The 71,417-nt window shown below is 41.8% G+C and overlaps 4 protein-coding genes and 1 long non-coding RNA gene across 6 annotated transcripts; 3 read left to right on the top strand and 2 right to left on the bottom strand.

Annotated features, from left to right (window-relative positions):
• Positions 1 to 2,368: 2,368 nt before the first annotated feature.
• Positions 2,369 to 4,583, bottom strand: LOC131228016 (protein NODULATION SIGNALING PATHWAY 1). The gene has a single exon (XM_058223833.1). It carries the CDS (start codon positions 4,268 to 4,270, stop codon positions 2,669 to 2,671), a length of 1,602 nt encoding a protein of 533 aa, XP_058079816.1. The 5' UTR covers positions 4,271 to 4,583; the 3' UTR covers positions 2,369 to 2,668.
• A 6,749-nt stretch (positions 4,584 to 11,332) lies between these two features.
• LOC131227474 (DNA replication licensing factor MCM4) lies at positions 11,333 to 22,114 on the top strand. Its single transcript, XM_058223260.1, has 19 exons — positions 11,333 to 11,453; positions 11,572 to 12,165; positions 12,929 to 13,057; positions 13,216 to 13,297; positions 13,731 to 13,863; positions 13,957 to 14,028; positions 14,123 to 14,266; positions 14,344 to 14,457; positions 14,958 to 15,170; positions 15,290 to 15,388; positions 15,763 to 15,923; positions 16,035 to 16,131; positions 16,615 to 16,776; positions 17,220 to 17,300; positions 17,381 to 17,459; positions 17,936 to 18,072; positions 18,167 to 18,217; positions 18,311 to 18,443; positions 21,667 to 22,114. The coding sequence occupies exons 1-18, from the start codon at positions 11,426 to 11,428 to the stop codon at positions 18,383 to 18,385; spliced, it is 2,451 nt and encodes an 816-aa protein (XP_058079243.1). The 5' UTR covers positions 11,333 to 11,425; the 3' UTR covers positions 18,386 to 18,443; positions 21,667 to 22,114.
• A 1,814-nt stretch (positions 22,115 to 23,928) lies between these two features.
• LOC131227296 (uncharacterized) lies at positions 23,929 to 30,834 on the top strand. The gene is made up of 4 exons (XM_058223066.1): positions 23,929 to 24,244; positions 28,173 to 28,325; positions 29,302 to 29,477; positions 30,530 to 30,834. The coding sequence occupies exons 1-4, from the start codon at positions 24,059 to 24,061 to the stop codon at positions 30,618 to 30,620; spliced, it is 606 nt and encodes a 201-aa protein (XP_058079049.1). The 5' UTR covers positions 23,929 to 24,058; the 3' UTR covers positions 30,621 to 30,834.
• A 2,738-nt stretch (positions 30,835 to 33,572) lies between these two features.
• On the bottom strand, positions 33,573 to 45,056 carry LOC131228237 (LRR receptor-like serine/threonine-protein kinase ERECTA). 2 transcript variants are annotated; one of them, XM_058224131.1, is made up of 29 exons: positions 44,822 to 45,056; positions 44,647 to 44,723; positions 43,729 to 44,356; positions 42,416 to 42,554; positions 42,191 to 42,262; positions 41,948 to 42,019; positions 41,652 to 41,723; positions 41,488 to 41,559; positions 41,336 to 41,407; positions 41,036 to 41,107; positions 40,850 to 40,921; positions 40,692 to 40,760; positions 40,452 to 40,523; positions 40,204 to 40,275; positions 39,949 to 40,020; positions 39,792 to 39,863; positions 39,593 to 39,664; positions 39,436 to 39,507; positions 39,138 to 39,209; positions 38,980 to 39,051; positions 38,838 to 38,909; positions 38,656 to 38,727; positions 38,399 to 38,467; positions 38,222 to 38,293; positions 37,927 to 37,997; positions 37,499 to 37,627; positions 36,452 to 36,796; positions 34,967 to 35,337; positions 33,573 to 34,142 (listed from the first exon to the last, which is right to left on the bottom strand). In XM_058224131.1, the coding sequence occupies exons 3-29, from the start codon at positions 43,832 to 43,834 to the stop codon at positions 33,789 to 33,791; spliced, it is 2,949 nt and encodes a 982-aa protein (XP_058080114.1). In that variant the 5' UTR covers positions 43,835 to 44,356; positions 44,647 to 44,723; positions 44,822 to 45,056; the 3' UTR covers positions 33,573 to 33,788. The 2 variants fall into 2 exon arrangements, with proteins under 2 accessions (XP_058080114.1, XP_058080115.1); XM_058224132.1 differs by lacking the exon at positions 44,647 to 44,723.
• LOC131228238 (uncharacterized) lies at positions 34,037 to 35,452 on the top strand. Its single transcript, XR_009162761.1, has 2 exons — positions 34,037 to 34,169; positions 34,590 to 35,452. It is a non-coding gene; the product is annotated as an uncharacterized LOC131228238 (long non-coding RNA).
• Positions 45,057 to 71,417: the final 26,361 nt, after the last annotated feature.

Here is a 71,417-nt window from a genome sequence, read left to right as displayed (position 1 = left end):
CATACATATATATATATGCGTGCGTGCGTGCGTGCTGCACGTGTTGGCAGTGTGACCATTGAGCTCGGCTGTCCGCTTTCTAGGCCCCACCTTGGGTACCCCATGAACCAAAATTAGGAAAACATGGGGCCTCAAAAGTTCATTATTTCAGCAAACTAGCACAAAGCTGGCTTAAGTAGAATTTTAACCCACAGCACGTGTACATTGAATCCCATAAAATGTTGGCAATATAGGCTTTTGAGACTTGGAAGGACAGCCCCTACAAATAGAACAACCCACAGAACCTCCACACATAGGCCACTTAGACCTTTCCTCAGTTCTCAGTTCTCACCCCAACACTGATAATGGATGGATGGAGCGATGGATGAGATGGACAGAAAAATGGATGGAGATCAATGGATGATCAGCGGGGAAGATCATTAACTTTGTTTAGCAGGCAGCTTTTTGCAGTGAGCAAAAGGTGGCTGGCTGCACTTTCGAACACAGCCAAAAATGCACCCATCTCCCTTCTCAATTCTTATCTTCCAATTGCTACCGTACTAACTCTCGAATGCCCTCAGTCCTTCCATCATCTCCTTGCTAGAACCCTCCCCCTAAAACCTAACCCTCTCATCATCTCTCTTCATTTCACCTTCCCTTCATTCATCTTTGGGCATACTTTTCTTCTTGTTCACTTTCCAAACTGCGCTTGTATTGCGAACTCTTCATTTTTATAATTTCTACTACAAAATTCTTCAAGCATACAGAATTTCACCACAAACTTTGTTGACTTTTTAAGTCCCATAGCAGGCTTCTTGAGGAGTAAAAAGTTCAAAATGCCTTCATCTATTTTTTCGTAGCAGAGACAAGCTATTTGGGGCCCATATGGTGCGTGTATGACATCCAACTGGTTCAACAGGTGCACCTCATTATAATGATCAAACGAACACCGTTCCTATCAACAGTGGGCCACAAGTGAATTTTGAGGTTTTTTTTTTTTTTGGGCTGGTGCATTGTTTTTTAAGGTGTGGACTACCATATGATCAAATCAACCTGATTTTTTATTCATGTGATCATCGTGATGGGCTGCACCTGTTGTAAGGGTTGGATGTCGTACACATACCATGTAGGTTCCACAATACTCAGCCCTACTTATTACAGAAAAGTAGACTAGGGCATTTTGGTCTTTTCACACCCAAAGAAGCACATTTTGGGACTTAAAAACGTCATGGTATTGGTGGGTAATATCAGAAATTTTGAACAATTTTGCAGTAAAAATCCCTGTAAATGTTCTCCCCTTGCAAGTTCCATAGTGCCAGTCATTTCTATCCTTCTTTGCCATCCTACATCCTGTCTTCTGGTTTGATTGCAACACAGAAATGATTCAGTGCCACAAATTCACACTATTCTACTGCTCAAGTCATCTTGTATATGATAGGTGGGCTGGAACATAGATTGTCCGTTGGCCCGAAAACAGTTCCATTCGTATATTCATTTGATCAATGAATTTTTAGCCATTGAATGTGGATTGCTGATCTCCTGGATTGCATCTATGCTACTTTTCCTACCCTTTCCTCTGCTGACAGCATAACATGGAGACCGGAAAAATCCTCCAGATTCTCTGTCCGAACTCTTTACAATCAGATACACTTCAATCTGCCCGATCCTGATCTTAGCCAGTCCTCTCTCTTCTGGAAATATGCAGCTCCCCCTAACATCGTGGCTTTTGGCTGGTTAGCTGGCAAAAAGAAAATCTTAACCGTAGGCAATCTGAGGAGAAAAGGGATGATCCTTCCTAACATTTGCTTATGCTGTATGTGGGAAGAAGAAACAGTTGACCACCTTTTAGTGCATTGCCCTTTCATTTCCTCTATTTGGTCAGATTTCCTTCTCCGGTTCAATATCAGCTGGTGCTTTCCTCTTGAGGCTAATCTTCTCCTCCAAGCGTGGCATGGGGTTCACATTGGGAAGGTTAGGACGGAGATTTGGAGGATGGTTATTCTTGCTGTTTGGTGGTCAGTTTGGGAAGAAAGGAACAACAGATGTTTTAGGGATATCTCCAATCCCACGGGGGTTGTCTCGTCGAAGGCAAAGCGGAGTTTAATTGAGTGGGCCACTCATGTAGATCCCCTGAAGGGATGTGATTTCCTTTTCTTAGGTGTTTAAGTTTTGTCTGCTATCTCACTGGGCTCTTTTCTTTTTGTTGTAATCCTTTTCCTTGTTAATATAATTGTCATCTTTGAAAAAAAAAAAGAAGGATTGCTGTCCATCCATATAAAGACCTTCCACAGGCACAGTTGATTGATGGATGCAGCACGTGGACAGTGTGACCAGCGAGTCGGATCATCCACTAGCTGGGCCCCACCTTGAGCATCCCACGAAACAAACATAGGAAAACATGGGGCCTGAAAGGCTCATTTCAGCAAAATTGTATACAAACTAGCTTAAAACCTCCTTAGAATTTGAATCCACACAACCTTTACATTGACTCCACATAAAACCCAGGCAATATAGGCTTGTTCCTGAGACTTAGAAGGAAGAACCCCTACTGGTAAAGCAGCCTGCAAAACCTCCATGTGTGGGACATGGGCTTCTGCTCGGTTCTCACTTGTCACCCCAAAGCAGATAGTGTATGGACAGATGGATGAGATGGACATACAAATGGATGAATGATTGGTGGGGGAGACCATTAGCTTTTCTTAGTGGGCAGCTTCCACAGCGAGCAAAATGAGACCGGCTGCCCTTTCCAACACAACCAAATGCAGCCTTCTCCCTTTTCCTCCGATCTCATCTCCCAATTGTTATCGTACTTCCTGAGCAATGCCCTTCCTCCTTCGATTGCCTCCTCCCCAAAACCCTCCCCTTCGAACCCTAACCCTCTCATCCTCTCAAACCATGTCACCTTCCCTTCACTCATCTCCGCCATACTCGAAAGTGCTGTCGCAGCCTCCCCTTCCATCACTCTTCTCTCCTCGCACTCCCTCCCTTTAAACGCCACGCTCGTCGAGTCCAAGAACTTCCATAGGAATTCCACTCGTCGCGGGAACCCTGTCGCAAAATCTCCACAACTGCAGCAGCTGCAGTCCCCCTCGTTCTCGGTTAGCACCACCAGATCCGGCTCTAGATCTCTAATCCGTTGCAGGAACTCTGTCCGGTCAGCAGGGTCCTCGTGCGGCAGCTGGTGGATGCGGAATTGGGCACAAACGATCAGGGTTTCTTCCTCACGAGAGGCGACTCCGAGGATTTGAGGAGTAAGAGCTTGTAAGGGGTGGTTCTCAATGCGGTCGATTCTGAGGTTGAGTTCAATGCGTTTGGCGAACCGGAGGAGGCGAGAGGGGTAGTCGTCGCCGGGTGGACCGGCAGAGAATGAGGGAGGGTTTTCAGCAGCAGCAACGACAGTGAGGCGGACGAGTGGTGGAGGGCCACTGGTGCGGCGAGTGAGGGATTCAAGTAGTGTCGGCCATTGGACGCCGTGGGAGACGCCGATGTCTAGGATATGGAGATTGCGGCGGGGATTGGGATCTGTGGCCAGTGTTTGGAGGATGGATGTGTTGGCAAGGGAGTTGGGGAAGGAGAACCAAGGGCTAAGTTCATGAAATTTGATAAGGGAGTTTTGGAAGAGACGCGGTTCGGTCGAGGCGAATGTTGGGGCGATGATGCTCAAGCTACCTGTGGTGGGGATTGACACTGAAGAGGAGAGATGGCGGGTAAGGGCACGGAGGCCGTGAGCCGCGAGCCGGTGGTTGGCGTCGCCAAAAAGGGAGGCCAGCTCATGGAGGACATATAAGAGGTGTTGGATGCGTGAGAGGTTGCCGGCAGCTATTGCTAGTGCACAAGGGTTGAGCAATTGTTCGGCCCACCTTGCATCCTTGTGGGCATTGTTGTTTTGAGATTGATTGCCGTTAGTCCTGGCTGTTGGTCTTTTCTGTGTGGCGACGGTTTTTCTTTGCGTTCCTTGTGCTGCGATGTTGTTATTGTTCTCCTCCCCACCAAGAGTTTCAGCTTGGTTTCTGTGGCGTTGTTGATGGGTTGGTTGGGGGGTCAAGTTGTTGGGCTGTTTCCGTTTCTTCGACAGTTCGGGTGGTGCCGGTGGATCGGGGATGAGGATGGGAGACCTGTTGAGGGAGGTGGCATCAATGAGATCTTGATCCCACCAGTGGTCGCTGTTAATTTCATGGGAGTTGTAAGGATCGCCGGGGAAAGATGGGAGGAAAGAGATGGAATCTTCAATCCAGTCGAGGATGTGATCAGCGGTGGGCGGGTTCGGGTCTGGCCCTCCTTCAAATGGCATGGTGATGGATCAATGGAAGAGAAGTGAAGAAGGGGAATTGAGGGGTTTTAGCATTGACTTTGGAGGGTCTAGACAGTGAAAGGAGATTATTTATATATATATATTCTTTTCAGGGCTGGTTTTTTTTAGAGGGGATTGATACGATACTTTGGAATGTTGTCCAACATGAGATGTTTGTTTTCATTGATCTTGACCGTCCAATCTGGTGGCCCCAGTACAGATGGGCCATGACATTTTTGTAGGTGGACATCAAGTAAAATCTTGAAAAGATGAGTGGTCCAAATGTAAATTGATTGGATACTAACATTGTGAATTTTTAGGCTAGCCCTGAGGGGAGAAGATATTTTTTACTAGGATAGGTTTTGTTTATAGAGGATTTATATGATACTTTGGCATGTTGTAGAACATGACGTGTTTGTTTTCTTCGTTCCAGACCGTCCAAATTGGTGGCTCTACGTTGGATGGGGCTGGCCTCTGAATTTGTACGGATCAGATGCTAAATGGGGGGTTGAACATCTAGCAGACTCTTGAGAGAAGTGGACCAAATGTCCATTGATCAAATAACATTATTCAGTCATCGTCAATTTTTCGGCAAACCCCATCCATAGAAGGGCCTACAATCTGGACGGTCTAGATCAAAAGCATACATCCCCAGTGTGCAGTGGATGTGCTTTTTTTAGGATGGGCCACCTATAGTTCTCCTTGTTTCAGGGATTAGAGTGTGATACTGTCGTCCGATTTCGAGCAAAACCTCATCTGTTTAGGTGGGCCACGATATGTACGGTCTGGATCAAATACATGTATGCCGTAACTTGTGAGGTGGTGTGAGTTTGACGGGTTGGGGTAGGAAGTAAGAAGAACGGACGGTGGATAGCATATTCGTTGGTTGGTGGTGTTGCACTCGTTTGGAAGTTGTGCTGTTGTTTTCCAACGACGAGAAGATGGCTCTTGTTTTGTTCGTTTATGTTTTATTATGTGTTTGGCATGCAGATGACGATTTGGTAGACAAAGCTGAAAACGAGTGGGGGGACTGATTCAGAGATGACGAGGAATGATCTGTTAGGGCACATGGTTTTTGCTCGAATCTGAACCGTCCAAATAGTGGGACTCGCTGTGGATGGGTTGTAGCCTGGAAATCACACTGAAATTATGAACCTGGCTGGCCAATTGGTGGGCCATCCATTGGATGGTCAAAAGAAGTTAAAAATCAATTGTAAGGAGTCCAATCCATAAAGAAATTCTCAAATCCAAAGCGTTCATTTGTGGATGCCGTATATCTACAGTGGCTCCCACTGTTTGGATGGTTTGGATTGATGTAGGTGGCACGTAGAGGAGTGCACCGCCACAGGACAGTAGTCCTATTGTACTTATCAAACGTGCATCATCAGTAGGAAGTATTATGCAATGCTCCGCCAATAGTCTCTACCTTGGATTTTCTTTTTGTTCGAGAGGGGCTAATGTTTCAGTGATCCAAGGCGTTGATATGGTAAGCCCCAACACATATGATCTATGCCTCAAAAGTCCAGCAGATTGGAAGATCCTAGCCGTTGAATCTTTAGATCCATTTGGTCCTCTTGCATTGGTTGATGAATGGCTCCTGTCTTTCCTTGACTGTAATGTGCTGGACGAAAATTGAACGGTCGTGGTTTTCTTATCTGGGTGTTTTTTTGCTGCGTGGGCCATCTATGTGGGCCCACCGTAGAAACTGAAAACCCGATCTTGGGTGTGGAAAGATTGGGCCGAGCATTGTATAATTCATCGGTCAGAGTCAGAGAACATGACAAATTCGTGAATAAATGATAAATAAATAAATAATAAAATAAAAGAGCTCGGACAATAAATAAACCTTTCCATTATTTGATCTTGTACAGTACGAGTGATTCGCATCCAATGAATTTGGACTGTCCAACTGATGGGCACCATCATGGTGTGGACCTTAGCCGGAATCCAATCATCAGTATGTGCTAGAAGTGCTATCTGAGGACTTTAGAGTGCAGATGAATGGTTACAAGAATTTAAAATTAAAATAAAATCGATGAATGGTCTGGATTCAATGGGTAAAGGCCCAAGATTGGATGGTTGAGATTGTTAGATTGATGTGGCTTTATTGCTCAGGCCATGCTCTGATCAGCCCGCCCCACCTCGTCCGGAAGGTCATTGATACAAAAAATAGAAAAAATAATTAAAAAATCCATAATTAAAAGGGAAATGAAATAGTCTGCCTTGCATGGAAACCTTCCAGCGCACGTAGTTGCATTTGGACAGATATCCATATTATCAATCTGGACGGTTGATAGGTTGAGATCGGTCGATTGCTTTTATCTTGCCGCAGCAGCAGAAGAATTGTTAAGTGGACCCAATGGACGGTCCAGATAGGTGATGCGGATGCCAAGGAGTCCAAATGCATGGGGAGGTTTCCTAGCCCACCAGACCATATAAACGGAGAAAATGATGCGCGTGTGGGGTGTGTGCGCGTGTGGGGTGTGTGTGCGTGTGTGTAAAAACAAAAAAAAAAAAAAAACGGAGAAAATGATGCTAGATGGCAGGCTAGGAACACAGGCACTTTTCATGAGACACTGGCATTTGGCAGAGTAAATGAACATTCCTGATCACTAGATATTGCGAGGTGGGCCAATCACGAACATGTAGTAGATCCCTTTCAGTCGGATCAGAAACCCGCACGTAGGCACGTGCGATATTGTGTTGTTTGATAGGTGGGCCACAGCATACATTTGCGATGGCTCAAAAATCTTGAGGGTCCCGCTCATTAAGTGGCCATGCTCAAGGGTAACTGACGGTGCAGATTCACTGCACAAGTGGGGCAGATCCGATGAGCTGATTAGTCTGATTTTCTGGCTCCCTCCTGATGAATGGCCGAATTCAGATTTACGTCAGCAAATTAATTTTTGAGAATCAACTGGGGCCCACGATCGAAGCCACGGGCCTCAAGTCGCAGCAAAAACCCAGCCCAAATACCCACGTAATAGGCTGGGCCGGTCCAACCCTTGTATTGTCCGTGATGTACCAGATCACCTAGCAAAAAGGCAGTGTACCCGCAAGAGAAAAACTGTGAGTACACGCGCGAGTGGAGCCTTCCATACTCGGCATCATAGGTGCCAACGGTAGACAAATGGAAAATGGATGGACGGTGTGGATAGCACCATTACATAACGGCGTCTCCTCGTAGCCCCGGCCTGTGATGAGATGTACAGGTGGTGCGGATTGGGTCCTACCACCAATGTCCCTAGCTGAGCACAGGCTGCGGCTCTGAAGCACCCACTGTGATGTATGGTTCACCGTCCATCCATTTTTCAAGGCTAAGTGAAGCAGATCTAAGGCCAAGTGACCCACAATGGGAATTGAATGTCCTTCGTTAAAAACTTATTAGCTTAGAAATTTTGGGTTAAGCAATATTTGTGTCTTCCGTTTGTTATGAACACGTTGAATGGCAAATAAAAATCACCATGGACCTCACTGAGGATTCTTCCGTGACTGTTACTATTACAGTTGGGTCATGTGGTGTGGTCCACTTGAGTTGGATTTACCTCATTTTTGAACCCATTTGTCACCAAGTTCATTGGGCTTAGAATGATTTATTTAATATATCCACACTCTCGGTTAGGATTGAGCCGAAAAGATATTAAAATAATTACCTAAAAATAAACTTAATGCGTATTGCGGTGTCACTATCTTTAAAACAATATTAATACTTTACTGGTGATTAAATCAATTTATAAGATGGTTATAACAAATTCATTTATAGAATATAATAAGCCTCTTCTCTAAGATTGGATAAATATAAGTTTCAGCTTGTAAAACTGAAAACAAACCCCAAACAGATTTTTACAACATGCACTCTTAACTTTCGTGTTGTTACAATTTATCCCTTGAAATCTATTTATAATTTAATGTTTGAAAAACTATTTGCAATCTAATGCTTAAAAATTGTAACTTTTTAAAAATCATCAAAATTTAAAAATAGAGAGAGGATTGTTGAAATTGTGATTTTCGGATTAACCCATATATGGGTTTATATAGAATCATGAAAAATGTTTTAGGACCATTTTTATGAAAAAACATCTTCCTCCACTATTTTAAATTCAAATGATAATCCCTTTACCAAAAGATATTACCATTTACAAAATAAATGGTCACCAACAATCACCGAAAGTCACAATCAATTTCTTTTTTTTTAAAATTAAAAATTATTTTCTTATTATTTTGAACTCAACACTATCAACCCATTGGCAAAATCATTTTAGAGAATGAACTAAAAAATTAAATCATATCCAAAGCTCAAGTGAACCATACCAAAAAAAAGCACAAGGTAAAATGATTCACACCAATGTTTATTTACCATTTAAGCTGTTCATAAGTCCCATAGGGCCTAGATGAAAGAAAAACATGAATATTAGACTGATCTAAAACGTCTGTTCCAAGAATATTTCAAGGTTGGTGCTGTATGGTACACTGCAATTCGTTTTCTTCATTTATAGGCTTGTAAGCCTGTTGTGATGTTTATGAGAAATTTATTCTATCCATATATTTAGTAAAATCACTTTAATACATGAGACCAATATCAAGTGCATGCAAAACTCAAAGAGGACATAGGAGAGGTTAAAATTAGAGAGAAATGCTTACGGTAAACCTTTAATAGTTCACACCCTGATCCATAGCTCAAGTGGTAGACTGAGTAAAAGATACCTCATTTCAACACTTGAGGTTTGGCATGGATCCCTAGTGGGGGTGGCTAATAGTGAAGTGTCAACTGACAGTGGGAAATACTAACAAGCTAACAAAAAAAAAAAGAAAAAAACTTTAATAGTTCAACTTATGTTTATATGCCATTCAAGTCATTTCTAACTGTATTAACTTGAAACACAAAAAACCTTAGCTTGCTATAAAAAATTTGTGTCCTACAAATATTTCAATAGTGGTATCCACGTTATCTTTGTCACATGACTTAAAATGAGCTCAGTAAACACAATAGATTTCTCAAAACCGTCACCGTGGGCCTCACCTATTGCAGGAACTCCTTTGGTGGAAATTGAGAAGCGGATTGGCTGGTGTACCACACACCAGCTAGCTGATGTAGATTCGTGTCCCCGAAGAAGCATAGATGCTCCTCGAGCTCCCTGTTGTACGAACGGTTCAAAGGAGATGAAAGTTACATGAGCCCCAGGATGATGTATTTATATCCCACGGTTCATACATTTTTAGAAGTCATTTTAGACTGTTAGACGAAAAAATGAATCACATCCAAATCTCAAATGGATCATACCAAAAATAACAGCGAGAATAATGATTTTCACCATTAAAAATTTCACAGGGCTCACTACAACATTTATTTCCCATCCAATATGTTTATAAGGTTACTAATACATGGATGAAGAGGATAAACAAATTTCATATTGATCCGAAACTTCTTGGACCCCAAAAGGGTTTCAATGGTAGATGTTCAATTTCCTTCTTCTTTTTGCAATGTGGTCCACGTAATATTTAGATTTGTCTTATTTTTCGGCTCAAGCCTTGAGATGATATCGCCTAGTGGATGGATGGTTTGGATATGACACATACCTTATTATGGGACCCACAGAACTTACTAACATCAATGAAGCAGCTATGTAGCCGGTGTGTGGTACACCAGCTAATCCACTTCCCCTTCGGAGTCCAGCCCATGCCAAGGTCGGGACAAGTGGAGGAAGGCCCTACGGTGATCATCCGTTCATTTTCACGTATCATTTTAAGATACAAAAATAAAGTTGTTAGAGATCCAATTCTTAAGTGGACCACACCACAAGGAGTAGTTATAATAATTATGCCTGTGGATAGAACCTTCTTAACTTACACCAGGACGTTTGTTTGCCATTAAACATGTTTACATGGCTAAATAAATCATGGAAGAAGGAAAACCACAAACATCAACTTATCCATAGCTTCTTTTAAAGAGTATAAATTCAATACCCACCGTGTGGCTTACTTGGGTTTTGGATCTGCCTATTTATGAAATCTGACACTAAAATGATATGATAAAATGAATGAACAAACCCATACAAAACGGTGGCCCCTCAGAGGCACTGCCCGGAAACGGATCGGCTACTCCCCTTGCCACCGGCCCCTTGGCTGATGGTCGGTGCTCTATGGGTCCTACCATGATGTATTTGTTTCATCCATTCCGTTCATCCATTTTAAAAGATTATTTTAGGCCTTGATCCCAAAAATTAGAGGTATATAAGTTTCAGGTTGTCCACACCACATGAAAACAATAGTGATTGGACATCCACCATTAAAATACTCCTAAGGCCCACTGTACTGTTTATTTGATATCCAATCTGTTGATTAGGTCATGCAGGCCCAGATGGAGGGAAAAATCAAAAATATCCAAAACTTTTATGGCCCCAAAATGTTTTTAATGGTCGAAGCTCATTCAACGCTGTTTCCTGTAATGGGGTCCACTTGAGACTGGGATATACCTTATTTTTGGTCTCAATCTGTAAAATGATCTGTAAAAATAGATGGATAGCATAGACCATGGTGGGGCCCGCAGAGCACCGACCACCTGTCAGGGGGAGTAGCCAATCCGTTTCCGCACCGCCCGTGCTGAGTTGGAAGAGGCTGAGTAGTAGCCAATCCGCGTCCTTTCTTTCCCGCGAAGAGGAATCCCGCTCTGCATACTTCACGTCGTGCGTCGCATCAGACTTATATGCAATTCTCCTTTTTTCTGTGCAAATTAAAATGAATTTGACAATCGGGACCGTTGATACTGTGGGACCCATCTATAATATAACATATAATGACAATCAAGGGTATCGGACTGTCGTTCATCCGATAATTTTCCTCAGTAAGATAAGGGTATTCTTCAAACAAAAAATATTCACTGTAAATGGACAGTAATATACTTATAATCAAGGCTATTTTCATAAATCAGCCCATCGAAAGAATGACCCATAATTCGAACGGCCCAGATCATACAATTTTATTGCTACGTTTACCTCGAGAAGGGAAGTGCATAATATTTTCGTGCACCGACTTGTACGTTATCATCCCTCTTTCCCGCGAAAGGCCAGTAGAGTTTCCCGCCAAAAAACAATCCATCTCTTCCCCATTCAAGACCTAACCTCCCATTTCACTCTCTCCCTCTCTCTTTGTGCAGCCATGGATTCTTCTCCCTTCAACACAAACGGTAGTTCTCTCTCTCTCTCTCTCTCTCTCTCTCTCTCTCTCTACCTCAACCGAGTTTCGTTGTGGCTGATTTGGTTTTCGTTATTGCTGTTTGTATGATTATTGTGGTTGTTTTTCAGGGCCTTCTTCTCCAGATGACTCCTACTCCAGCCCAATCCACAACACCAACTCCTCTCCTCCAGATTCCGGCCCCACTCGCAGAAGGCGTCAGCGCCAGCGGCCTGCTTCTATCTACCGGACCCCACCTCCCCACCCTCCCCGCCCCGCCGCCACCCCTACATCCACCACCGACGAGGCCCCGCCATCTTCCGAAGCCGGCGACGACGATGACGCCGCCCACGATGACGCCCCACCCATGTTCGTTTGGGGCACCAACATCAGCGTCCAGGACGTCAATGCTGCGATCCTACGGTTCCTGCGCAACTTCCGCGATCGCCCGTCCTCCGACACTGTTGAGGGCAAGTACATGAGAATGATACACCAGACCCTGGAAGTCGAAGGCGAGTCGCTTGATGTCGACGCCCAGGACGTGTTCGATTACGATCCTGATTTGTATAATAAGATGGTGCGGTACCCGCTCGAGGTTCTCGCCATCTTCGACATCGTGCTCATGGACATGGCAAGCCGGATCAACCCATTGTTTGAGAAGCACATACAAGCTCGGATTTTCAATCTGCGGTCATCGGTCTCGATGAGGAATCTGAACCCATCTGGTATGTTGCTGGATTTTGTGAGAATTGTTTTTGATTTTCTGATTTGCTGCATTGATAATGTTTTGTCTTGATTGTATGGGCCCACTTTCTGTGATGGTTGGATGATTGGAACCGTCTCTGAAGTCCAAAAATATGTACTCTGAAATGACCCTGATTGGCTGAGAATACTTGGCCAATGGCCCATTTTCAATGGGGTAGATTACACTGATTGGTGGTTATGATGATCCAGTTGGCTCTGTGGTACTGCCCACCAGATGGAAGAACGGTTCCAATCTATCACAGTAGTATTCTTTGCTCCACTTCTTGATTTTGTAATCCTCTATCACTGTAGTATTCTTTTCTTCTACACTTATTGTGATAGAAATAATTTCCAATCATGGCATGCCGTCTTATCATGCATTGGGTTTTGGGGTCTGTTTCCTAATCAATTCGTGGCTGAGTCAATGTAGAATTCAGCCATTTATCATGACAGAAAGCATGTAGTAGACATGATTCTTTGACAGCAAATGGTGCATTTGTAATTCTTCTGTTGTCGTGATAGGAAGGTATTTCTAGTCCAAGCGGTAACATTTTCAGTCATGGTACATTGCGGATTCCTGTTGATACTCTCCCTCAAATCGAGGAAGTTATAACATGGGCCCCGCAACCTAATTGCAATGCATCAGAATAACAGTGGCAATTCTAGTTGCAGTGCACCCTGATGCAGTGTAAGCTAGGAAGGATATTTAACTTCCATCTATCGTTTTCTTTTTCTTCCAAGCAGATATTGAAAAGATGGTGTCGGTGAAAGGGATGATCATCCGTTCCAGCTCCATAATTCCTGAAATCAGGGAGGCTATATTCCGCTGCCTTGTGTGCGGTTACTTCTCTGATCCAATTGTGGTTGATAGAGGTAAAACTCAATATATTGTTGTCGTGATTGTTCTGATATTCTGTACCGCTGTGTTGCTCTCTATGGGATTCTCTTATTTTGGTATTCATGGGACCGCTGTGTTGCTCTCTATAGGATTCTCTTATTTTGGTATTCATGGGATGGGTTGTTTTTATTAGGCCGAGTTAATGAGCCAACCAGGTGCGGGAGGCAAGAATGTCTGGCCCAGAACTCAATGACGCTGGTTCACAACAGATGCAGGTAATTGCCTTGAGAAATGTGAATTCTATTCATGGAAGTAAGATCTTGAATCTTGCTCTTGCCACGCGTGGCTTGTGCCTGCAATATCTGGTCCATTTATCAGGCTCACATGTGCTGTGGGCCAAAATAAACTGGTATGGTCATCAGGTGAACCACATGTGTATACCAAATGTTGATGCATAGTCAATCATTATCAATCTTTCATTTTTTTTCGTGCCATGCTGCCTAGTTAACAAATGGACCAGTCAGACTTTTGGACCATGGCATATACATCAGTGACAATAAGGTTTTAATCCTACTCATGAGTATCCTTAGCATGCTCAACTGCTGCTGATTCAGTTGGTATTGGTTGTGATGGGCCCTGAATACAGTTCAGTGAAACTAACAATGGTTTTGGATCTGATGTCATCACTGTGTTAAAATATAAAAACAGATTCGCGGATAAGCAGATAGTGAGACTTCAGGAAACCCCAGACGAGATACCCGATGGAGGGACCCCACACACTGTCAGCTTGTTGATGCATGACAAGCTTGTGGATACTGGGAAGCCTGGTGATAGAGTCGAGGTGATAGCACATGAAAATCTTTCTCAATTACTCTTTCCAACTTTGAATAGCTTCATTTTTCCTGAGATTTATTTTTTCTGCTTTCTCTGGCAGGTAACTGGGATATACAGAGCGATGAGTGTCAGAGTGGGAGCCACACAAAGGACTGTAAAATCTTTGTTCAAGGTATGCAATGGTTGTGTCAATGATTACTTTTTGGGCTTTACGATAATACAATTGGCTGAACTGAACCATAGATCTCTTCTGGAATGGATGGCAGACGTACATTGACTGTCTTCATCTGAAGAAGACAGACAAGTCGAGAATGCAGGCAGAGGATCCCATGGAACAAGATGATGGCACGCAGATGTCCTCGTCTAAAGGGGCCAAACATGAAGATATGCCCCCTGAGTATCAGGAAAAGGTGGTGTATTTTTCATCTCCTGTGGATGTAATCGCATTTACATCTCTGATGGATATATGCATGCTTGGAATTGCCAGGTGGAGCAACTAAAAGAGCTTTCGAGGCAGCCGGATATTTATGAGAGGCTAACCAAGTCCTTGGCACCGAACATATGGGAGCTTGACGATGTAAAGAAAGGCCTTCTATGCCAGGTTTCTGCAGCAAAAAGAACCCTCCCACCCACCCACACACACACAGATTAGGGTGCATTTGGCTGCGTCGAGTATCATGTTATTTCATGATATCGTGATATGTGGTGCAATCAATTGCGCCTTACGGTTGTGCTTGGATTTAGAACTGAATTGAATTCTAAGCATTCAGTTCAGTCAAGGGGAATGCTGGGATTATACTGATGCACCCTTGTATTCATGCTGACAATGTAGCTGTATCAAACCATAGTTACATTCATTTCGCATCCAATTGGAAATTAATGCAATTGCAATATGTAGCTTAGTCCGACAATGAACACTGTGGAAGGAAACTACCTTGGTCATATCCAATTATTGAACTGATTATTTCAATTCAATTCGATTGTATATCCAAACACAGCCCTCTTTTGAATAGAAGCACTATTTATCATGTTCTCTACAAATGATCCTGACATGCATATCTTTTGCAATGGTTCTTGCTAACAATATCCTCTTTGGCGCAGTTGTTTGGGGGGAATGCTCTTAAGCTGCCATCCGGGGCCAGCTTCCGTGGCGACATTAATATCCTGCTTGTTGGTGATCCTGGAACCAGCAAATCTCAGCTGCTCCAGTACATTCACAAGCTGGCGCCTCGGGGCATTTACACCAGTGGTAGGGGGAGCTCTGCTGTTGGCTTGACTGCTTACGTTACAAAGGATCCGGAAACGGGTGAAACGGTATGTGCATTTTTGCAGATCTTTTTTTTCCATGTAGAAATCTCGTGTTGTACACATTCCTGGTTTGAAATGGGACTGACCCTTGGCTAATTTCCTTATCTTTGGTTTTAAAATTTCAGGTTCTTGAGAGTGGGGCTCTAGTTCTGAGTGATAGGGGTATCTGTTGCATTGATGAGTTTGACAAAATGTCTGACAATGCTCGCAGCATGTTACATGAGGTAGTTATATATTCATTATGATCAATCGTAACAAGATTCCTCATTATTAGGCACACTTGGAAGATCTGCCAAATTTTGGATGGGGCCCACAACTTGAGGAAGGTCCATCCACTTAGTATATAGGATGGATCTACAGGTTGTAAGCCCCATCCACTTAGTATATGGTGTGGACCCAACCATTTGGTGTATGGGGTGGCTAATGGCAATCTGTTTCCCGCTTTTCTCCCCTAAATAAATGGGGTATAAGAATACAAAGGTTCAGTTCTTATCCAACTAGTTGCACATCCGTGGGAGCACTTTGAGACTTGAATGCTTATCATCTAACGTTCATCAAATCATGTGTTTTGAGGCTGACCCTTCTCAACACACTGCAGGTGATGGAACAGCAAACTGTTTCGATTGCAAAGGCTGGGATCATTGCTTCCCTGAATGCCAGGACTTCAGTCCTGGCTTGTGCCAATCCAAGCGGGTCGCGCTACAATCCTCGTTTGTCTGTGATTGACAATATACACCTTCCCCCCACATTACTCTCTAGGTGAGAAGAAAATGCACACACATGCACAAGCACAAACAACCAGGTGGTGGTTAAATTGCATTTTATATTTTTTAGTTTGTTGCATCTGACTGATCTGTTCTACATGCTCAGATTTGATCTGATTTACCTGGTTCTCGACAAGGCTGATGAACAGACAGATAGGCGGCTGGCGAAGCATATTGTTGCTTTGCACTTTCAGGATCCTGAGGTATTCAGGGTTTACCATAATTCTTAATTCAAATTCAAACATCAGCAATGAAAACTTTTCAGCTATAAATATGCGAAGCCTATCCACAAGAGGACTTCAAATCCTTTCCCCACATGCTAATGCGACATGTGTGTCAGATATGATTCACTAATACTGCAGGCCCCACCGTGTTGTACCATTGTTCTTAAATCAGGTTGTCAGATGGATCACGTTGCATACAAGTGGGTGGTGGAAGAGAACTAACCAACAGTCCAACATTTGATGTACACGTCCCACTTGATAACCATACTGACCCATATTTTGGGCCACTGTACGCACACAGTGGCCCATCAAACGAAAAGTATGGAACTGGCACATGCATGGCACATTGACTTGTGTGAGGGGAGAGTGATCCAATCCTACCTGCATGAGTGGCTTTAGGACTTTTCAGCAATTCACATGTTGTGCTGTGACTAATGGACTCGAATGGCTCCCTTCCTGCAGAGCACCATTCAGGATGTTCTAGACCTTCCAACCCTGACTGCATACATTAGCTATGCCAGAAAGCACATTCATCCTCAGTTATCAGATGAAGCTGCAGAAGATCTGATACATGGGTACGTTGAGATGAGGCAAAGAGGAAACTTCCCTGGAAGCAGTAAAAAGGTATCAAGAAAACCACCGTTTCCTTCTCTAAAACTATGAACTCTGCTGACATTTGCACCTCTATATGTGGCCACATGTGCCATCACAGCATGTGATTATGACATCTGACTGCTTCAGGTGACACCGACTGTGTATATGCCCTGCCCAAGAATTAGGCCATTCAACTCATCAGGTGGCATAGAAATGTGTGTATGTACAGTGAAAGGAAATTGATAGTCTACATTCGATGTGTATGTGGGGCCCAGATGATAGGTGGATTGGTCTGATATTTGGGTCAGTTCGTGTACAAGGTAGGGCACAGCTGATGCCTGGATTTGATGCTCAAACAGTGCCATGTTGGCTCTGTGGCTGTGCATGCCGGTTTGCAAAGCTCCTTGAAGTATCTTTCAAATGGGTGAATCAATTTGCAAATACCGAAAATGCCTGGATTTCTACATCAACAGGTGATAACAGCAACGCCGAGGCAAATTGAGAGCTTGATACGTCTTAGCGAAGCCCTGGCTCGGATCCGCTTCTCTGAATTGGTATGAACCCTACCATTTGCTGGGTATGACTTGATTTGTTTTGTGAAGGATAGAATTTGATTGCTTGACCAAATATGCAGGTTGAAAAACGTGATGTGGCAGAGGCATTCAGGCTTTTGGAGGTCGCCCTGCAACAGTCAGCTACAGATCACTCTACAGGTAGACGTTTTTCTTTTCAAATATTCAGCCTATTTCCCAAATGAGATATGCTGTTACATTGTGCATTTCATCGAAGTCTATGAAGTTGTCTCCACTGCACATGGCAATGGTGATTCAGATGGATGGTCTGGTGGGTCACCACGTAGATGGGCAATAGCCCAAAAACTGTAGTGATTGGACAACAACTCTAACCATCTGATGGTTGTGAATTGTCATTCATTTGTCGAGGTGGCTGTTATCTGTTTGGTCACTGATTGGATGGTTACCATGCTCAAAATGCCTAGGCTATGGGGATATAGTCTTATCAATGTGCCCCACCAAATTAACTGTTCTGATCACCACACACAAGTGCCAGGCACATGCTGCAGATCAATTTTATGGTGTGCATTTCATGGAACTCCATGAAGTGTGGGCAATACAGTTGCATTTCTGTCTCCTATTTGTGTAGTTGCAACTGTTTGGATGGTGTGAAACAGGGACTATTGATATGGATCTCATTACAACTGGAGTTTCTGCAAGTGAAAGGATGAGACGGGAGAATCTGGTAGCAGCAGCCCGCAACCTTATAATGGAGAAAATGCAACTTGGGGGCCCCTCAACTCGATTAATGGATGTAAGATCATTTGATTTAAAAATCATTTATTCAATGCCTGAAAAGTTATTTATGGGATAGAATTATATTATTTATTTTTTACACACTGCTGCAGTTGTTGGAAGAGCTGAGGAAGCAAAGCTCGGCCGAAATCAACCTCAATGATGTAAGTAGAGTGACAAATGCTTTCTTATATTCGAATCTGAAACTGTGGTTGGGTTGAAAAAGTTAATGCTGATGTTTTGGCTTTTGTTGTCAGCTGCGCAATGCCCTTGCAACTCTTGTGAGCGAGGGGTTCGTTCTTCTTCATGGTGACAGTGTAAAGAGAATATGATGAGAGAGAAGCAATGCCTATCACCTAAAAAAAGTAGCATGCACAATGGCTGTTCCCTGTAAGTGCATTGACATCCACCCATTTTTTGGGATTGCATTGAATTATTGGTTGAGTAGCCATGCATCCTAAGCTCAATGAGATAGGATTTCTGTGTTATTTGAGTGCTTGGTTAATATAAATGAATTCTTGACATCATTGAGGGGAGTGTTATACCCCTATACAGTTGATATTTCCACCCCTAGTAAGTATAATCCATAATCTAGTTTTTCTTTTTCTTTTTCTCTATTAGTGATTTATCAAATTACCTGTCGATGTGAAACTAACAATTGCACGGGGTGAAAAATGTCAATTACCTTCTGTATAGTCTAGCTAGTCTAATTGTGGATTTTTTTTTGATAGATAGAGAAGATGCCGAACAGCCAACAAAATGATCTATGAGGCCAGACAAAACCTGCTTAGGGGACCAAAAAACTACTAAAAAAGGCCCTGATTGCTAGACGCTTAAAAATGAGTTCATCTTATTTTAGTTAACAATAACTTTGTATTGGAGATCTTGACCTCTGATACATAATTAGTTCATGTTAATGGTAATTATGTATTAGAGATCAAGATGAGATGAACTCATTTTTGGGTGTCTACCAAACGGGGTGTAAACATTGCTATCCGAATGAAATGTAATGGAAGTTGTATAGAGTAGGCAATGAAATGGATAAAAATATTTATTCACCAATAATTTTAGAATTCTGATGACTGCAGTGCTTACCTGAGAATATTGGAGTAACAAATTGTGAAGCACAGCCAAAACTTTGATATCCTAATGCACTGAAGGGTTTGAATAATGAATTGATTTTCATTTTTGTAGTTTGTATTTGCGGACATTTTTAACCACCTTGTAGTATGTTAAATGTTCTGGTAAGAATGGTACCAATTGTCTAGAGCTGATCCTACTTGATTTGTTGTCTTTATTCATTCCCAGTTTGTTTACTTTTCCACCTTCATTTCATATTTTACTATGTCCCAGTTTCCATGTTATTTCATCTGTTCTTAAGGTTGCGTTTGGATGCACTACTGGACCGTACTGCGAACATTGAGATCAATCAAAAGAGTAGATGACCACTTTGTGGCGACATTTCCTAACATTTGAAATGAGGAATTAGCCCCCCAATTGCAGTTACATTCCTTTGAGTCCTACTTGAAAGCATTGTGATTGGTTGCAATTCGAAGCCTACTCCCTCATATGAATCCTTGGGAAGTCAACCACAGTTTGGTTGTTACCACTTTATTGAACTAATTATAGTCGATCAATTCAGTGGTGCTGGTGCAATTCAATAAGCTTTGCAATTCAATTCAGCAGTGCAATTCAATCAGCTTGGAGGATCACATATTCATGCAAGAGGCATAAAACCCTTTGGCAGCTATGCTTTCTTGCAGTTCTTTGGGTGATATGGAAGGAGGGTGATATTCTGTTTCTTGTTAACCTCAGAGCTAAACATCTTGTTTTCTCGTGGGCGGGAGCAGTAGACTTTGTTCCGCCTTATGTTTTTTGGGGATGGCCCCCATCTTTGATCAGCTTGCTTTTGTGCTCATCTATTTTGGCATGAGGGCCCTTTTGCTTTAATAAAATTGCCGATCATAAAAGCTAATCATTACAGAAGAGAGATATCGCATTCCATATTTTATTTTTATCCTCCCTGTTGATGTTGGTGATTCTAGGATTAATTTTTTGCTGTCCTTATTCAAGGTCCAACCACCATGAGAATGGATGTGACAATACAGGTTTAAAAGCTTAAGGTTGGGAGTTCAATTTCTATGTTAGATCGGCTTGGAGTGTCCAGCTTATCTGCCAAAGTGGAGAAGTGGGTTCTGGTCACTGAAACCAATTGACTTTATTTCTATAAAATGTTATCTGGGGAGGCTTTCCTGTCTGCCAACTCCAATTTTCATTAGCAAAATCAATAAACTTAGTCTGCATCCATCACTGAATGTGCTCTCACATCATGTATGTTCGCTTGAAATCCAGGATTATGACTGTTTCTCTTTTTAAAGTGTTCTATGCTTATGCATTGACATGCACGCATACAAGCATACAGTGCCAAGCAGCCGCCAAGGTTTTAAAAAATGGTGTTATGACCCTTTCATGGCCGAAGAGAAAATGGAGTGTTGGGTTCATGAGAAAATAAAGGCTGTCTTCACTGGAGAAGAACATTATATACGACCACTCATAGGCATAGTAACATGACAACAGTTGGCCCCACCATGAAGATCACCTGGCACAAAAAAATGAGGCAGGTCTGATCATCAGGTGGGCCAAACTGTTGGGATCAATGGACAACTGATGGTCTAACTTAACATACAGGCGCCTGGCCCACCTAGGGAGTGCATCAGCCTGATTTTCAAGAAGGATGATATTCTTCATGGTGGGGACCTATCATTTGCATGGTACTTGTGTCATACACAAGTGGCATATTGATGGGAAAGATGGCAAGGTGCCACAAGTTGTGTTTAGGTTAATCAGTAACCTTAGACCAAACATCTTGTGTAGATAACACTATCATTTTGAAAATATTGCTATCACTTAACAGGTGTTTTTTGTTACATAATAGCAACCGTTTGGTTATAACGGTGTTTTGACACTTCTTTTTCTTCGATCCTTTGGCTGCGACTTGGGTACCTTTGGTACCATCTCAAATATTGTCTAATGTAGATATGGGCTATAACTGTCTTTACCAAAATTTTCAACTGTTGGATATTCCAATGCACTTTTCATTCTGCTTGTTTTTTGTGTGCAATATTAGACCAGAATTGTAGGGTCCTGATGCTCTGGTCTGTTCACTGGTCGGGACTGTGATCTGATTGCAGCACCACCTCAAGGGGATTACACCAAAATCTCGAGATTGGAAGATCCTACTCATCTTGCTGTATTTTTTTTTCCTTCACCATATTTATAAAGATGACCTGTCCATTTGTTAGTCTCTTCCAATCAGAGTTTTTTAGGGCATGTCTAATCAACTGTCTGGATGTGCCCAGACTGGGGCAGCCTGACACTAAATGCCCTGATTCATCAGGACCTTAAGATGCCTGATTAGACGGATTTAAACATGGTTTTGTGTATTGGTACATTCGATGCTTTTGGACTCAGTCCATCCTATGTAATTCAAATGTTGTTTTGAGTTATGGCTCGCAACGCACTGGAATTTAATGAATTGTTGGTAGATACATGGTAATTGGACCATTGTTTGATGGATTCAGTCTGTTTATTGGATTCTTTTTGGTTGTTGCAGGGTATGTATACAAGATCACGACATATTGTGTTGGAGCATGGATTGTTCTCTAGCCAATGAGATGACATGCTGCATTGGAGCATAGATTTGTTCTCCCGCGGAATGAGACGTTCTTGAGTTGATGTTAAGAGATGTGATGTTCTTGAGTTGTTGTGAAATGCGATTGCTGCGATGCCATTCCTGAGCTGTTTGGCCCATGACCGTTTTAGGATTGGAGTGATTCTGGAATTTGTACTGTAGGTAGAATTTCCAGAGATTGCTGACTCATTGCATTGGAAAGGAAGAGCTGTTTTCACTGGCATCGATGAGCCAAATGCAGCCCCACCCAGGAAAAAACATAATCTAAATCTGTCGCCTTTGATTATGAATGCAGTTATCATACTGCAAATGTCAGAATTTGTGAAGCTTACTATATTAATTGAGGTTGAAGTAGTTTTGTTTTGTTTCAGCCATAATTTGTGGCTTTTATATGGGAGTTGAGGTTTAGAAATTCTGCTTGTCCTCTGCATATGAACACACATGCCATTCTGGCATTCTTGTTGGGTATCTGATCCAGCTGTGTATCAGGTGGGAGGTGGGCCTCACTGCTACATGGACTATGCGGCATTAGGTGGGCCACATGTGGAAATTCATCTTCGCGGTTTTAGAAATGCATCATGCATTGAATTTTATGTTAATATGGAGAAAAAGTAGTTTTCATGTGAAAATCAGCGGGGGCCTGTTTGGTATCTCTTATTTTATCTAATACCAGTTTTTCAAACATGACAAAAAAAATAAAAAAAATCTTATTTGAAATAAGCATGTTTGATAAAACATTTAAATAAAAGCTTTCTCTTAGGAGTGATGGTTGCCATTTTAAAAAATTGCAACAACTCTCTCAAACAAACATTGCCCCTTGCTCCTTTCACCTTAGAGCCGTTGGTCATGTGGAGCCTACCTTTGATGTGGACTGTCCACATTTGAGGTAGGCCATCCATCATTGGGGCCACACTTTGATGTGGGCCATCCATCATGTGGGCCCTGCGAGCGATATCCACCATCCATTGTGTGGGGGTGCACATTCTATGTGGATCATCTATCATGTTGGGCTACTTTGGATATGGGCCGTCCAACATGTGAGACCTTGGATGTGGACCATCCATCAGGTGGATATCCTTAGCACCGCTGCTTCCTGTGGTGTGGTCCACTTTAGACTTGGATCTGCCTTATTTTTCGTCCAATACTCTAAAATGATATGGAAAAATGGATGGACGGTGTGGATAAAATTCATGCATCATGGTAGCCCCTCAGTGGTCCTCGGAACCTCCGCCTGTCCCGGTGAAGTGGGTGAGACCCTGACGTGTCTCCCAATGATTGGTCCAGCTAGGCGGGCGTCGTGCGAGTGGAATGCACGTGCGAGCGTTAGTCGCCTGGTCCGTACCCTTCTCTCTGATTCGTTTCCGTCCCACTCGCTCTGGTTCTCCCTCGTCTCTCTCTCTCTCTGTCTCTCCTCCTCTCGTGCGTGACTCTCCGGCTCTCCCTCCCTCTCTCGTGCTCTCTCCAACTCTCCGGAAAATGCATGCGAGGGATTTAGAAGCCGGAGCCCCTGACGCTCCCGGTGTCGCCGCCGCTGCCACAGCCGGAGAGAGAGATGGGTCTCTCGCGCGCGAGATGGGGAGAGAAAGAGACCGCAAGAGAGTATGGGAGAGCCGGAGAGAGAGGGGCTGGGACCCGATGCGATGCCAGGAGCTAGCACCGTTAGACACTAACGATCGCACGTGCGTTCCTCTCGCGCGACCCCCACCCAGCTGGACCAATCATTGCGCGACACGTCTGGGTCTCACCCATCGTCACTGTCCCATGGTCTCACCCAAGTCGCGCCTAATAGACCCACAAAGATTTCTTATGTTAGTTCTGTATAAGTTAAAAAACGGTGGTGGCTCATTCTTCCCACAGGTGGCACTATCCAGACCATAAAAATTGTGGGTCCCATTTTGGATCGATCACATATGTTAAATCACACTGATCAAACGATTCTAACGATCCGATTAATGTCCATCAAATGGATTACTAAAAGTAAAATATTGAATGGTCGAAATTCGAAGGGAAAACTCAGATGGTTATGCCAATGGTCCATCCACAGCTGGGTTAGAGATTTGGGCCGGCTGGATTGCCTGACAACCGTGACACGTGTAAGATTAAAGAGCCACTGCCCATTCTTAAATTGTGTAAAACTCACACAGGAGCCTCGATTATCTATTAGTTATGAATGGAATTCTCGCAACAGAAAGAAATAGATACAAGATTGCACGTCTGACAAATGCAATTTCAAACCCTAGGTTTTCACGAACCCTAGAAAACTGCTCGATCATCGTCGAAATTGGACAGATCTTCGTCGAAATCCGTCCGTCTAATGCAACGACAGGATGCGGCTCCCTCTGCCCCGATAGTAATGACGGCGGCAGCGGCAGCGGCGAGCCCTTCCGACGAGGAGCCTACCTCAATCTTCGATCTCTACAAGATCGATCTCGTCCCTTCGGAGCTGTTCTTGAAGTTCCGGAAGGAGATCGAGGGATTCCGTGCCGGAGTCAATCTGGAGGTATCTTTCGGTGGTGAACGTCTCTGGTTTTTCTCGATTTATATGAATTTTTTGGTTTTTGATTGCTTGATTTCCTGAATTATCGTTTCTGTTGCGGAAGTATAGTTTATACGCTCGATTCTACGTTTCTATTGCTTTTGAATCGATTGCCATAGATAAATGGTGTGTTATTGCGGGGAAGGATGGTCCGAGGCTGCGTTTGGATAGCCGTGATGGAAACGGAATCCATTAGTAAGGGCCTTTGCTCACCTTTGGGTGCTGGGAAGCGGTTGGAAATGATTTTCCATGGGAATCTGTTTTACGTTTTTCAGCTGTTTGTGATTCGGGGAGTGAATTGTTTGGGATTTGATTCGGCTCCAACAGTCACATTATTGAATTCTCAGTATCCACACCCAGGATCCTAACTACTCTTTTCTAGTATCAAACGCAGTTTCTGAATTCCTGAGAATAGCTTTTCTAGTACCCAAACACGATGGATGGAATTTATTCCAAAAGAATCTGTTTCCTGGAAACAGATTCGCACCACCTTTTAAGATTCAAGGGAGCTAAATGACCCTTGGATTGAATTGCAATAATTCAACTCAGCAAGGAGTAAATGTGGTGTAACCATGGCTAGATTGATTTGATCTCATATGTGGGCCCCACATGAGTACATGTGTGGGACCCATTGTCTCATACATAATAGCTTAGAATTAGTGTTTTTTTCCCTTTAAGCCTTATAATGACCAAGATACCCCTGCTTAAGTAAAATGAGCAACAATATATTAGTATTTTTAATAGTATTAGGGTTTTCTTTCTTTTCTAGCAATTAAGTAAAACTTGTTAGCAATGAGTTCCATTATGCTGTTTTGAGAAGAAAAGTTAATTTTCCCTCCTGAGAAAATAATCATCCTCTTGCATGTGTTGCATTGAAGGGCATGTGTTTACATTTGTGCCGTAACAGGCAACGGTAGCAACCATTACACATTACAGGGCCGTAACGGCTGTAACACTATGGGGATACAAGTTTTTCGGGTTTTTTTTTTTTCCCAAAATAAAAAGAAAGAGACCGTAACGGCTGTTACAACCCATATCATAAAGGTAACGATGGTGGCTGTTACAGCCACCATTACTGTTTTGGAATACCTTGGTTTCCATTGATCTTAGTTTGTTGTTAGATCTTTACCATCTACTTGTTCCCAGTTCTTCCAGTTGCATTAAAATGACCATAAAGTACTAGCCCATCCCATTCATAATGAGGAACTAGCACTCAAATTGAACTTACTGTAGTTGCAAGTCTAGCTTAAATGGTTTCACCCGCACTTCGGTTATTTTCCCTTAATGAATTGAATGAATTATAATTCAGTTCAAGGAAGCATCCAAACACACCAAAATTCGCTTGAGTTTTAAAGTATCACCCAAAACTGGTAAGTATCACCCAATATATACCAGTTTTGTCCATGAACAATGCAGCCGTATTGGCCCGAAACAGCCAGTACAAGGTGATACGGAGCCGTATGGGTGATGAACATTACAATGCCCCAATATACTGATTTTAAACCTTCATACTTTGGACTTGAACCTGCATGCAGGAGTTGCACTTCGCTTAACAAATTTTGGTTTCAACTTTCAATTGATGAAAATCTGATCCATCGTGCTTGAGTTTCCATTTCTTGGTCATTGAATGGGCCTTTCTGATAGGCCCTGCAGTGGACAGGCAACTGTACAAGTATCGTAATGTTTGGACAACTCTATCCATCCAATTAATAGTCTTCAAACAGATTGTTATAAACAAATACAGGCAACAACAGTCCACTTTGGACGGAGATAATCAGGCTGCTAGCTTCGTCAATTCATTGTGGTTTTCTATAGCTTCACAGTGGTGGTAGTTCACACCAGATTGATGGTGATCATCTGACCATGAAGCCTCACAGGCTGACAATTTAGATAAACCAATCAATGGACCATCAAATGCAGTGAAAGAAAAATATCTTTACATGGATATATATGAAACATGAATTTGTGACAAGTTTTAAATAGATCATGTGAAGGTTGTCATGACAGTTAATGACATAGGGAATTTAGATTTCCTAGTAAAGATCCTTTATGTAGATTTGTAAACGAGAAGTAGAAGAAAGAAGACAAGAGAGAAGAGAGTCATGTAAAAAGAAAAAAGAAAAAGGAAAAGAGGATTGTAGGGCTAGACATCCCCTCTCTTATTTATATTAATAGTAACAAAGTGAAAAAGACAGGAACAACCTTAAGTAACGTAAGCAAAAATTCTCCTTAAATGCTAACTAAGAGTCCTAATCCAATTTAACTATAGAATAGACAATAGAAGGTGCTAGGTGGGCTGTACAGCTGTACAGCCAACATCCATATCCGTTAGGTTGGCCGAACAGCTGCACGGCCCATATTTCTCAACCGTCAACACTTCCATTTATTCTTTGTGATTTTCTGGCTACTATTCAACTTGACAGTCACTCGAAGCCCAAAGCAAAGTTATATAATCTATTTGTATAAACTTAGGGGGTGCATATGGGCTGCATGCATCAGGTTTTGGGCCTTGGACAATATGGGTCGGGGTCAAGCCTATGTAGAGGCCTTGTGGTAAGGAACAGGCTTGTTTTGACTGGTAAAGCAGGTCAGGCCTGGGCTTAGCTTTTGAAATAGAACTGATTATTAAATGGGCCTGGCCCTGCCAGACTTTTTGGCATAATGAAAAATCAGATTGGTTTTAGGTTGACCCTGACTAGGCCCAAACCCTACATATTGCCACCCATATAGAAGCTTGTGTTTCACCACCATCAGATTCATCATCATCTTAACTTTCTCCCAACAACTTGGGGTTGGCTTTTGGATGGTAGATTGGCAAAAGTTGCATCAACATTCCTATCTTACCTGGGCTCTCAGAACTGGCCATGGGAAATGCACGCCCAAATTGGAACTCATGTTTGCCTGGTTTAAATAGATTCCATCTTTCAGCCTCTTTTTGAGTTGGTTCTGAACATTTCTTATGGCAAGTAGGAAGTTTGGTGTCCGTGGATGCCAAGTATATTTAATCTGTGTTTGGATGCTTAATTGAGTTGAATTGCTTTGGTTCTCTTAAATTTGATGGGACTGAGCAAAGTTGCACTAATGACTAATCCCACTTGTTCATAATGAGAGATGTATACTCCAATTGCTTCTGTTCCAAGTTGAACTAGAAATTATAGTAATCAGAACACGCTTCTAGTTCCCCCACTATGCACCTGCGGGGCAAGCCCCAGTTTGGTCATTTCTTCTTAATTGAATTTATTGCAATTTAAATCAATTGAGCATCCAAACTTCATCCTTAATCTGCATCTTTTAATTTTCATGAGTACTGCAATCCATGCGTATGCTTTCTGTTTTGCAATTTCCACTTCTTCCGAAAAGATCCTGACAAAGTAAATATGTACACACTAATTAGGGGTGGCAATGGGCTGGGATTGGGCCGGTCCAGGCTAGGCTTGGGCCCAACCTAAAACTTAAGATCCAAGGCCTGATCTTGAAAAAATGTTTGGGCCCAGGCCCCGGCCTGACCCAACACGAAATCCGATAAAATCCCTATTTCCTCTTGAATTTTCTATTCTATCTGTTTATCCAGTGGGTCACACATGCACAAAAAATAAATATTTTAGAGGGATGAAACCAACAGGCCACATTCAAAATAGATGGTTGCCTAATTAAGGATTTTAAATGGCATGTTTGTTGGTATAACACGTGTATAAAAAGTCAGGTTGGATCGGGTTGGCTAAAATGACTTGAACCAAAGCCCGGCCCAAAAGTTGATCCGGCCATTCATGTAAGGCCCATGCCCAGCCCAAAGCTGGATCGGGCAGGCTACTCGGCCCATTGCCACCCTTAACACTGATAGCAGAAGCATCCCTTTGATTGATGATCCTCTGAGCTCATTATTCTTGTTCAGTTCTATAATTTCCAGGGCAATGATTACCGGGCAAAGCTGGTTTTAAAGCCTCTAACTCCCGATCGCAGATGGAAGTTCATATACGAGCCTCTACATGGAGATATACGACTTCTCTCGAATAAGATTTCCTTAACCAAATATCTTAATCTTCAGGTTTGATGCTCTTACCCTGATCCGCCTTTCGGTCAATCTACATTGCGCTGTACAATGAAAAGTACCTCTTTAACGACCATTATTTCTTAAGATGGGATATGTCTATGAATAAAACAGTAGTATTCGTGTACCCGTAAATGCATATGGGCTTCATTTCACAAGATCTCCAATATACCTGTCAAAGTATCTCTTTTTCATAGATATGCTAACTGAATCCATCATTCCTCTGTGGATGCCATTGCTTTGTTTCTGTCATTGTTTAAAACTCCATACTTGCCTGAGTTACTTGATTTTTCTCAATTCCACCACCAGTAATGTATAAACTCACCTTGTCTTTAGGGGGACCTGACTAAAACTCAGCCGAGTTTTTCATGGTCTTGGACATTATAAAGCTTAAAGGGAAAACCCTAGATTTCCCTAATCTTCTACAACCTTAGCCTTCAAAACCCTATTTTCCAAATTTCTACAAACCCTAACTATAGACCTATACTTTTAAACCCTAATTGATTCAATTGAATTCGTATTGCATGTGGACAATCCCTGTGCTATATGGAAGTTCCAACTTCCATGGGTCTAGTGATTAGTACTTATAAATCATTGCTGTGGGCTTGTGATATCTTATTTCTCATAGTTATGACCACTGCATTTTATGTAATTTGTGATTAGTTGGCATGTTTATATCTTGATTTGCTTATTACATCAGTTATTTGGTTTCTATTACATCTCGTGCTAGTTTAGCCATTTGGTCCTACATCAGTACTGGAACTTAGATTGATGCTGGCTCGTGTGAGCCAGATGTGATTTGTCCGAGTCAACTCTGACTTGCTCGAGTCCAATCCTCCTTCACCCCATATATATCTGAAGTTTTAGAAATGATAACAGGTTTTGTAATTTTCCTCTTAAATGCCGTATGATCTCTGAATGATATAGTAACCATTTGTGACCAGTATAAGGGTTTGTTCTTATGACAGTGCAGGTTGGGATAGGCCACAGTTTCCCTTGCAATGCAATTGGGTGGACTTGGAAACTTTCAACATGCCTGGGTGGCGATGGCGTTTCACAGATCCGAAACAAGTCATCAATCGGCTTGTTCCCAGGATTCGACCTGCGGATTGGTTGGAGGGCTGACTACATCCTGCCTGCGATCAATGGGTGAGTGTCAGTCTTCCACTTTCATTTCAGTTTCTAAGCTGTGGAGGTACTCCCAATGAAAATGTGGTACATTCATTGTCATTATCATCATCAAAGCCTTCCAAACCATCACACACAGGATGATCTGGACCATCTGATTTTGATGACTGCCAATGGGATGGTTTGGATCATCCAATCAGTTTTGTGCTGTGGTCCACCCCAAATGCATACCATGATGGCATTCATGCATGCAACATACACCGGTGCCTAATCACCATGGTAGCAATGCCAAATTGGAGTTGAGGCCATCGAAGTGCCCCTCTCTCTTATCAAAGGTCAGATTTGTGTAGAAGTTGCTAACAAATCGACGAGTGGCGCCATTGCAGAAGAAAGAAATCATTACAAATGATCAAACCCAAGAACATCCGCATTTCCAGTTTTTATGACCCATGGCCAAACAGTCCATATGATAGGCCCCACGGTGGGTGGGGGATCTCTCAGATCGGAAGATCCTGATCATCTGTTTCTTCTTTTGTAGAAGTCTAGTTGCAATTGAAGATGTTGGGATTTTATCATCCAAAATTATTTTTTTTATCCATGGGTAAGAGGCACAATGGGTCGAGTTCAGCCCAACTGGTCTACTAAGATTCTGGCCCAAACCCAACCTGCAACCCATCATCTGCTGACCTGCCAACCACTCAAAATTCATCAAGCCCAAGCCATTGATACTCGATATAGGCGGGTTCAGTTCGGATATGCTTCAACATGAGCCCAACCCATTAACTTAAACGGGCCATATTTCATACCCCGAGCCACAGCCACTACCCATTTAGTTTGGCCTGAACCAACATCGGAAGTCAGTCATGCTGGTTCATTGCGTGCTTGACCTGACCCATTGCCAGCCCTCTCCAGGGGCCATCTGCGGCGGGCCTGTACCCACCTTAGGGGACTAAGCGGTCTTTAGTCATGCATCAAATGCCTGAATTTCATATTTTTCAGCCATGTTCATTGGCAAAAGTGGAAGCTGATTCTGCACTTGCGATTACTGATGATTAGTTGCTTGTCTGTGACAGGGCCCTGGGCACTGGTGAGCCAGTTGTCAGCATGAACTATGGGCGCTTGCAAGCATCCTTAGATCGAGTGGAGGCCATCGTCACAACATGATTGTACATCTGTCTCAGGCTGAATTCCTTGTTTCTACAGTTTCCAGTTTAAGGAATGGTAATTTATAGGGCACCCCAGCCGAACACTCATGCCAATGCAGTCTATGTGTCTGAGATTGTAGACACATTTGTACGGCAACTTTCATTTATCAGGCGGCCAAACATACAAAGAAATGGGTGGTTGGGAAAATGGTAGCCAACAGTCTTGCCTTCAAGGTGCATGTGTTGCTCAATAAATGGGCTGGCCTGATTGTGCAGATAGGGCATGCACGACCATTTGATGAATGTCCTGGCGGACCTCATGCGCAGGCCGTGTTGGGTACGTGGTGGCGTCGGCGTTTGCGGCATGAAGATGGCAATATCTCTATTTGCTCCACCACGTCTTCATGTAAATGAATTGCATGTGCGAGCAAAATCAACTATTATTGAAATTTATTCACGTGACGCAAGTGCTACATGGACTGGAATCCTCAACAATGCACGTTCCAGTGTAAAACAGCCAAGTCTATGAGCCCCACCATGTTGTATGTGTAAAATCCACACTATCTATAGAGTTCTCCACAAGGCCAATAATCAGCTAGATCGGTGATTCATGAGCCATGCCACATGTAATGATGGCACCATGGTGTGCATCTTTCATCAAACTGGTTAATCAGGTGTGACTCACTGAGAGGAATTGATGATACTCAAGTGGGCCACACCATGGAAACCTAGGAGTTTTGGAAGCAATTTTACATTGTTCCCATTGGCTTTTGGGATCATATGGGTTTCTAATCAGGCTTATGTTTTGTACTTGTTCGCACCTGGACGGAGTTTGATTTGATATATACAACACGATGGTACATGAATTTATATACAATCAAAAGCCCATTGCCCATCCATTGTGCCAACTCATTGTTAAGATGTGATCCCAATTCGTAGGCAGATTCAAAGCTCAAGTGGGCCACATCACAAGAAATAGCAAGGATTGGAATCCTGCCTTAGTAGCCAAACAGAAGTTCTGGATCATGCAAGTTGCACAAACACTGCCTGTGGACCCACTATTTCTGTTACACGAGCTCCCCTTAACAGGAGCAGTGGGAAATTTGCGTCCAGTGCAAAACGCAAAAATTTACACGTGCTGATCATATACATGATCTGGACAGAGGACATCCATGGGCCCACCTAGCTGTGGCACTCCTATGCCAATCAGAACCAACGTTTGGGGTTATCCTATAATTAACCACCAATAGAGCTTTTGAGTAGGCAGCTTCTTTACCATCAGCCTCGCCAGCCTGCTGTTTACCCTCGAGAGAGAGAAGCTGTGGGGCCAACGTTGATGTCCGTGCTAAGGCATATCCAAAACTCAAGTGAGCCATGCCACGTAAAACAGTTTGGGACTGAACGCACGCAGGCGAAAGGCACATTACCTTTTCTTTGTTTTTTTTCATTGTTAGCTTGTTAGTACACTGACTGTCAGTTCACACTTTACTGTTAGCCACCCCCTCTAGGGAATCGATACCAAGACCTCAGTGTTGAAACGAGGCATCTTTCACTCAGTCTGCCACTTGAGCTATGGATCTAGGTGTGAAAGGCACATTCCTTGGATGGCCCCACGAAGGTTTCAGCTGTGGTGGCCCTTTTTGAGTTTTGGAACTGTCTCAGTTTGGGCTCACAACTCGTCCTCCTAACCTATGCTAAAGAAACTGATGAACGAAGCAGACCTCAAACAGATACACCCCACATATGCGAGCGTTACAGCCAAGTAACGTCAGAACGTGAGACTCCCTCCCCAAGTTCACCTCATACCAAAGATGGAGCAGGAACAAAGGGGACTCGGATTGCCTACGGACACTTTAATTAGCCAGTAGCTCTGTGGGCCACCATGACGTATTGGTTTTATCCACACCGTCCATGCATTTTTCTAGATCATTTTAGGGTATGAGCCCAAAAAGATCCAAATCTCTTGGTGGACCAAACCATAGAACAGTGGTGTGATTGAACGCCAACCATTAAAAACCACTTGGGGGCCACGAGTTTTGGATGAAGCTGATACATTTGTGTTTTCCCTTCGTCCATGTCTGTGGACTAATCAACGGGTTGGATGGCAAAAAGCCATTACAGTGGGCCCTTGGAAGTTTTCAATGGTCCACGTGAGATTTGCGATCCAGTCCATTGAAGTGAAACTCCACATTTGGACTGAGCATCCTAAAATCAGGCGATTCCAAACCTTCCGGTGGGCCACTCCACTAGATCTAAAAAGAGGAGTTTGGGCACTATAATCAGCAGTGCGCCTCACCTGAGTTTTGGATCGTCTGAAATTTTGGGCTCCATGAGCATCACCCACACACAGCGAATGAACCTCATTCAAATGTTGCCTAGTATCATACGCATCTAAGATGGTTTCAGCCACAAGGCTAGCATAACGAACAATTCATAGAGGGATTCCCTACACCGATGGCTACCAGTAACTATTGGAAAAGACAAGCAGCAATAAGGGTGGGGGGCCATATCATCCAACATCCCCAACCATATCATCCTTCAGTGGCTACAACCCCAACCATATCATCCAGCATCCTTCAGTGGCTACATCCCCAACCATATCGTCCTTCTAATTCAATTGCCAAAACCAGAACCGGAAAAAAGACCACTACCCAACTACACTCTTTAGATCTGACGATCAAAGCGCTTCTCTCACAATCAATGCGACACATGGCAAACATACACGGGTTGAGTGAGTTGTCCAGTCCAGGTGGGCCCCACGGACTCTCGTACACACATAATTACCTGCGGCTGCGAGTACAAGGCGCTCCCCAGAAAAGGAGGATAGTCACGGGCTTCGCACCGGACAACCAACGGATGCCAGTCCATCAAAGCAAGGTGGGCCACACCTGCTAATACCCACCAGACAGGAGGAGCACCACTCTCCACTCAGAGAATCCTGACCCACCACAGCCTCCACGTAGGATGCGAATGAGACAAAAGGGCCGACACTACAATAATTCAGTGCTGTACAAAATGACATACATAACGCACGAGACGACCATTCCCTGTTCACCCTCCACCCACGGCGCATTCTAGAATCGAACGCTTAAGTACAGACTCTTTGAATTATTAGTAAAAGGAATCTCCTCTCTCAAACCTTCCTTTTACTAATAAAATCATAGATAGCCGTTGATTTCAATTTTAATCAGACGGTGTTCTGAGATATTACCTCTCCGAATTTCAGAAAGAGGTTGGCATCTGAGGTGCTGCTCAGGGTGGCGGACGTTAGCACACTGGGGTTCTTGATGTTGGCATACTCGTCCATGTAGCTCGGGACCGACGGAGGTGGCAGGGCCGGCTTCTGAGGCATGCTGGCCAGCACAAGGGACCCGAGAACTCGTGTCACCTCATGCATTGTAGGCCTGTCGGTGGGCTGCTTCTTGGTGCAAAGTAGAGCTAGCTGGAATACCTTCTTCACAGCGCCAAGATCCTTGCAAGTGGCTGAGATGTCTGGATCGACGGTCTCCATGACTGTGTTTGTGGCCGTCTTCGAAAGGATCTGTTGGTCAGGAACAGGGCCATCAAAGTAAGTGTTTTATTCCAGTGTTGCATATGTAGGGTACCATCCAAACTGTTGCATCTGCCAGGCCATACCTCGATGGGATAGCATAAAAAATTCAGTGGTCTAATGATTCCACATACTAAATTGGTAAATCTAGCTGACGGAATGCCAACGATTGTGTGGACATTTCCAACTGTCCAGTTGCAGTTTTTCGCTGCTATCCAACTGGAATCCTGAGGTATGGCCCATTTGCAGGTATTAACAGATGAACAATGGATAAAAATGGTGCCGGGAAGCTAATTTAGACATAGGGGAAAATAAAAATCACGCCCAAACACCCGCATGGTATATAGGCAAACGACAAGCATAGTGGGTATGCTCCCCACATACGCGAGTTCGATTCCCGTCCCCGGGATTAACCGATGCACATGGTTTGCAATGCAGGTAATTGCGTGCATCCATCTGCAGGAAATAGTCTCACCTCAAACTGGGGCAGAGACACCCTGTCGTAATAAAAAAAATAAAAATAAAAATCATGCCCAAACATGATTGTGCCTAATTCCGTGCCAAACTGTCAATCAGCGAATGCCAAACATCAACCAAATCCTGTCCTTTCAATCAGGAACATGCCTCAAACGATAGAGGGTGATATTAACCACCCCGTCTTGGATTATTTTGTGATCAGAGGCCTAGAACTGTTTGGAACATCCAATTAGCATTAATTCTAGGCCCCAGCAGTTTGACGATCCAGATCAATGGGCATACGCCCCAATGCTGGATAGGGAAAGTTTAAGCACCAAATTCTGTATGGTCCAGCTTACCAGCTGATGAAGGTTGGACTCGTTGTCCACAGCTTTCTTCCCAGTCAGTAACTCGAGCAGGACAATCCCAAAGCTGTAAACATCGGATTTCTCATTGAGGCGGGACGTGCGAGCATACTCAGGGTCTATGTAGCCGATGGTCCCCATGATGTACGTGGAGGTGTGGGTCTTTGATACAGACAAGCTCTTTGCGATTCCAAAGTCTGTGAGGTGGGGCTCGAAATCCTTGTCCAAGAGTATGTTAGATGATTTCACGTCCCTGTGGATTATGCGTGGGCTGCAGTCGTGGTGGAGATAGGAGAGTCCTTGCGCTGCACCTAATGCGATACTCAGGCGGGTGTCCCAGTCAAGCTTCTTCTTCTTTGATGGACCTGAAAAAAGGGGCAGGGATAGAGGTTTCTTAGCGATGTAACGGTGATCGGAGGTCAGCTCCCCCAACACTATTGATGGTCAGTCCGATAAAGGAAACCGTACTTAACAACCTCACACACCATGAATGGCTGATATTACACCTCACTGTATCTAATGACCTCACATGGTTGTTTGAATGTACATTTAATGCATGCAATGATGCATGCACATGAACCATCATGGATTACATATGCAGATAACCTATTCAATGTAGTGGCGCCCAAACCAACATGCATGCAACATACATTCTGTTCACTGAAACATAGAGCACTACACCTACATTAAGATGGAAGAGAAGTACTTTTGACTCTGGCAGATTGATGGATGGTACACAGACAAATTACATAGGAATTGCTTACTTGGCATACAAATAATTCAAACTAAACCATCCATGAACAAAAAATTAACTCTTATTGGGTTATCAAAATTTTACACCGCTGGACATTTATTCGATGGATACGATTGGAAAAATATCCAATGGTCTTATTTCAAAAAACAAGTGTCCATGAATCAGTGGTTGGGATAGTTCAAACAACCTGATTTTTATACTATTATTTAACAATAGTGGGATCGACAATTTAGCCAGTTTAATTAGGGTTACTATATGCTGCATGTACCATTTCTAAGTGTGTGCTTATCAAGCATCATACACAGCTGGAGTATCAAATAACTCCCCTAGATGAAAACTCAAAGCAAGGAAAATGCACATGTATAAGAGTACTAATCACCAGTGTCTAACGTACCTATCCCAACCATCCAAATAGTTGTATATGTAACAACTCTGATCAAAATTGGACTGATAAGCAAGCCAAGACTTCTTCAATCATGGATCTGACTGTGGACCCCACTGCTAGGCTCGATTATGTATGAGGGTGCATTTGGTTGCCGCCAAATATCATGAAATTTCTTGATATTTTGCACCGAGTTAGACTGATTAATCACGAAATAACATGATTTTTGGTGCAGCGAAACACACCTTAAACGATAAACGATTCTGCATACATGCCGATGAATGTACTGATGTAGAAGATCAGTACATTCATCTGAATGTACTGTTCAGGAAACGAGACATACCATGTAGAAGATCCCAGAGGCTGCCATTCTCCATGTAATCGTAGAACAGAAGATTCCCGGCAGGAGACAGGGAGTATCCTTGGAGGCTAACCAGATTCCGATGCTTGATGCTCCCAACTGTCTCCAGCTCTGTTTCAAACTCCTTCAGGCTTTGCGGATAGTGTAAATAAAGCCTCTTGATGGCAACCGGCCGGCAGTTCTTCAGCACACACTTGTAGACCGTGCTCGATGCACCATACCCGATTATGTACTTCTCGCTCAGGTTCTCGGTCATCCTCATGATGTCTTCATACACATGGAGTGCCATGTTCATGTGGAGAATCACCAGTTTTGGAGGGATATGAACTGTGCAACAAACAAGCCCCATGCCATAAGACCAAAAGACCAAAAAAAATAAAAAAAAAAATCAATGCACAGACGGAATACTAAGTAAACTAAGAGAATACACTTTCTGTAAGAGTGATATGATATGACATGTCATTCGTCCGTAGAGGCAGGCAAGTGCCATTTCCCTTCTGAGGGGGCCTACTGCAAAAGTTATCTGCGGAATAAGGATTCTCAACCCTGCTCTTACCATGCATGCCATTGTGGCACAGGTGAGACATGGGTCATAAAGCTACCTATGGGAGAAGGATTCTCAACCCCACACGCTCACCACACATCCCATTGCAGTATATGTGGAGATACAGGTCATTTGCCAGGTGGGCCTACTTTGTATTTGCAACATCCACATAACCCTAGCCTTCATACACAACATGAGTGCATCGAAATAATATTACTTCTAGACACACATTCTATAGCCGGACTAATCATTTTTGAAAAGGGCAAAAAAATAAAAAAAAACCCAATCAAGTAGCTAACCAAAAAAATTGAAGATAAAACATCACCATCGGTTCTTTTCTGACAATGCAGATAAAATACCAGACATGCTAACATAACAATCCATAATTGGAACTCTTACCTCTATGAAAACTACAAACAGTCATTCCATGGTTTATTGTACTGGATTAGACTCATGTATGTAGAAGTATAAGATAAGAAAGTAACCTGGTTTGTCAGGGGATCCTTCTAGGAAGGGATTCGGATTGTGCGGTCGGCACGCTGCAACTAGGATCAGGAGGAGAATCACAAGAGCGCCTAAAGCAATTGCCAGGATGGCTACTTTAGAGATTGAGGCTGCATATGCAATGGAAAAAGAACCAAGGTAGCAATTTTAGTCATTCTTGCACTGAACATGTTCATCTAGGGGCTTAATTACCCAGTTCTCAAAAAATGAATACCGGATTTTTTTTTTCTTTTTTGTTAAAATGATGAAAAGAGCCTATGTATTTCCAAGAGAATAGATTATTTTTTTTTTAAGGCTTCTAATACCATCTGTCAAACTTTTCATATATAGAATAATCGCCAATTTCCAAAGAATATAGGTTAGATTTGATTTAGGCAATGAATCAAAAACCGTAGTCATCATCCCTTACCTCTTTCCGGCGGATGGGATGCCTGACAAGGACTGAGCCAATAGCCGCAAAGACCAGGATTTCCCAAGAAGCTGGATCGGAAGTGGTTTAATCATGAAATAAGAATTAGAGAATTTTAACAAAAAGAAAAAATGGATTCTGTTTAACTCGGAAAAGAATGATTTTAAAATTAAAAGAATCTAAGGCAGTCATCAATATCCACACAGAACTAAGCATAGCAGATTTAAGCCCTGTTCCATGTTCCGCCATGCTTCTACTATGGCTAGTAAAAGGTATAAAAGTTTGCTTTCCTTACCTATCCTGAGAAAATCTCGAGAAATTGTTGCCAGTAGGAATATCACCAGCTAGGTTGTTGTATGAAACATTTCTGGTCATATGCAGTAAGATTGTGTAAACACAGCATTTTACTAGTTTATAATTTGAAGAAAATCTAGGATATGACCCAATATTCCTGCTTTTGAAGTGAACTTACAACAATGTAAGACTGAAGCAGTTGATTAGCACGAAAATGTCCCCTGACAGATTGTTATGTTCCACTCTCCTGCAGAAGTTGTACCCAAGTATCAGAGAATAAAAAACTACACAAAACAGCTATCAGGCAAAAGTATTCAAAGAACGAGAAATATGTCTATATGATAAATAAATCCAATGAAATCCATAAATAGATGAATGTTTTGATTTTCTACCACTACCAGATGTATACATTGGATGTAAATTTGGAGAACTCACAGTGAGAACAAACTTTGCAGCTGCCCAAGTTCCTGAGGAATTGGACCTGAGAGGCGATTGTTTGAGAGGTCCCTACAATGCACAATCACAAAAGAACCATTGTTAGCAGCATTGGAGAGAGATCATAGATCAATATTTATTAGCACCATCAGCATCAAATTCCGGCGAGAGATTTTTCTTACAGGTCCATAATGCTTCTTAGGTTTCCGAATTCGGCAGGGATGGGTCCAACTAGATGATTGTTGCTCAAATTTCTGAATGAAAACAAGAATGTCAATGAGAGGAAGGAAGCAAAGAAGACAAGTGACTAATAACTGAACTCACAGTTTCAGAAGATGTTCCAAGTCACCAACAGAAGCAGGAATAGAACCAGTAATATTGTTGTTTGAAATGTCCCTGAAGAAAACATCCTCAACATTCAGGCGTGACATTCAATGGCAACATACAGGATAAATTGGAATTCTGTGGAAGTTGGAACTCACAGAGTATCCAGATTACCGATTCGGGACAGCTCAATAGGGATGGGACCCTTAAGGTTGTTTGATGATAGATTCCTGTCAGAGGCAATTGAAAACACCATGAGATCTTTCAATGCAATTAGAACTAGCAAAAATTCAATACTCAGCAGCACAATCGCTGAATCAAGATATGCAATGAAGCTGTTTTTTGCTACATTGAAAACGCAGGCATGCACGCCAACACACACGTTGTTTGCTACATTGAAAAGAAAAGCAAATATAATGAAAAAACTAAATTCGAATGAGACAGGATTGGACTCACAAGTTTGTCATGCTCTCAAGTTTTTGGAATGCACGTGGAATGGTTCCATTCAGCCTATTCCCATACACATTGCTGCAACCAAATCCATGTTTAAATGATGATTTGAAGTACCTGACTTGACCATAAAACCGAGCAACTGGACAAATTCACTGCTTACAGGTTATTAAGATTCACGCATGAGCTTAAATTTCCGGGGATTGGCCCTTCAAGATTGTTGTTAGCAACATTCCTGCAAAAGAGTTGCTTCACTTAGTTACTTGGATAACAGACTTTAACTGTCCCTGAGAGCAGGTAACCAAGACAAATAAAATTGAGCCAGGGTAAAACAACTATAGGAAGCTCTAAACAAGTCATACAGGTCAAACAAGTCTGTAAGCCTCCCAAGTTCAGGTGGAATATGGCCAGACAACTGATTATCATTCAGCTCCCTGCACATGCACCGATTCACCACCATCAACGTAACTCTTTTTCCCAACTTCCGGAAAGGTAAATAACAAAATAATGTTTCCTTACAGATAGTGAAGATTTGTCATATTGCCCAGCTCAGGGGGAATGGATCCTGTCAGCTTATTACTGTGCAAATACCTATAGATTTCAAGACAGGCTCCATCAGTGTCTGATGTATCTTTTACTACTGTGAGACCCTACAACTCATATGAGAAAATTAGAGGTGTTGTATAACTCTTGAGAGATAAAATAACAGGAGCAACATTCTCTCTGTTAATAAATAATAGGGCTCAATACTAATTTAGAAAAACATACACTTACAGTTTCTCAGTGTAAGTCAAATTGCCTAGAATAGGAGGAATGGGTCCACTTAGAAGGTTGCAACTCAGATCTCTGCCGCAAGACCACAGAAAATGACGTTAAATCTTGATCTAAGAAGAACAACAAAAGGACTTTGGAACACGAGAGAATGGGGCATTTAAATTTTTGAGGAATGCAGGTGGCATGCTATGCTACTCTTTGATTCACGAACTTCTAGGTTCCAAGAATAGTAAATTTACAGTGCTTACAGCACGGCAAGTGCCTGCATCAGACCGATCACAGGTGGAATTGGCCCAGACAGCTGGTTTCCTTGCAGAGATCTAATAATGAAAAAACAACGGCTGTTAATAAAAGGATGTTATATACAAAAAGAACCTTGCGACTGAGGAAATGCAGGCAAAGGAGTCCCAAAGACTACAAAAGCAAGTCCTCTAGATGCAACTCCTATTCTTTGAGTAGAAAAGTGAAGAAAGTTACTGGCATCATACAATGTTGCAACTTGCAGAAACCCAATATTGAAAGGAATCTCTCCTGTGAGCTGATTGTATGACAAGTCCCTAGCAATCGGAGAAAAATTCAAACTTAAATCATGCCCACTCTATGCACTTCAAAAGATTAACCATTTAGAGGAAGATGGTGTACATACAAAACCTGGAAGCTGGTACAATTTCCGATATTCTTTGGAATGCTCCCTGTCAAACTGTTGTTTCTCACATCACTGAAATAGTGGTTAGTGGGAATCAGATGGGGAAAACATGCCATAAAGAAAAATTCATTGAAATTACCGCAATTATTGCAATTTCAGAGATGAGGCTGAGAAGTGAGAACTTACAAATACCATAACCCAGTCAACTGGCACATATCAGCAGAGAGAGTCCCTGCCAGATTGTTGCCTCGCAATCCCCTAAATTACAACACTCGTTAAGGAATTAACATAATTTATAATTAAGAAATCTTGTAGAGATTCATATATCAACAGGAAAAGGCAAAAGACAAACAAAGATGAATTATCCAATGATTATCAAATTTCAATGACAAAAGGTGGTTCGCACATACAAGTTATAAATAAAAAATTTAAAAGAAAAGGAAGCACAGAAACGATTAGCGTGAGTTTGAGGTCCTGACAACTCACAGATACTGCAAAACTTCATTCCAGTAAATAAGCCTCGGTATGTCCCCACTCAGTTTATTTTGGGCCAGATCCCTGAAGATGGAGTCAGCATTCTTGAAATTCATGCATCTTTATTCAGAAATTGGAGAGAGAAGGGGCGGAAAACAACTTACAGTATTTTCAAGTTTGGTATCTGAGATAGAGTTGAAGGAATAGGTCCCATCAGCTGGTTGTTTTTTAATGTCCTGAAAAATCCGCAAATGCAATTATTCTCACTGGCAACACATTTGGCAAGGTGCAACTTAAGCAAGAGGCATTCTAGTCTAAAGGAGCTTACAGGGATTCCAACTGTTTCAACTTTGAAATTGAAAATGGTATATCCCCGTAGATGTCATTGAAAGACAAATCCCTGAGCACCTCACCCACAAACCCACCCATAAAATGTTAGCAAACCAATTGCTAGCAATGAAAATTATCTATACCATATATAAAATAAAATTAAAAAAATAAAAATAAAAAATAAAGCCACATCAAAAAATTGTAGTGTGATGAACTAAAATGGTCAAACACCGTAGCGTAGGGCTGTGGATGCATATTTTGCAAGCATAAATTCCTAAATTGAAAAAGGCTTACAGGCTTTTTAGCGAAGAACAGTCTCCAATCTCATCTGGGATCTGTCCTGAGAGATGGTTTCCCCTTAGATCTCTGCCCAAAAACACCCCGTCAGGATTAGTGATATCAAAAGCCATTGAGTACAAATTTAAAACAACACAACAGATTGCATAGGTTACAATAAAATCATCAGTCTGCTGACACTGGAGAAAAGGGTGACTGCATAAATGTAAGAAACAAAATAAAGATATAGATGACACGTACATGGAGAGTAGGCCTTTTAGATCTCCAATTGCAGGAGAGACTTCTCCATTAAGGCTTAAACCGGAAAGATTACTGCATGGAGCAAACAGAACTTCAACATCATGTCATGTCCAATCATATAAAACATGATTACAATGCATTATCAAAACTGGTATTCTTGGCAAGCTCAGCCATCACTATTGCAAGGAACCACTGAAAATGATAGAACCGGTGAAAATAGCTTACAGTGCAACAACATCGAAAGTCACATTGTCACATGTGACCCCCCTCCATGAACAATAGTCTGATGATGCAGCATCAATCCAGTCATATAACACATTATCAACATCACGAAAGGACTTCTTGATCTCCAAAAGTGTTGCTCCTAGAATGAGGACCAACAATAAATGTCTCAAAAAATACTGTCAATGAGATAGTTTAAGAACTCTAAAATCAACTCAGACAATGAAGGCCCGCATAAACTCCTAATCCGGTCATGTACTCCAAAGTTCTCAAGTTTACAGAGCTCACAGTACATTTGATTGGTGAATGATATTACAAATCACCCCGCACATGTTAGCACGGTCCATGTGTGAGATCCTGGCCATTCATCAGGAGCGCCCATGGTGACTTGCTCATGGCCCACAGCCGGGAAGGAGCGAACATCAGGAGGCTGCCACATATGCATGGAGATAGTGGATAATTAGGGGAAAAAAGTCAATGGTATGCATCCCCACCGCAAACCCAACCTGATGACTTTCCCAGATCTCACACATCCCGCAATGGCATCTGTAGCTTGTGTGCCACGCAGGGTGAGAATAGCATTGTTTAGTTTCATTTCAGACTCTGGATAGAGTGTTTTAGAGTGCATGAAGATTCTTTACCAGTTTTGGATGATAGTCAACCTAAAACAGAGGTCAATGAAGATAACCCTCCCAAAGCCCTAAAAGAATACATTCAATCCGCTGGCGAAGAGATGGGAGCCAAACATTTCAAACTACCTTTTTAATTCATGGACCAACCTTTCTACTTTCAGTAATACACTGACCCAAACTTACTGTTACATTGCTAGTAGTAGAAAATAAATGAGCTCATATGAAAAGCACCGGCATAAATATGAATTTCCAAAGACTCAAATTGAAACATCTCAGTCCAAGGAAAGAATTTTTCAAATGTGTGCATGATCAAATCACACAAACCAGAGGCAAAAAATAATTTTCATAATTGCAAACTGATATTTAACATGAAAAGATGCAAACAATTGCAGGATAAATGAAAAATGAATTAAAATTCATTTATGCAATCTGATGAAATAGGTAATCTGCAAGAGGAACAGGCATTTCACTATGCAATCTGATATCTCAAAAAAAGAAGAAGAAGAAGAAGAAGAAGAAAGAGAGAGAGAGAGAGAGAGAGCAAAACAAATGAAGAACACTATCAGGGCGCCATTTCCCGCTAAAAATCAAGAACACTTTCAAATAAAAAATAGTTGTTCGCGAAAACTAAAAATAATAATAAAAAAAGATTACAACAAAAGGGAGCTTCTAAGATAAGCATACCATCATCCGAATCCGCTCGATGGAAGCTCAACGCTCCGATCAAAACCAGCAGAATGGTCAGTCGATGCAATCCGGCCGTTAGATCTTCTCTCCCGCAAAATGCCATCACCGCTGCAGAAACAGCGCTCGTGCTAGGGCAAAAACCGATCCAGACAAGATTCCCGCCACCATCAAGAAAAGATTTCCATGAAAAGGAGCTTCATCTACAAAGAATCTCCTCTAGAGCAGAAGCCGCTCCAAAACCAGATTCGAAGCCACTATGGCGAGATTTTGAATAAAGATATCTTCCAAATATGTGGAAAGATCCGCAAAACATCGGCCTTTTACTGGCACGAAACCGAAATTTCCATAGAAAAACCTTTAAACGCGAGGCCTGGAACACGAAATCAAGCTCGAAAAGCCTCGAACGTCCATAAAAACCAGCTTGCTTGAAAGAGAGGGAGATGAAATTTTCTGAATCCTCGCCCTCGCACTGAAACGAGCTTCGAAACGATAATCCGCTTAATGCCTATCGAAAATCCTTCGAATCAAACTTGCAGACCTCCTACCGCCATAAAACCGAGCTTGCAAGAGAGAGGAAACGGTCTGAAACCTTCTCTTCCCACTGCCGTTTACGTCAACGAGCTTTCTGAAGAAAATATCCCAAAGGCAAGAGAGTGAAAACGGGATTCTCCGCAGAAAATCCTTCAGATCACACACACACACAACAAAAAAAAATAAAAACAAACTAGCGTACGAAATCAAGCTCTGGAACCTCCAACAAAAAAGAGACTAGCTCGATCGAGAGAGAGAGAGAGAGACAGCTCCGAAAATCTCATTTCCAGTCGCACTCAAAACGATTTTTTTGGAGAAAATCAGCAAAATGCAAGTATTCGACACGACATTTCTACAAAAACGACGAAATCAAAGTCAAAAAACCTCAAGCCGCCATCAAATCAAGCTCAGAGAGAGGGAGGGACGGAGAGGGCTTCTAGAACGAGCTTTTCAAAGAAAATCTGCAAAAGAAATAAAAAAACAAAAAAACTTCAGATTTAAAATCCTACACGACGAAATCAAGCTCCAGAGCCTCTGTCCGCCATGAAAACGAGCTTACATTGAGAAGGAGAAAGAAAGCGACTCAGCACCTAAAAAACCTCCTCCCACCTACATACAAAGGAAACGAAGGCGTCGAGACGAGCAAAAACCAGCAGCAGACGAGAGAGAGAATGGGTGAGAGAGAGAGAGAGAGAGAGAGAGAGATGTTTTTCGCTTTGAAGAGAGATCACGACGGCCTTTCGTACGTTCCATCACATCCAACTGGCGCTCTCTCTTAATACAGGCCCAGCTCTCTCTCTCTCTCTCTCCCCTTTTTTCCCTCTCGGGAGATTGAAAACTCAGGAAAAACGGAGAGAGAGTGAGATAAAGAGCTGTATCGTTGCAGGTGGTACTGCAGCAGCAGTGCAACAGAGGAGAGAGAGAGAGCTGGCAGTGAGGTTTTTATCTTTACCTTGGAAATAATTCTCTCTTGAGCCTGGTCTTGTAGTCTGCGGGACTACCTAAGTCAATCCGTACTTTGATAGTTGCGCCACTTGCATGAATGATCGGAACCGTTAAATTTGTGGGTCCTGCTATTATTATATTATGAGTAGAATCTAGATTTCACGAAAGAATTTTAGATAGGTGATCAATGGACAGATAAATCAGCTGATTGGTGGACGGATTTCATTGAGTGTCATGTTTGGAAGAGAGCGGATTGCCTGTGACTGAGGCACAGAGATATCTCTATGCCTGGGGCCGTGTGGGTCCACAGAGATGTCCGTGATAAATCCACTCCGTCCATCTGTTTTGAAAGACCACAACAGGAGAGGATTCTAAAAATCAAGAAGATCAAAAACTCGAGTGGGCCATATCATACGAAACAGTGGGATTGAACCCGTGGCTGTGACAGACGTTTGAATAGGATGAAATTTGTTACTACAGTTTATCTGAGTGGTAATAATTACATGAACGGCTCGGATGACATATAAACATCGTGGTCAGCTCCAGGAAGGTTTCCTTATTCCCACTGTTTTGTTGGTATGGCCCACGTTAGCTTTTGATTTGCCTGATTTATAAAATCCTACCCTGTTGTGGCCTTTCAAAACAGATGTACGGTGTGGATTCGTCACGGACAGCACCGTGGACCCCACGCAGCCCCGGGCACAGACGTCGCAGGCAATCCGCTCCCGTTTCTGAATGTAATGATCGATTTTTAAAGAAGGAAAACCGTCCATGGTCTGTCCATAGCAGGCTCCGTACGTCTAACGTGGGCCCGGAGGAGATCACACATCTCTCTCTCTCCATTCTTCTAGCGTGATTGGTGGACGGATTTCATTGAGGGCCATGTTTCGGAGGGTAGGGATTGATTTTCTAAAGAAAGGAAGACCGTCCACGGTCTGTCCACAGCGGGCCCCTCGCGTCTAAGGTGCGTCTCTCTCGCTCCCTGCGCTGCGGGAACGGATTGGCTACTCCCTTTGCCACCAGCCCCGTGGCTAGTGGTCGGTGCTCTGTGGGCCCCACCATGATGTATATGTTTCATCCATTCCGTTCATACATTTTTAAAGATCATTTTAGAGTGCAATCCCAAAATTGAGGGGATATAAATCTCAGGTGGACCACACCACATGAAAACAATAGTGATTGGATATCAACCATTAAAATCCTCCTAAGGCCCACTGTACTGTTTATTTGACATCTAATCTGTTGATTAGGTCATACAGGCGCAGATGAATGGAAAAAACATAAATCAGCTTGATCCAAAACTTCTATGGCCCCCAAAATGTTTTTAATGGTCGACACTCATTCAACACTGTTTCCTATAATGTGGTCCATTTGACATTGGGATATATTTAACTTTTGTATCAACATTGTAAAATGATCTATAAAAATAGATGGACGGCATGGATGAAACAAATACATTATGGTGGGGCCCCACAGAGCACCGACCATCAGCCATTGGCTGGTGTCATGGGGAGTAGCCGATCCGTTTCCCTGCGCTGCAGTCACTCTGTTACGAAGAAAGAGAAACTAGCGGCATACGTGTACATCAATCCAGGCCGTTGGAATGATGGCCCTTGTTGCCCCTGCATTGTATCCCCTCAACCACGTACATGGTATGATTCATTTCTATCCGTCCAATTGGTTCGACTGGAAGAGGATGGCGGCTGATTATAGGCTTCGTTTGGCATCTTAAATTTGAAATATTTGGATTTAGAATCCTCCGGTTGTATTTGACGTCTGAATTCAGAATAACACGTGATCCAATAGTAACCATGGATAATATATTTAAGGGATTTGAATATAATTACTAAATTAACTTTAATATCCTGAATTAACATAAGTATCTAGTAAGCCTGTTGAAATATATAATTTCACTGAAAATGATAAAATTCTAAGAATAAAATGGGCCATAATCAGAAGATTACATCCAACCAGCTGACTAATAATTTTTAACCGTTGGTTTACATCATAATGTTTGGATGACACGGATCATTCTATTAAAGTAATTTAGTAATGCATATTGATAATTTGATTATTTTAAAATATCTTAGGCCATGTGTCCAATAAATTAATAGCCTGTGTATAGCACATAAGACGCTTGAATGGATTTTAAATGTAATTCTAATTTTTTTTAAATCTCTTTCACTTGAAATCCCATTTTCTTCGGGGCGGGTTGTTTGCCACCATAAATTTGAGGGGATTTCAAAATCCTCGTTATGCTTGGCACCCTAAAGTAATTAGGGGTTTCAAATTCAAGAGATTTCAAATTCCCTCATGATGTGTTTTGAAATCCAAATAATAGCCTGGATTATATCAAAAATCATTTCAAGAGTTGCATGTGTAGCATGTGTGTCACGGGGATGCTAATTTACTGAGCACGTGGCCCGCTGATGATATTCTAAAACAATCATATTATCAACCACATCACTATAATTACTTTAACTGAATAATTTGCGTCGTTCAAACATTGTCCATGTAAATCAATGGTAAAAAAATCATTGGTTAGGAGTCATTTGCATCATGGATTGGAGGACATCCCTGGTTGTTTGGCAGCATAAAGTAACTGGGGGTTTCAGATCCAGGGGTTTCCAATCCCCTATTTGAGGGGGTTTGAAATCCATTGTAAGAGTTTGGATTACACCTAAAATCATTTTAATAGTTGCATGTGTAATATGTGTGTCACTATACACTATCATTTTATCGGGCACATGACCCACTTATGATGATCATCACCGTCCAAACATTGTTCAGCACTGTCCAAACATTATCCATGTAAATCAACGACTAAATATCATTGGTTAGTCACTTAGACATAATCTTGTGCTTGTGGCCCAACTTAGACTTGGAATTTCATCATTTTTGGGCAAAGTTTATATTTCAATGGGCTTATCACAACCATCGTGTCAAAAATTATATATATCACAAATTAAAGATATTTAAGTTGATTTAGTAATTAAATTCAAACCCTTGTAAATATACCATGGATAGGTACTTTTGGATTAAAGTTGATTCACACTCCAGAGTACCAAACACATCGGAAGGATTGCAAATCATAGGGTTCCAAATCCACGCTCCCAAACAAGCCCTTGGTAATTTGAATTTGATCCTATGCTCATGGCTCATACGAGACTTCAAAGTTTATCATTTTTAGGTAAAGTATATATTTCAAGAAGTTTATTATAATTATTGTGTCAAACATCATATACATTTAATAATTAAAGATATTAAGGTTAAATTAGTAATTTAGATCAAACTTTTGTAAATATAATATGCATAACTACTTTTAGATTAAATGGAATTCTATATCCGAGATGTTAAACACAATCGAAGGATCCAATGTCTAGGGATTTCCAAATCGACACTTTGGAGTAGGCTCACCTCAAATCTATGGTGCCTAACAACTCACATATGCCACTATGATATATCTATTTTATTTATAGTTTTCATCTATTTTGCTAGCTTATTTGGGGCATACGCCCAAAAATAAAGCATATTTAACCTCAAGTGGACCAAGTCATAGAAAATAATGATAATGATGTCCACCATAAAGACTCTCTTAATGCATATAGCAGTGCATCTACCATTCAACTTATTCATGGGATCACAATGACCCGGAAAAAAAATAAAAATAAAAATACCAACTTATCCAGAACTTCTAGGCCTGTTTGGCCGGCCACATTAGGTGGGATTAAAGAGGATGAAATTGTAAAAGTCACAATAAATGCATGTGCAAGGTATTATCTTTTGATTGAGTGCATCCCATGTTTTCTAATATGGAATATATATATTAAGATTTACTTTCAAATTGTATCTGGATTGAAATGGATGAAGCAAAACTTCATCATCCATGAAACCAATAATTCCATCTTACACTCTTCAACACTACTCATCTTCCAAAGTTTACAAAGCTAATTTTAATTGATCTCACACTCCTTTCAACCATGCCATTCCACATTTTAAAGTGAGATTAGTAATGCAATCTTATTTAATACAATTTAATACCACTGGCCAAACAGGCCCTTATGGCTCCGAGAGGTCTGGGTTAGTAAGTATTCAATTTGAGATGTTTCTTATGATGTGCTCTACCACCTAGAAGCAGAAGAGAAGAAAAAGAAACTGCCCACTTTGATATATGAGCCGTATATAATATGGTCCATTCATTTTACTAACTCATTATAATATAAGTACAAATAAGAAAAACAAAAACACGACAACCAAAATCTCAAGGGTATCACACCTATGAAAACGGTGGTGAGTTAAGCCCACGGATGAACGCTTGCTAAGGCCCTCGATAATGTTTCAAGGTCACCCGGCCGTTGAATGGACGGAAAACAGACGCACATCAACTTGATCCAAAAGTCACGTGGCTCATTTGGAAGTTTTTAACGGGGGGCATCCAATCACCACTTTTTGTGGCATGGCCCGCCTGAGGACGACGGGCTACAAATTTGGACGGTCAAGATTGATTTAAACCAATGTTATGTGCTGGTTGGATAAGCAGTCATCATTTTAGGGTCCACACCTGACGGACTCAGCACGCTGTCATCAGTTCATACTAGTGGTTGCAAATGATCAAACGGGCCAGACCGTCGAATTGGTGGGCCCCGCTTTAGATGTTTCGAAAGATCTAACCGGTGGAGGCAGTTCTCTGTCATGGAAAGGCAAACTGGATATAGACCGTTAATAAAAGACTCCACATACAAGGAGAAATCACCAGAAATGGAAGGATAGGATAGGGTATATCCCCATCCATAGTAAAGGTTGGGTAAATGAACGGTCTGGATTTCAGAAACATGGTCCCCATGCGTATAAACTGAGAGGATGAGGATACTATAAATATCCTAGGGCCAAGGACGTACTTTTCTATCTCTAACAACTGCATGCAGCAGTTGCATGCAAGTACCAGTCCTTTTCGGGGGTGACAGCAACCCACGCAAGCGATGTTTTAAAGGCGCCCGTTTCAATCTACCATCGCCTTTTAACGGCGTCATGATTCGATTAATCGGCTTTAATGATCGGCGACTCTGTATAATACTTCTTATTCTTTTGGTACACGTCGGGTGCTGTCGCTAGGAAGTGGATTGGCAGGCGTACCACACACCTGCTATATAGCTGCTGTAGGTACGTGTCGTGCGAGGGCGAGCACTGACGCTCCTCGAGCTCCGAGTTGTACGAACGGTTCAAAGGAGATCAAAGTTACATGGGACCCACAGTTATGTATTTATTATATCTACACTGTTCATTTATTTTTAGAGATCATTTCAGAGCATTATACAAAAAAAGTTAATCATATCCGAAGATCACCTGGACCACACCACAAATAGCAGCAGAGATAATGATTCTCACCATTAAACAGTTTGTAGGGCCCACCATAACGTTTAGTTTCCATCTAATCGGTTCATAAGGCCAAAAATAACTGAATGAAGAGGAAAAGCAAATTTCATGTTGATCCAGAACTTCTGCAGCCCAAAAAAGGTTTCAATGGTAGACATTCAATCCCTCACTGCCTTTTGAAGTGTGGTCCACTTGATAGTTAGGTCCGTCTTATTTTTAGTGTCAAGCCTTAAGACGAGATAGCAAAATGGATTGACGATTTGAATATAACACGTACCTCCTGATCAGACCAACTTGCTGACGTAAATAAAGCAGCTATATAGCTGGTGTAAGGTACACCAGCCAATCCGTCAGGGGTTTCGACGCCCAGTGGGGCCCACATGCTGAGATGAATCCCTGATCTTAAGCTTCCATATTATCTTCATGAAAACTATTAGCATTTACAGTTGATTTCTAGCCATTGATTATTATTTTTTCATTGCTCTAGTGCTTTATCAGTATTATAGTGGGGTGGTTTTCTTTTATGCAGACGGTATGTACGGCAGCCCACTATAGGTCCCTACCGGACGTGGAGTGCCAGCCGCTAGAGTGGGTGACCCGAGTGGGTAGGTCGATGGGAATCAAGTTGACTTCGTTCAAGTTTTACTCAAACCGAGTTGAGTTCAAGTCACACAGTAACTCGACTCGACTGAAAATCAAACTTGGTACTAGCTCAACTCGATTTGCAACTCAACTCGTACGTGTGTGTGTGTGTGTGTGTCTATATATAAATGCAAAGGTTACATTCCAAATTACAATTCTGACAAGTGGATCTAAGTTATGATTTATGATTGTAGCGGGTGGATACCCGCTACACCCGGCTTAACTCAATGTGGACTTGACTCAATTCGATACTTGTGATTGGGTTGGATTCGGTTCGGATTAGCCTGAGCTAGACTTGGATTTGGATTATATGCTAGACCCAGTACCAAGTCAGGGCGAGCTAAGTTATACCTATTTCAAATAGAATCGTGTCAAGCCAATCCTAACTTGGTCCAATTCGATGCTCTACTTGTCACCTGACTGCAGAAATTAAGTTAGGTGGGCCCACCATGATGTTTATGAGAAATCAACTCCATCCATCCTTTTCTTCAGATCACGTGAGGACTTGATACCAAAAATAAAGCCCATCCAAAACTCAAGTGGGCCACACACAGAGGAAACAACAGATATTCAACGCCCACTGTTCGAACATTAGTTTGATTCGCATATTAACATGAAGGTGGATCCGGGAAGGTCTTGTGATTTCTTTCCTCACTTTTTCCTTGGATTGCGAGGCGCACCTGAGTATTGGATCTACTTCAATTTTTACCTAGTATGGCAAAACAGATGAATGGGTTGGATTTCTCATAAACAGAACTTACTGCAGCTGGGGATCGTAGGCAATGCCCATCCGTAACAGAGGTGAAATGAACTCCTGTCATTAATCACTCATTTCTGAGCAACAGCCATGGTTTACTGATCCAAGGTGGGACCCACAAAGCTGGTCCACGGATGTAACAATTCTAGCCTTTTTAAAATTAAAATATTTGTGGATTGAGCGGTTGAACCCCTTCAAAAATAGATTTGTGACACAAACAAATCAAGGGTTGCCTACCAAGAGAATGATCCAAATCTACCGATAGGATTTCCAAAATTTGAATTACGGGTGGTTAGAGATGGACTGTCTTGTTAAAACCTTTGTGGGGCTACCATGATATATTTGCTTTATCCAAGCCATTAATCTATTTTGATGTATCAATTATCATTTTACGAGGCATGTTCTGTCCATGGAATTGAATGGTATTGAATTGTATTATATGAGATTAACATCATTATTGCACAAAAATTGTATGTCTGGAAATTCCATGGTATTGTAGCCATCCAATTACATGTTTGGGATAAAAATTTTGCTACCAAAAACACCCGGTTAAGCAAAATCATGTTTGGTGGACTATGAAATTGTGATCAACGGATTAAATTCCAAACGGATTTCGTTCACTTGCACACATATATAACTAGAATGTCATGTGTAAATGGACCGCATGGATAAACACACGCATCAATGTTGGGCCTGCATGTGTAGTAGATTTCAAAATTAAGGGAAATCCTACATGGTACCAAATGCGACTAAATGAAATTCCATTTCACTTAATCCTAACCTTTGCAAATTCTTGATGGAATTGCAGTACCAAATGCAATTCTATCCCACTTAATGCCATCTAATACCTTGCGCAAAACGCCCCCTAAAGGAGATAAATGAGGGTGAAAGTGAACCACACTACATGAAATAGTAGGACAGGACTGAATGCTTCAAATCAAGCTGATATTTATATTTTCTCGTCATTCATGTCTATTTGACCTTACCAAGAGGTTTCATGTTAAATTAACACTGGTGGCCACTAAAAAGGTTCAAACAGTGGAGGTCATTGTCACCACTACATCCTATGGTGTGGTCTACTCAAGCACGGGATCTACCCCTTGTTGGAATCACGCCCTAAAATGATATCTAAAAATGGCCTGATGGCTTGCATAAAACACACATATTACAATGGACCCCACAATGCCCTTGATAGTACTGTTTATCTCTAACTAGGTCCTTAGTTGGGGTAGTACCCAATCTACACCCTTAAAGTAAAGAGTTGGTTTTCTAACCAACGTTCATCCATTGTCCATTCATTCTACCCTTCTGTAATAGATTTTAAAAATAAGAGAATAGTGTAAGGACTAGATTGTTAGCAAATTCATATATTTGAACATGATTTGGTGAGGTCAGTAAACACCAACTTCAATGTGGCTAGTACATCCAAACTGTCTATCTATTTTTCCAGCTCTTATTTATGACCTGTTTAGATTATAAATTATCATGATAATGTAAAAAGAAAAATGTAGACATTACATTTTTTCTAACCAAACACGTGAATTGTCAATCAAATGTAAAAGTTTTAAAAGTCATGTTAAGAATTTAACAATTATTACATTTCATGCAAGTATTGTGACATTCTTTAATCCCAACAACAACATGTAAATGTGATAATTTGTTATGCCTAAAATGAAGTGGATCCAAATGTTAGTGGTCCACATCACATAAAAAAGTAGTGATCTATGCTGGCCATCAAGAACTTGCTAACACCCTTTGTAATGTTTAAAGGCGTGTTTGGACAGGCAGACTGGAAGGGATTGGATTGTATTGGAAGGGAATGGAAGGAGCAATCCTGGGATTAGCTGGGCGTGTCAAACAGATATATTGAACTCCTGCCTAGATATAGCAATCCCCGACATCACCACCATTACCTTGAAATCTATCCAATCCCTTGTAATCCTATCTATTTTTCCTGAGACGTGTTTGGTTGGACGTATTAGAAGGGATTGGCCGGGGGTAATCCTGGGGTTGGCCAAGTATCCTAAACAGACTCAGTGGTGAAATCACTGGATATAGCAGCAATGGGCCCGTCCAAACACGCCGTAAACCTATTAATAAGGTCGTGAATGAAGGGAGAACGCAAATATCAAGTTGAATCAGAACTTTTGTAGCTGATAAGAAGTTTTTAACGGGGACATTCAATTGCCATGGTCTTCTACCATATATTTGTCCAGTAAACGCCCATAAGAAGTTTTTAATGGTCAATCACCACTGCTTCCTGTGGCGTGGTCCACTAGAGATTTGGATCTGCTTCGTTTTTTCTTCCCTAAATAATATTTCAAAACGGATGGATGGCGTGGATGTAAAACGCATCCGTCAATGTGGGCCCCACAGTATCGAACTCGGGTGTTACCCAACCTTACCGAATCCGATCCCGTTCATACGACCTTTTTACGGATTCTATTCCATTCCAAGAAGCCGGCTAACCGAAAAGCCGTAGTGCGCTTAGATCCGGCGATCATTTAAAAACTACGCGAGTAATGGCCGTAGTAAGAGCAAGCTAACGGCATTGTTCGGAGGGAAACGTCTCCGTCAAGTGGGCCGCAGTCCACCTATCGTACTGCCACCGCAGCCTTTAACCATCCGCAAGAAAGAACGTTACCTCCCCCTCGGGAAGGTAATTCACCACGTCCCATCTCCATCGGTGGATGTGGGTCCCGCGACAACTAAACCGATGGCTATTGACGGCGTTAGACGCCGTTAACGTCGCTTTCATGTTCTTTTCCGCCCTTTGTTTTTTCTGGGAACGGATATTCACACCACTGGAAAATTTCCGGTGTGTTTACTAAACGCGTCGGGTGTAAATATCATAGTAGTCGCCTTGTCGACCTTCCCACGCGAAAATGTAAGGTGCACTCGCACGTGGACACGAGGGACACGTGTGTGGGATCAAAGTTCATCAGGAGATCGAAAGGCTGATATATATCATCAGGTGGGCCAGACATGCACGTAACGAATGAATGGTTGAGAGGAATAGGCAGACATCGGACGCGCTTTCCTGCCGAAGCCTTTCTTAGGAAGTTCCTTCGCAAGGATGCTGGGTGGGCCCCACCTCGATGTCTGTGATAAATCTACCCCGTCCATCCGTTTATTGAGCTCATATTAGAACATGCGACCAGAGATTAGGTGAATCCAAGACTCAAGTGGCCCACCTGATGGTCAGATCAACCTATTTTGTAGACGTGGCCTCAAGACAACTAACTGGATGAGTGGCTGCTGTATCACATACGTACGCCCTTTCTGCACGTGAGAGGCGGCTGTAGTTACAGAGTGCACACGCGCAAGTTCTTTTTTAGAATCCCCAAACACCAACTTGGCACGTGTGTTCAGGACTCGCGTCATCCACAAGGTGGGCCCACCAAGTATGGGCTGGGTCCGGAAAGTTGGCAGATGACACGAGCCATCGCTCAAGGAAGAGGCTAGTACGATCGTGAATCTACACCACACGTAGGTTGAATGGGAGCGGATTAGGTGCGGCCCTGGCCATGGGGGCCATCTTGATATGTGTATTGTATATCCACGCCGTCCATCCGTTTTTTCAGCTCATTTTAAGGTATGATCCCAAAAATGGAACAGATCAAAATGTTAGGTGGACCACACCAGATGAAACCCCTCCCATCAAAAGGTTGGATGGAAAATAAACATTACAGAAGTAAGTGGGCCTCTGAAGTTCAATCACCACCGTTTACTATGGTGTGGTCCAACTGAGATTTAGATTTACTTCATTTTTTTTATCATACAATACAATAATCTAGTAAAACGGATGGACAGCGTGGATATATATATATATATATATATATATATATATATATATATATATATATGTGGGTCCCACTTTCAGGGCCGCACCGTGTTGGGTGAGGCCGGGGCCGTAGGGTAAGCCGCTCCCAAGTGGAACGAGGACCATTTTTTCGTTCATCTCAGCCATTCATTTGCAATACTTGCATAACTCGCTTCATGAAGAAAAACTAAATAAATTAATGGACTGCCGTACATAGATGAACGATCTGGATCACTCAAATAAGTGCGAAATCGGCACGTGCGGCAAAGTAGTAGATTCCTTTATCTACTCGCGCGAGTAGGCATCGGATCTCTAAAATAAAAAATGATATTAGATTGCCTTTATCCTTTCTACCAAATCTCATTGTTAAATCGCCAGCAATCATATGCTTCCCGATTTACGTGCCGATTAGATAATGGTTCCTTGTGGAGGAGCACATTCCCTAATCCACCTCCTACCAATGAAAAAATGACACTTGGCACGACGAGTTGAAAACGCTCTTCCCATTTTCACTCATTGCTTCCTCCAGAGGGACCATGTGAGGAGGAATGCTGTTACCCACACCACATCTTCAAGCGCCAAACAGAAAATATTCTCACGTGCTAACTTAGAGCACGTGTAAGGAATCCATAACATTCTTGGTTACGAAGAATGTCAGTCCGCGTGTGTGTGTGTGTGTGTATATATATACACCCGCGTGCACACACGAATGCTCACTTGCACACCTTCTTACGTGAGCACATGTGCACACCTTTGCACACGTGTTATACGTAAAGAATTTAGATGTGCACGTGATGGGTCGCCCCAAGCTTGATGGGCTCAAATTTGGGCTTGATTCAAAACTGTAATAGACTATAATTAAGGGAGAAATTGTCCTTTTGCTGTGATCCATAGAAGTTTTGTATTGAGCAAGTTAGGCTCATAAGGTTCCAAGGGGTGCCGCGTAACATGTTAAGTTGACTGTTGAGATTCTGTGCACAAGACAAGCATGCAAAGGTGAGCATGGTGCTCATGTAAGATGGTCCTTTAGTCTGTGTGCGTTTTACAAGACATTGAAAACTATGTATAAATCTTCTCACAAAAAAGTTTCAAAAATCTAATTCAAATTATACAAGAGGAGGACGATAAAAATCTATCTCCACTTTCTGAAGAGGGAGAGGTGAATGAGTATGTATATGAAGATTTAGATAGCAACTCGAGCTCAGCAGATGAATCTCCTTGACAATAGTCAGTAGTATATGACTGTATTCAGTTTGTATTCAATGTTTTATTTTATGTTTTGTCAAATGTATGTAAATATAGTAAAATGATAATAGATCCTCTCTCTCTCTCTCAATCTCTCTGGACTTCTAAGATAGTTCATCGTCCATTTTTGAAGTAGCAGTGACTCATCCACCTCACAGATGTATAACTTGAATGGACTAGATTCATCCAAATATAAAAAAAAATTATAATGTCCTGACTAGTTAAATTTTTTGTAAGTCTGTAATTCAACTATCTAAATCGTTGATCGAGGGCTTTGTAATAGGATGCAGATTACCCACCAAATCTTTTCCCATGAACTTGCTGTAAGGTCCGAAACGGCCCGAACTCGCCTGATTACTGACCGAGCCGAGTTTGGGCTGGAAATGTTGGCCCGGTGATCGGGCCAGGCCAGGTTGAACTTAGTTCGACTCGGATCGACTCGTGTACACCCCTATATAAAGGAAAACATTCAACAAATAAACGGTCTAGATATGCGAAACTACAAAACGAGGAATAGAACAAACACGCAAACTGAGATTACATTATGGTGTGGTGTTTTCCAGCCAAAATCTCCCATATAAATAGGGTGTACACAAGCCAAGCTAGCTCGAAAAGCTTGCTCGACTTAACTCGATCTAGCTCGACTCGACTCGACTCGAACGACGATTCAAGACGAGCCAAGCTTTGTATAATTTAGCTAATTTTAAAAACAAGCCAAGTTCGAACATAGTAGAGTTTGACTCAACTCGACTCAAACCCGGCTCGGCTCAACTCGAATATATTTTATATATTATTATATTTAAAAATTAAAAAAATTAACTCGTCTATCCCTTTTTTACCCATTCCGTTCCTTACCTAACTTGCCGCTCTCTCTCTCTCTCTATCTCTCTTTCAGCACCAACAACAATGTATCCTATATGGCTACATATATATATAGTATTAATTGAATATTTGATTCGGTGGATAGGTCAGTTGGGTCAAGTTGTTGAGTTGAGTCAGGTGCAGGTTGGGAGTAGACTCAACTCAACTTGGAGTAAGCTCACCTCAACTCAATCTACCAGCTCATCTTGAACTCGACTCAAAAAGTTTAACAAACAAGCCAAGCTCCAATGGTAAGCTCAGGGCCAAGCGTGAGCTCAAGCCCAAACTCATGGAGAGCATGGACAAGCTAGGCCAAGCTTGACCCACTTGGACTTGACTCGGCTTGATGTACCACCCCACGTGTAGAACATCTAAGCCGTGAAAAAAGGTAGGAACGTTCAAGAACGCCTTGTGAAAAATCAGGCCGAACCCGCTTATGGGATGGGCCAAACAGTAGATCGGGTTTGATCTCCGTCCGTCCATTCATTCCAGTGGTGCATCGAGCCTGGTGAGTGGATTGATCTGATTTTCGCATCAGTAATTTTTCATCATGGGGCCCATATCACGAATGGATCGGATGTTCTGTACCTATGACATGTGCAACAGAAACAGGACAACATTGTATGCGTGTGTATGCAATATAGGATGATTGCTCGTGGGTCCAAACTGATGGCTCAGTGGCAGACTAATGATTGTTGCATACACCATTCCCCACTGACCTCGGTAGTGTGTTGACGTCACCAAGTTCTGTGGGGCCCACATAAACATGAATGAAAGGTAAAAACACAAATATCAGCTTGATCCAAAACTTTTGTGGCCCATTAATGGTCAATCACCACTGTTTCCAACGGTATGGATAACCTGAGAATTATATCTGCTTCATTTTTTTATCTCATCCTCTAAAATGATCTGGAAAAAACGGATGGACGGTGTAGATATCGAATATATGTATCAATGTGGGCCCCACGGTAAGAGCTGTACCGTCTTGGGTGAGGCCGGAGCCGCACCTAACTGCTCCCGGGAGATGATAAGGTAGAAGCGGTGGAACCGAAGTATTGTAGAGCTATCTGTCCACCGTACACGTATCAGGATGACTTGGACATTCAGGACCGTCCATCTATCTGTCCTAGCTGTGGATTGCAAGTTGTTCAGTATATTGATAGATCAGATGATCCTAACCATCTAATCGCCGTCATCCAAACCAAGGTCGAAAATAAGATCAGTAATTGTTGATATTCCGTTCGGGTGAGAGAAGAAAATTGATCGCAACGAATGTCTAGTGTTCCGATAGATGGACGGTTGAGATTGATGCATGACTCTGCCTTTTGCACGGTGGCGTGATGGGGTTTACCACACTCCAGTTCTAGCGGCTGTATCCTATCACCCGCACATTGTCACGTGGATGGTGATTTGGACCACCCATCTAACTTTCGAACGCGGATTGCGCGGTGAACCCAACACCATGCAGCTCCGTGGTGTGAAGACTCTGTGGGGCCCAATGTAATGTATGTGTTTTATCCACACCGTCTATCCGTTTTGCCAGCTCATGATTTTACGGAGAAATCCCAAAATTGATGTGTATCCAAAGGCCAAGTGGAACACACCACAGGAAACAGTGGGAATTGAATTCCTACCGTTGAAAACTTCTTGGGGGCCACAGAAATTTTGGGTCAAGATGATATTGGCATGTTCCCTTCATCCAGGTCCTTTTGAACTTATGAACATGTCGGATGACAAATAAACATCATTGTGGGCCCTAAGAAGGTTTCAACGGTGGATGTCACTATCCCCACTATTTTCTGTGGTGTGGTCGACTCAAGATTTTGATATGCCTCAATTTTTGAATTATACCCTAGAATGAGCTACCAAAACATATGAATGGCGTAGATAAACCACATACATCATGGTGGGTCCCACAGATTCTTTACACAACGGAGCTACATGGTGTTGGGTTCACCGCCGTCCCTAACTTTGGCATTGTGTGTGGGCCATATGGTCAACATCACATCAATCCAACAGAATTGTCTGATAACCGGCCCACCTCAACGAAAGGTCGACCATCACCCTGTACTGTTTGTAATTAATATTGCCATGCATGCCACGGATTGGATGGTTGTATTCATCTTAGCAGTGAGATCCTTGGGGTGGCCCACCAGGACAAGATTCTTTGGATAGATGGTCCAGGTCACTATCCATGTGGTCATGGAGCCACGTGGAAGTACACTTAGCTTCACATGGCAGTGTTTCCACTTAATAAATGAGAAATGCTTTGATTCTCTGGCAGAGTATGGTAGATGATACGCAGGCAGTTAGATGCCCGTCTTATTATAATCTAAATTACACGATGTATACTAATTTAGATGTAATATGGTTCAAAAGTTAATTATTGGATTATCTGTCCTTCAGCTGAGTGGGCATTCATTGGAACGTTAAAAATGAAAAATATCCTATGTCTTATTTCCGGAAACAAGCGTCCACCAATGAGAGGTACGTACAAGCAATTTGATTTTTGGACTGTAACTTAAGGCCTTTTGGATACCAACAAAGAAGTTACTTTTTCTACTCAAAGCAGTAGATAAGTAACTTATTTTAGATAAGGATCTTTGGTTCATGATGATTATTATTGTTATTATTATTATTATTTAAATAGATTCTAATCTTGCTTCCTAAAGTTAAAAGACGATAAGCAAACAAACAAAATAAAAAATAAAAGTAATAGAGCATTCATGCAATGAAAAGAAATGGTAATGGTTAGCTATAATGTAATGTGTAGAATGGACCGTGTTGTAAGCTTAACCGAGATGTGAGAAAGAAAAAAGGGAAGTCAAATACTATTTAATAGATAAAAAAAGGGATGGTTGGACATCTATAATCCCCACTCTACTCTTGAGTTGATTGGCTTGTCCTGAGGAGTTGCTTTCTGTAGTTGATTTGAACAAGGTAGGACCTTTGCATAGATAGTGATAAGAAACGTAGAAGGAGAAAAATATTTTCGTCTGCTTTGTATTTTTTATTGATAATGTATATTTATGGAACAATTATGGTGCTATATTTGTACAACTAAAATGGTGCTACATATGGAATGTACTATGAGTTGTATATAACTGTGCTTGATATGGGACTTGATTTGTGCAATTATTTCATACACGGCTGTGCTTGATATGGGGCGTGTTATAGGGTATCCTAGGTGGCAGAGTTTTCTCCTTTTGGAGACAAGGGCTTGCTAAGTTACTACGAGTTTCGTATAACCTCTCAAGTATTGTATCTGCCTTTTCTCTTTATTGCCTCATGGACTAGTCGCTAGAGGTTTGAATTTATAAGCTTATAAACTGTTAACCATCCGGTGGCCAATTGGACACTTGGCATAAATTTGCTACGTAGGATTTGCCGGAGAGCATCTAAATCTTTGGGTGAAAAAAAGTGGGGCCAAGTGTCCGTCAGCTAATCATTAGCCAACGGTCTACTACCCCTTGCTTTGATGTAGTGCTCGGGATCTTTTCTCATTTCTACTGGCATCCAGAGGTTCTCTTACCCCAAAATGATTAGAGATATAGAGATTTTTCCCATTCACATTCTTCGGAAGGATTCACTTAGCTCAAATGCCTTGGTTTGATCGATTTTTAAAGGTTCTTCTGAAGGGTAGGTGCATCTTTATCAAAATGGGTCTGTATAGTAAGTTCTAGGAGTAGTTCCGTAAATGTCCTTATCAAGGAGTCAGGAGTGGGTAATCTTTGGATCGTCTGGTGACCTAGTTGGGGCTAATCGAATTAAGGGTCTTCTATCTAAACTTGGTTATCCAACTGTGGTCAAGGAAGCTAGGTATAGTTTTATCGAAGGCTTCTCCAATAAGTTTGAGCGCCTATCATTGAAAACTTCTCAAGAGCTACATAAGTTTTGAATTAAGTTGAAATTTGTGTCTTCCCTTCGTCCAATCTATATAACTTGATGAACATGGTAAATGGTAAATAAGCATCATCGTGGGCCCTTGGAAGGTTTTAACGGTGAATGTCATTATCACCACTATTTTCTATGGTGTGGTCCACTTGAGCTTTCGATATATGTTCACTCCCCAAGTATAGGGTTGTGATGTAGTAATAAACTCGGTAAGACCGAGGTCGAATCCACAGGGACTGATACCTGTACGTTATCTGAAACCAAGTAGAACTAGAACTAAACTAAGATGTGATCTAAACCAAATAGAATTTAAGAAATAATTGTGGAATAATTATCTAAAACTTTAAGAATTTGGAGAAAGGGAACTAGGGATTCAGAGGATCCACTTGTGGAGATCAGGGAGATCTTATGCCTGCTTCAAAAATCATGAAAATTAAACTGAACTTCCTCTGATATAATTTTAAAGAGATGAAAGGTATATGAATTAGAGTGGATTCAATCACCAAACCATGCCCAGGAGACAAAGTCAACAACAGAATTAAACTAATTACCAACCAATCAGATGATTATGCAGGTTAGGAAGGATACCGCCATCCAACCATGCCCAGGAGACGATGGCGAACAACAGGGCTTCCTGACATCATAATCAAAAATAAGGAAAAAGAAATACTCAAAGCCATTGCAGACCCATTGTAATTTCAGTCACAACAAACCATTAAAAACCAAAAGCATTCCCTTAATTAAAATAAAATAAACATCAGTTCAGTCTAAACAAAAGGCACATGCATAAATTTTCCCATCAGACTACAAGCTTCACCTCTTAGCCCTAGCTAAGAGGTTTAGCCGACCATGATTGGCTAATCAAAAAATAAACAAAAAGAAGGGAAAAAAAGAAAAGACAAACAAAACAAATAACTCAACTCAATCTTGTTCACATCCAGCCGTCTCCCTGCCTTCGTGCTCCCTGTCTTCACCTTCCAATTTCCAGCCGTCCGTCCTCCCTTCCCATTCTTCTCCCTGACGTCCAGCCAAGCTCTTCTCCCCACGGCCCCCTTTTCTTTTCTCTTTTTATTTCTTTTATAAGCCAATAGGACGTACGTTCGGAGAGAGCCAAAACTCCTCACGCACGCTGCTGAGTTGGAACCGTCCTTTCTTCGCAGTCCGATTCATGATAGGAATAGAATTCTTACGCTGAAGTTCCGGTGGGGCCCATTCTTGAATTCAAACAAGAGATCCACTCCGTTCACCAGATTCTCCTCGAAAAATTGACCGGAGATGGTCAGTTTTGGATCAGATTCAGCGTGACCCATGAAAGAGATCAACTGCAACAGTTGTAAGACAGTCCGTTTGTGATCATTGAAACCAGCACCTGCGCATGTATGAGTGCGTAAAGACAACATGGGCTTGGCTAAAGTGAGCCCCTCTGTATGATGGGCGGTTAAGATCAGACATCTGATCATCGCCAGTGGGCCAGGACGATCCGGAACGTCCGGTTTTCATGGACGCAGCAATCTGCGCCAACTCCTTGCGCTGATAATTTGGTGGGGCCCATGGTCGGACTTTCCAGAGAAATCCACCCCATACATCAGTTTCTCCTCGAAAAACCGTTCGGAGATGGATAGTTTTGAATTTCTTCTGACGTGGCCCAGTTGGTTTTCTATTTTACCGTCCGTCCTCCGTTTGAATGGTTGAAATCCGCTTTATGCTATCTTCTATAATTCCTCCACCTAGGAGAGGGTCAAGCCACCCCTCTAGGACACATTGGACGGTCCAGATTATGAAAAAGGATGATGGATGGGGCTCACTGTCAAAACCCAATCACAAGCACGTACGTCACTGGACGTTTTTTCACTATTTGCATGTTTTGTACAAAAAATTGGTGGGGCCCACTTATGATGACATTCTTGGAGATCCACTCCCTCCATCAGCTCCTGTACATAGTGTTAGCCCATGGCTTCCAGTTTAAAGTAGATCTGACTTCAGGGTGGGCCACACGCTTAACCAATGTATGGACAACATTCACCGTTAACAAAACAATGGGCTTCATGTAAGCCATGCATGACACATTTATTTACAGATTTGTCATTCTGTTTTGTTATATCTTCTGCCGTCAGTATCTCCTGATTGCACCATCCAAAAGAAGTGAAATTTGACAAATATCCACCGTTTTTCGTGCTCTTTCCATCAGTTCAGTTTGGGTCCAGATCTCCCAAGGATGTCCAAGATGCTTTCTTAATGGTTATTATCCTCTGATCTCTCTGTTGGGCCACTTCCACAAGGATCTAATGGCTGAAATTTGACGTGTACGGTTAATTTATAGTCCTCAGGCCATGTATGAAGTTTCGAGCCGAGTGGATGGTGGAAACCCTGTGATCTTGCATTCTGACTAACTTTCATGCCACTTAAGCTTCAGTTTCTCAATTTTCTCGAATCTCTGGCGTGTATATCCATCGATCCCGGTCCCTTGGAGTCCATTCCTTGCTCTGGTGACTTCGGAGCATTAAATCCATGCTTTTAATACTCTTTTTCAATCAAAGCTCCTTATTACATCCTGCAACAAAAACACGATTAAATTATAATATTAGGCATTATCGTGTACGTAAAATCAGGCAGTAATCGGGGTCTGATATGCAATATTCGATCCTCAACACAACCCCCAACCAGCATTTTGCTAGTCCCGAGCAAAGTATGCGAAAAATAAGTCGAGAATTATAGGACAATCTCTATGAACTTAAGTGATTTTTGAAAAGCAATCTAGATACGAAAATTCTAAGATGCATGACTGTTGGGCATTACTTCCTCCTGGAATCAAGCGCACAATAAATTTCATAATCAAGTTTAAAGTATTTATGCATTAATTAGAACAATTCTAAACAATGAGTACCATGAGTGTATAATGAAATCTCGGCTTATCATCATTAAGTTCACTTCTCTATTTTAGGATATCATTAGTAACCAATAAGAAGATTCATGATAACCAAAACTTGCCTCACAGATCATCTTTTCATTCCTTCAGCTTTTGATTTTTCTATTAAAAGTAACGCCAAGAAGGGGAATCAAATCCTCACCTACAGGGAGCAAACCTATGATGAAAACTGTACACCCAAATTTTTCATATATCATTCATAGGGAATTAAATCTACACCTATAGGGAGCAAACCTATGGCGTCGACCATTTGCCCAATCCTTTCAATTTCTCAGGTTGGTTCCCTTCAAGCTTAGTGAGTACCAAGTAAATATTTCAATATCAAACTGAAACCTTGATGTGAAAGCGAGATGTGACATGTGAGATCATAACTCAATCAATATTTACAACTTCTAATCAGAGATTAACACTTCAAACTTAACTGTGAAATCTAATATAATAAATAACTGAATCTAAGAGTCATAAATTACCAACATCACTCATTTTGTAATTCTAAATCCAAGATGGTTGTCAAAATCACTTCGGATTCATAAAAATGTCAGAAAATTTTTTTGAAAAATTTCACAATTTTTGTTCAAGACCAAGAAAATGCTGATTAGGAAACCTAATCTCCCACCCCCAACCTAAAATCTACATTGTCCTCGATGTAAAAGAAATAAGCATGCAATGCACATGGGACAACAAAAATATAAGAGAAGTGATGGAAAGATAGTACCTGGACGAAAGAATCAAAAGGCTTTCCAAAGATATCTACGTAAGATCGGGTCAGCACAAGAGAGAAACCAACAGAAGTAAAATAAAAATAACAAAAATGAAATCCTACGTACACCACTTTCGCAGGTACTCTCGATTGCATTTAGCGTATGCAACAAGCCTTTAAACCCCTAGGTTGCCCCTAGTGGACGAGTTGTAGTCTCGTGAGGGTTTGCAGCAATGTTACCCACAAACATTGAACTAAGAAAATAAAATGCAATGAAAAGCTAAGTTGCCTGCCAGGAGCGCTAAGTTTACCATCTATCCTAAAACAACATAAAATAAACTACCCTAGTCCTATGAAAGCAGGAAAAAACTACTCGATCATGCTGCAAGGGTCCTCTTCCGGCCAATATCGTGATGAGTCTCTCAGTAAGTTCCTCAGCAAGATCATCCAAAAGCCCTTTTTGCAATAGGCTTGGGCGCCCTGGAGCATGACTTTCCAGAGAGACTTATGTACCTTATAAGAAATTTTCCATTGAATAGCTTGAGGTATCCAACATATATACGATTCACCTGTGACAGAAGAAGTTTCAACGTTAGTACTCCATGGTGAATCAGAGACTACACGTAAATAAAGTTTAGAAAACTTCTTAAAAAGTGATGTAGTCTCAACACATTCCGAAGTTCCAAACTTCGGCTCAATTTTCAACTCCTCTTCCTTTACTGGTAGACGTTTAAGATCAGAGGAAGAAGGGGCTTCAGAATAAGGATTCTCTCGGTCAGTAATGACTACCGAGATGTCGTCTTGCAAGACATCCACTTTATCCTTTGACATGGGATCGTTTGAATCTGCAAAGTATGCCAAGCAATCATCCAAAGAGTTAGAAAGTTTAGGTGAGTGTGACTTATTTTTCCCATTGTAGCTCGCGATGATCTGCCTAAGGAAACCATCATCCTTGAAAGTAGCCAGATATACGCTTTCTTCCTCCAGTCCTGCACAGACAGATTGAAAATCAATAGGGTAAGCATCAATGTGATCACTTTGTTCATTGAGACTACTCAATCAAGGCGTTGAATTGTTAAACGTGTATAGCTCAGATGGTGGCCTCAATTGAGTGGTTTCAAATTCCAGGGTCGTAGCGAGCAACTTGTCCTTCTCCTGAATTACATCATCATTCGATTCAGAGGCGTGGTCCAAACATGGTTCACAAGAGTTAGAAGGGTCGGTTGTAAGGATCTCATCCTCCACCTTTAAATCAGACATGTCAGGTAAGGGGAGTGACTCATTATGACCGACCACTTTGTGGACATCTTGATCATTAACCTGGACCAAACTTGAGATAGATTCCAGGGGAACTGTGGCTGCACATTTAGGATCGCCGTCCCAATATTCATCATATTCTAGTTCAGTGCAGTGCACATTTGCGATGGGATCGCCTTCCTCACATTCTATTCCTAAATTCGGTTGAGTTTCAAATAAACTAACATTTACCTCATCATTGAAATCCTGTGTGTCATGTAAGGAAGGTGTATCATCATCACTATATTTAAAAGACACCCATGTATCTTCACCATTCCTTTGAACAGTCATTGAGATCGACTCATTGGGGAATTGAACCATATGCTCATTAGTGGAATCCAACTCCTCATTCCAAATTTCAGATTTCTTCAAAAGCGAGTGAGGATCATTTTCCTCGCATTGTATTTCTGGATTGAATTGTAGTTGGGATGAGCGAGCTTCCTCTATCCTATCGAGGCGCGAATTGAGTGCTTCCATTGCTTTTCTAATTTCAGCAAGACACTCCATGTTATGCTGAAATGAATCCTCTTGGATCGTTTCTGGTTGGTTCTCAAAGGTAGGGTATCCAAGAGAATAATCATTATAATATGTTGTTGGTTCATCTTCCCAGTTTTGATGGTTCAACTGGTTATAGTCATACTGATCATACATGGGAGAACATGATGGTTGATAATAATCCTCATTCCCATAATTGTGATCGTATACAGACCTATTAACCGATGGAACATAACGTTCTAGTCAGTTTTCAATGTCTGTTCTCGATGGAGAAAAATCTTGAGGTATACGTTGAATTCCACAACCCTCAGGCATTCCCCAATATCTCTTATCCATCTCGGCATATGCACGTACCCACGCTTCCATGGTAGAACCCTAACTCTGAGTCTAATTCTAAGAAAAATAGAAGAAAAGATCCTACAGAAGTATGGAAAGTAAGAGGAGGAGAAGTTAGAAAGAAGGTACCAAATGAGAAGTTCCTCTGTTAAGATCCTGTAAAAGAAAACAATAGAAAGTTAGTTTCTAAAAAGGAAAGTTCCCTAAACCTAGAAGCTAAGTTAGTTTCTAAAAAGAAGACCTAGAATTAGAAAGTTTCTAAAATAGAAAATCTAAGCCTAAATATAAAATAAATGAAAGCTGAGTTAGTTTCTAAAATTAGAAAGAATTTCTAAAAAAGGAAATAACTAACCTAGTTTCTAAAAACAAGAGATGAAAGTTTCTAAAAATAAACTAGTTCCTAAAAATAGAAAAATACTAGAAAATAGAAAGTTTTCAAAACTCAAACCCTAATTCTAAAAATAGAAAAAGTAGAGGAATTAGAAAGGGATTACCAGTTTAGAAGTTATTTCAGGATCCTACAAAATAGGAAAACAGGTTAGCTTCTAAAAATAAAATAAAATAAAAACCTTTAACCTAAAGTTAGTAAAATCCTAATCCTAACCTAATTCTAAAACTAATTAATTTCAGAAAAACGTAACCGTCAGTCCCCGGCAACGGCGCCAAAAACTTGTTCACTCCCCAAGTATAGGGTTGTGATGTAGTAATAAACTCGATAAGACCGAGGTCGAATCCACAGGGACTGATACCTGTACGTTATCTGAAACCAAGTAGAACTAGAACTAGACTAAGATGTGATCTAAACCAAATAGAATTTAAGAAATAATTGTGGAATAATTATCTAAAACTTTAAAAATTCGGAGAAAGGGAACTAGGGATTCAGAGGATCCACTTGTGGAGATCAGGGAGATCTTATGCCTGCTTCAAAAATCATGAAAATTAAACTGAACTTCCTCTGATATAATTTTAAAGAGATAAAAGGTATATGAATTAGAGTGGATTCAATCACCAAACCATGCCCAGGAGACAAAGTCAACAACAGAATTAAACTAATTACCAACCAATCAGATGATTATGCAGGTTAGGAAGGATACCGCCATCCAACCATGCCCAGGAGACGATGACGAACAACAGGGCTTCCTGACATCATAATCAAAAATAAGGAAAAAGAAATACTCAAAGCCATTGCAGACCCATTGTAATTTCAGTCACAACAAACCATTAAAAACCAAAAGCATTCCCTTAATTAAAATAAAATAAACATCAGTTCAGTCTAAACAAAAGGCACATGTATAAATTTTCCCATCAGACTACAAGCTTCACCTCTTAGCCCTAGGTAAGAGGTTTAGCCGACCATGATTGGCTAAATAAAAAAATAAACAAAAAGAAGGGAAAAAAAAAGAAAAGACAAACAAAACAAATAACTCAACTCAATCTTGTTCACATCCAGCCGTCTCCCTGCCTTCGTGCTCCCTGTCTTCACCTTCCAATTTCCAGCCGTCCGTCCTCCCTTCCCATTCTTCTCCCTGACGTCCAGCCAAGCTCTTCTCCCCACGGCCCCCTTTTCTTTTCTCTTTTTATTTCTTTTATAAGCCAATAGGACGTACGTTCGGAGAGAGCCAAAACTCCTCACGCACGCTGCTGAGTTGGAACCGTCCTTTCTTCGCAGTCCGATTCATGATAGGAATAGAATTCTTACGCTGAAGTTCCGGTGGGGCCCATTCTTGAATTCAAACAAGAGATCCACTCCGTTCACCAGATTCTCCTCGAAAAATTGACCGGAGATGGTCAGTTTTGGATCAGATTCAGCGTGACCCATGAAAGAGATCAACTGCAACAGTTGTAAGACAGTCCGTTTGTGATCATTGAAACCAGCACCTGCGCATGTATGAGTGCGTAAAGACAACATGGGCTTGGCTAAAGCGAGCCCCTCTGTATGATGGGCGGTTAAGATCAGACATCTGATCATCGCCAGTGGGCCAGGACGATCCGGAACGTCCGGTTTTCATGGACGCAGCAATCTGCGCCAACTCCTTGCGCTGATAATTTGGTGGGGCCCATGGTCGGACTTTCCAGAGAATCCACCCCATACATCAGTTTCTCCTCGAAAAACCGTTCGGAGATGGATAGTTTTGAATTTCTTCTGACGTGGCCCAGTTGGTTTTCTATTTTACCGTCCGTCCTCCGTTTGAATAGTTGAAATCCGCTTCATGCTATCTTCTATAATTCCTCTATCTAGGAGAGGGTCAAGCCACCCCTCTAGGACACATTGGACGGTCCAGATCATGAAAAAGGATGATGGATGGGGCTCACTGTCAAAACCCAATCACAAGCACGTACGTCACTGGACGTTTTTTCACTATTTGCATGTTTTGTACAAAAAATTGGTGGGGCCTACTTATGATGACATTCTTGGAGATTCACTCCCTCCATCAGTTCCTGTACATAGTGTTAGCCCATGACTTCCAGTTTAAAGTAGATCTGACTTCAGGGTGGGCCACACGCTTAACCAATGTATGGACAACATTCACCGTTAAAAAAACAATGGGCTTCACGTAAGCCATGCATGGCACATCTATTTACAGATTTGCCATTCTGTTTTGTTATATCTTCTGCCGTCAGTATCTCCTGATTGCACCATCCAAAAGAAGTGAAATTTAACAAATATCCACCGTTTTTCGTGCTCTTTCCATCAGTTCAGTTTGGGTCCAGATCTCCCAAGGATGTCCAAGATGCTTTCTTAATGGTTATTATCCTCTGATCTCTCTGTTGGGCCACTTCCACAAGGATCTAATGGCTGAAATTTGACGTGTACTGTTAATTTATAGTCCTCAGGCCATGTATGAAGTTTCGAGCCGAGTGGATGGTGGAAACCCTGTGATCTTACATTCTGACTAACTTTCATGCCACTTAAGCTCCAGTTTCTCAATTTTCTCGAATCTCTGGCGTGTATATCCATCGATCCCGGTCCCTTGGAGTCCATTCCTTGCTCTGGTGACTTCGGAGCATTAAATCCATGCTTTTAATACTCTTTTTCAATCAAAGCTCCTTATTACATCCTGCAACAAAAACACAATTAAATTATAATATTAGGCATTATCGTGTACGTAAAATCAGGCAGTAATCGGGGTCTGATATGCAATATTCGACCCTCAACAATATACTTTACTTTTGGACAAATGCCCTCAAATGAGGTAGCACAATGTATGGACAGCATGGATAAAACACATGCATCATGGTGGGCCTCACAAACTCCTTGCCACCACGGAGGTCAACTTAATTTAACCTGAGTCAATATATGCCACGTATATCTTTTCTTACTGCCCGAGCATCAACTGTTGTAGCCAGCCAAAGTATCAAATAACTTGCACATGAAGAAACATCCTTTTATTGGGATGAAATGAAAAGGAAGAGATCTAATTTAAGAAAATATTTAATACTTCGACATATTATCACGGATGACAAAGACGTCTAGAAATTACAAACTTCGTATACAAACATTTCCAAATGAGCCGTCCAAATCATGGGACCAATTTAGATGTACCATTATTAAAGTTTTGTTTATATTATTTTCATCCTGCAGCTATTGGATCGGTGTGCAATATTGGACGGTGAAAAATAAAAATATCCAATGAACCTACTTCCATAAACATATGTCAATGAACCAACGCTTGGGATTGTTCATCTAATCAGATGCTGGGAATATCACTTAGCGAAAGTACATTCCACAATTTAATTGATTTAATTTAGGTTAATGTATGCCACTTATAATTTTTAAGTGCATGTGTATCAAGTATCGTATGCAACCTGAGTATCATGTAACTCATCTTTTGCTTTCCATTACGTTGAAATCATCTTCCAC

This window comes from Magnolia sinica, chromosome 15 (assembly GCF_029962835.1).
Source record: "Magnolia sinica isolate HGM2019 chromosome 15, MsV1, whole genome shotgun sequence".
NCBI classification, from domain to species: Eukaryota; Viridiplantae; Streptophyta; class Magnoliopsida; order Magnoliales; family Magnoliaceae; genus Magnolia; species Magnolia sinica.
This window is presented reverse-complemented; position numbering and strand designations above follow the sequence as displayed.

Coding starts and splice junctions, on each gene's coding strand:
- LOC131227474 (XM_058223260.1), top strand. CDS start 11,426: ATGGATTCTTCTCCCTTCAACACAAACG. Junction 15,171..15,289: donor ATCCGGAAACGGGTGAAACG/GTATGTGCATTT, acceptor TTAAAATTTCAG/GTTCTTGAGAGTGGGGCTCT. Junction 16,777..17,219: donor TCCCTGGAAGCAGTAAAAAG/GTATCAAGAAAA, acceptor CTACATCAACAG/GTGATAACAGCAACGCCGAG.
- LOC131227296 (XM_058223066.1), top strand. CDS start 24,059: ATGCAACGACAGGATGCGGCTCCCTCTGCCCCGATAGTAATGACGGCG. Junction 28,326..29,301: donor CCAAATATCTTAATCTTCAG/GTTTGATGCTCT, acceptor ATGACAGTGCAG/GTTGGGATAGGCCACAGTTT. Junction 29,478..30,529: donor ATCCTGCCTGCGATCAATGG/GTGAGTGTCAGT, acceptor TGTCTGTGACAG/GGCCCTGGGCACTGGTGAGC.
- LOC131228016 (XM_058223833.1), bottom strand. CDS start 4,270: ATGCCATTTGAAGGAGGGCCAGACCCGAACCCGCCCACCGCTGATCAC.
- LOC131228237 (XM_058224131.1), bottom strand. CDS start 43,834: ATGGCATTTTGCGGGAGAGAAGATCTAACGGCCGGATTGCATCGACTG. Junction 41,108..41,335: donor AATGAAGTTTTGCAGTATCT/GTGAGTTGTCAG, acceptor GTTGTAATTTAG/GGGATTGCGAGGCAACAATC. Junction 38,294..38,398: donor TGCTTCAGTCTTACATTGTT/GTAAGTTCACTT, acceptor GCATATGACCAG/AAATGTTTCATACAACAACC.